Raw genomic sequence first — 72,089 nt, 5'->3', positions numbered from 1 at the left:
GCCTATGGTAGACCTGTCTCTCTAAGTCACACCCATAACACCTCCCCTCATACACAAACTAGGTCCTCAAGTTTGGGACAATACCATAGGCTCCCTTGTGGTTCAAGTGCCATGGGATTGACACTCAACTAAGAAGGGGGTAATGTTAATCATAGTGCAAAGAAAGTAAAAAGAAAATTAAAAAGACACTGGGAAAAGAAAAGAAAGGTAGCCAACTAAAGAAATAGGAGGGAAAAGGGCAAAAAGTGCAAAGAATACCTTAAAAGTTCAGTGCAAGTGCAAAAGAGGAAATACACATTTCAAATATAAAAGTGCGCTCTAAATATTTATAAAAGAGTGTTAGGCTCCCTCCTGTGCAATTTGTAAATGTAGATGGGCATGGATGAAGGCACAATGGAAATAGAAAGGGAATAGGAAAAGAGGACCTAGGCTAAAATGGGCGGTCATGTAAAAAAGGAGATGGGTGCTCAAAGGGGATTAGGGTTTTGTATAAAAGGAAAAAAGTGAATGAAGAAGCTCATTCTTGTGTGTGGCCAAAACTAGCTCTCTTCTTCTTCTTCTTCTTCTTCTTCTTCTTCTTCTTCTTCTTCTTCTTCTTCTTCTTCTTGCTTTCTTGAGCTTGTGCTTGAGAGAGGGAGTGTGAGGGAGTAAGTGTGTGAGGGTGAAGGACTATGGAGGAGAAGCTCTCCGTCTTCTCCTATCTTCTTCTTCATCTCATCTCTTCTCTTGTCTCACTTGTGGCAATGGAGCACAGAGGTTGGAGCTTGAGGATCGAGCTTGCACCTTGAATCGTGGAGCTATCGGAGTGCTCGTGGGATGAGGCAACTTGATCGAGTATGGAGGTAAGCTCACTACACTCACAAGTATGAGAGCATGTATGGTCGTGTGAAGGGTAGTCATTGCAGTTGGCTTGAAATGCTTGAAACAATAAGCGGTCCATGGGTCTTGGCGATCGAGTAAGAAGCTCCCACATAGTCGAAAAGCACAAAGGAACTTACTACTATGAAGCCTAAATCTAGGAGACTGCAATATTGTTGTCTATTCCTAGAATCCTTTAACCATGTCCTATATCGTTTCATTATACTGTGGGAGTAAAAAAGTCCCCCCATGTGGCAAAGTTTCCCAAAGCAATACAAATGATGGACCTCTTTGACAGGGAGCTTGCACAAACTTATATTCTTCCAAACCCATACCACATGCTGAGCACTCCAAGTCCAAAATATATTGATAGGAGGCAAATTGTGTGACATCAAGCATGGGAAACAAGACCTAGAAATTAGGCAAGGATATGTCTGGTATACAAGCCAAAAATCCAAGTGAATCTTAACTTTGTGGAGCATTAGCTTCTTGCACTCCTTCACTTCCACCTACAAGAAAGAAGTATTAATGGTAGATTAGCGTTTTGTAAGACGTGGAAATTGAAAAAAAACTAAAGCAATTATGGTTTTAAACAAATGAAGTTTTGCAAGATAGTAGAGAGCTTATCTATGGCTGACTAACATGTATCTCAAAGTCATCATCGCCAATCTCTTGCACCATTACATTAACGATATCCCTACAATTACTATTAACGATATTTATGTGGCTACGAACGTTCACTTTGGGGCCATGTAAAAAGCCATCGTCATCATTGACCACTCTTGATTGTAGCCATCGTCACTTTTTTTGCCTTCTATGTCTTTTTTTTCAACATTAGGGAAGTTTTGAGTCTTGAAAATGTATTTTATGATGTAGAGAGTGTGTTTTTTAGAAAAATATTTTCTATAAAGATGCAAATATTTGTAATCACAAAATGTTACTTAAATATCTGCATTTTATCCCATATATTGTAATTATGGTAGCCTTTATATGAATGCCATAGGGTCTCATCTACTTTACATTAATGACATGATCATTATTGCATTATAATCATATTGAATCTAAATTCAAATCACAAAAAAGTTGGGTGCTTCAAACTTCTAAAAGGTGGATTAGGAGTGGAAGTAAGAGGGGAAGCAAGAGCTATGGAGGTTCAAGCAAGAGAGAGCAAGATGATATACGACAACTCCAACAATCACAATATGTGATATTGCCTTTCCTTATTTTATTGTCACGTAAAGAATAAAGAAGAAAGTGAGAGTGATGGACAATTGCCACCTACCACATACAGGTGCGCAGGCAATAAATACAAATAAATGCAGGTAGCTAGACACAACTAGCCTTTAATCCCCACAACCTCCCACTTAAATGCAAATGTGTTTGAGTGTGAAAAAAATGAGAAAAAAGTAAAATTACAATGTGTACATATAAGTACAATAGGATGAAAAATAGACATCATCTCATCCTACATCCATCATATTCCCAAGGCATAGCATTCCACTAGGAGACTTTTAGTGAGCAGATATGTAGGATTCTTGGCAGTCAAGATCTTGACAAGCTCTATCTGCTTGTCCTCAACCACCTCTCCGATGAAGTGATAATGAACCTTGATGTGCTGGGTCTATGCATGAAAGACCATATTACATTTCAATTGAATGGCACCATAAGATTAAGTTTTTCTTTCCTTCACATCTCTAGACATGCTTCATGGACTCTAAAAAAGTGTCGAGTTTTGTTCTTTTTACGATTTTTTCATACTCATATTCTAGCTAAATATGAATATGATAAATAGATTTTTTTTACCATCAATGGAAAGATTATTGGATAATTGATCAATAGCTAAGGATGTGATTTGAATATCGGTATAAGAAAACTATGTGAATTTGGAAAAGAATAAGAATGAGGAAGAAACTAGCAAGGAGGAGGAGAAAGGATGAAGAAACTAGCAAGGAGGATGAGAAAGAAAGAAGAAAATGAGGATGGAGGGAGACAAGCAAAAGTTCAAAAAATTCAAATCAAGTATGTATTGTCACTTTTATGATAGAAGATCCGATCATTATTGGGCCAATCATTATCATCTTCAGGGAGACCCAAATTTCTAGATTTGATATAAGCCACAAGAATGTTATGATAATGATATTTTATAATTTTAGATATACTTGTCAAAAAATAACTTTTTAAAAATCACAAAATGATTTTTTACCCTCAAATATTTTCTCTCTCTAGGATATCTTACTTGGCTTTTTCAAGACCTCAAAACTTCCCTAATGCAAGTTGACTGCATCCTCAATAAAAACAGCCCATGCAATGCGCTACTTGGCCATCCACAGTCTTTTCCTTTCTCTTTCCAAAGTCCATAGTAATATCTCTTGAAAATGCTATATTGAGCTTCCTATTAATGACATTTTCCTCCTACTACACATGGTTGTACAATGTCCACCTCACTTCAAGTCATCTCGAATCAAGTGAGCCTTCACCAAACCTTTGCCTATAAACTTCTTTGAAGACACTAGTTAGGTCTTGGGACACATCATGATCAGAAGATGGCATGGGTTCAAGTGTTTTAAACTTATAAAGACTTTTTCCTATTGTTATTATACCCTATCACTCACTGCAATTTTGTGTTAGTCATGCTATCATTGTACTTTTTTAGACTATCAATCCATGGATTACTTGTTTTTGGCAACATATTTATAATCTATGTACAATCTTTCAAAATTAATGGTATGATTGTTTATCAATGCAATGTGGCAAAGTATTGTTCTCAGCCCGTGTGGTTAGCTACCACCCAAAGTTTTTTTTAAAAACCTACAAGCATCACTATTATTAGCTTTGCACATTTTATGCAATAGTCACTATGAGCGTTGCTATTTTAATATAATTATCTCTATTTACATTGTTATTAGCATTGCTATACAACGACTTAAATTGTGGTGCTAATAGAAATGGCTCTATGGTGATGCTAATAATAACGTTTTTTGCAACGACGAAGGAAATTTATCAGTAGACTAAAAACCTCGGTGTAAGTTGTACATGACATAGTGAAATAAACTTTACAATATAAAGAATAGCCTATAGATTTGTAAAGTTGTTACATATGAAATAGTAAATCATCTTTAGGTTTCCCATAAGTCAAAACATGTCGTGTTGATATCTCTAGTACTACATGTTAAAGGTATTATTATCACATGTAAATCCTAAGTGAGATGGCACATGTTACTTTGAGATCAATACACTATATATGAACTTTGGTGATATAAATCACCACATGTCATTTTCTAATCTTGCAAGAAATAATTCTTTAGATTTTTCATACTCCAAATATCTAATATTAAATGATACATGTGGAGGTCTTCATTATCATATGTGAAGGGTATTATTGTCGAAAACACATGTAGTTGGGCATGTACTATTCTCAAGTAATAACACATAAAAATCCCATAAATCAAACATGTAGTGTCGATATCTCTAGTACTACATGTTAAAGGTATTATTGTCACATGGAAATCCTAAGTGTTAATAAAAAATACCCAATCCCTAGGATTGATGAGTTACTTGACCGACTTCAAGAAGCAAAAATCTTTTCAAGGATTAACTTGAGATCTAGATACTATCAAGTTAGAATAAATGAATAATATATTTCCAAAATTACTTTTAATACAAGGTATCACCACTATGAACTGGCACATGTTACTTTGAGATCAATGTGCTATATATGAACTTTGGTGATACAAATCACCACATGTCATTTTCTAATCTTGCAAGAAACAATAATTATTCTCTAGATTTTCTATACTCCAAATATATGATACTAAATTATACATGTGGAGGTCATCATTATCATATGTGAAATGCATTATTGTCAAAAACATATATAGTTGGACACATATTATTCTGAAGTAATAACACATAAAAACATTGAGAGGGTGCAAATTGTCATGTTTTCACTGGGACAAACAAGTGAACTAGATGTAAAATACGAACATGTTTTTGTAGGCACATTTATTTGTGCATTTCCTAGCATGTCTATTGTCACAAACAAACTCAAACTTTGTACACCTCTTTAAGCATGCTGGCAAAATGAAGAAAGTAAGAGTAATAAAACAAGCAAATAACTTGACACACACACACACACACACACACACACACACACACACACACACACACACACACACACACACACACACACACACACACACACACACACACACACACACACACACACACACACACACACACACACACACACACACACACACACACACACACACACACACACACACACACACACACACACACACACACACACACACACACACACACACACACACACACACACACACACACACACACACACACACACACACACACACACACACACACACACACACACACACACACACACACACACACACACACACACACACACACACACACACACACACACACACACACACACACACACACACACACACACAAACAAAAGGTGCAAGAGCTTGTGTAGTACCTAAGCAAAACCTCTTCTTAATCAACACAGTATGGTTGCACAGTATGACTGCTTTTATTTGTTTTCATAGTTTATGTTTTTGGAAAAGTTGCACATGTAGGTCGCAAGTATTGGTGTGCTTGTAGACATTGCTATTCAACAGACATGCCTATAGCACATACATAGAAAAACACATGTGTGGAAACATAGTGGTAAATACTTGTGTTTTGCAACTATAAATACATGTGTAGAAATTTATTGCTTTGGAATATGCTTGTTTGTGGCAATTGCTTTTGTGTTCGTTAGCATGTTTGTATGAATTCATAAGTAGGAAAAGAGAAAGAAATCATGTGTTTATTGTTATATGAATCCACAAGCATGAAAAGAGAAAGAAATAGTATGTACATTACTACACAATGATTTGAAAAGATTTCGGTTGTGCATAGTCATAATTCATGTCGCTATGTAGCACACAAAAATACATAGTGATGCAATTGTATTCGTCTGATCTAGTGTGGTGAGGTTTTCCAAGACACATACATATAAGCATGGGCTTTCTTTTTGGATTTTGAGAGACTAAGAGAACACTTGTTTCTTCATCACTACAACATGCTGGAATGATAAATGCAATCAATAGATGGATTTGATAGATGTGGTCGATAGACACACTTTTAGATGTATGTTTAAGAACATTTTAATAAGTATGTTTATAGTTGTCGTTAATTTTCAAGTTGGCATTTTCCAAACATGAATTAATCCTTCTAAAGACTCCTCTTTCATTATCCCACTCATAAACAAATAAATTCGCAAGAAAACAGTCTAATTATTTGGTGCAATTGTGTAGAGTAGGTAGTAAGACTTACATGAATACTTACACCTTTTTAATGCCTTTAGAAAGTTTCTCTTTGAGTAAAGCATACAAAAGGCATCCTTTTTGATACCTCTCTTTCATTAATCTATTAGTACAAATGCACATTAAACCCACAAATAGATTGATCCATAAACTTGCAAATACACAATCCATTTAATATACTCATATATAGTGTGTGCATGTATTCACAAAATAAGTTGATATAAAGGAGAAAATATATATAAGAGTAATGAAAATGTAGAACAATTACAATAATATGATGATTTAGGATTCAATCTCATCAATAAGATCAACCTTGTCAAACTATCTACTTCAATGTCCATACAACTATCTAAACCTATTGATAGATTGATCCCTCTCTAGTATTGCCACTATGCTCATCATGATAATCAATAATGGCCATACAACCATCCTCAAGTGGGATGACACTATAATTATCTATGTCTCCTCCACCATGATTACCCTCTACCTCTCTTATACCACGTCCATCACCATGATCATTGTCTATATGTTTCATGGCTTAAATGTTTCATATACCCCTCTAATGTGAAGAGATAGGGATCATATTTCACCATCTAGTATTCTTTATCATTGGTTGAAAGACAGCATATTCATACATAAACACAAACATGTTAATTATAGTACTGTGAGGTGAACAAAAGCAAGAATGGTATTTATGTATATAGATATTAGACATATATATTGAAAATATATACATACTCACATTGTTGTGATAGCACCAATGTCCCATTTTCCCATTCCATAATGTTTTAGAATCAATGGCTATAGAGCTATTTGCATTGTGTTTGACTGTTATATTAGGGCTTGTTTCCATCACATTCTTAAACTGTTAGAAAAGATGGATCTAGATCTAGATCTAGAACATGGTTGGTATATAGAAAAAGTAGTACATAAAACATGGAAATGTCTAACAATGAATCCCTTTAGATCAACTTAATTAACTCTACAACATTGAAGAGTTGAGGTATAAAGAATCTTAAAGACATCACTTCATTACATTAAATACTCCTCTCTCATATTTTGCTTATGGTACAGTACATGTACATTTAGCATCAATATACTAATATCCCCCTATGGTGAAAACTTTCCCTATTGACAAACTTCACCTAAGGATGTAGGTTTCACTTTTTCAATATCTCGCCTTGATGCTAACTAGATCTATGGCTCTTAGTTAAGTCAAAAGGATGCAGGATCACCCTCCCCTTTAATGCATGCAAGGCTTTTAGCTCGAGCAATGTCACTAAGATGTAGGCAAATACAATTTAGAAAATATGTTTGGGGCCTTTTTATTCTTTAGATTTTGGTACATAATTGTATCTTTTACAAAGTTAGCCTTCTGGCTTCAACATTCCTACATCTTAACTCCCATTTGTTCCAACAAGCTTGGTCTTCATGCAAAAAATTTTCATAGATTTTGAAAGTAGCCTTTGTTTGTCCTTTGGTATAGAATGTAGTTTATCTTGAGCTCAATGATGACTTGTGTGACTTTGCCTTGATTTTTCCTTCTTGCTCATACAATGGTGCTTCAACTATGCTTAGCTAACTTTCTGGTACATTCCTTATGTAGCCATGATTTGCTCATAGCCTTTGTTTTCTTTATCGACATTATTTAGAAGTATGGCTTTGCTTCTTCTTCTTCTTCAACATATTTTCTAGTGGAGGCAAGTTGGACATTAAGACTTTTGAACCTATTGATTAATGAAGTTATAGAATAAAAATTATTTAGGTCCAATTTAAAGAAGTCCGTTAGAATACTGATTTTTGTGACCCAAAGATTTTGTGTATCTCTCAAGCGTCCTTTGGACTTTTTATGTTGTTTATGATGAAGTACATCATCTAATAAAACCCATGCAATGATTCCAATGGCTTGTGATTTTTCCTTTTTCATTGTGCATCATTTGGTGCCTCTTCCTCCTCAAAGAGTTCCCAAATATCCTTACACATGAGACTTATATATTCTCCATCTTATAGTGTAGCCCATTTCCCAATCTAACAAATGTCCTATGCATTCAAAAGTAGACTAGCATTCCCCTAGAAAGAGAATGCATGTGAGGTTTTACTTTATAGGTACAAGAATGCATGACAAGTTGCAACTTCAACTCCTACATGAGTTTTCCATTTACTACGATCTTTGAGCATCCCTTGCCCCCATCAAGCTATATACATTAAATGCACATTCCATAGTCCATTGCAAGCTACCAATCCCTCCATACCAACTATGTTACCAATCACACCCACCACATTGCCAACACCATCATTGTTAACCATTACTCCCTTCCACTATCCCTAATTGACCATCCATAGCATTGCATGTCTAGGTGTAGGTAAAGCATGCTATCTTCATAATGTTAATCAAAAAAGGCAACATCCAAAAATGGCAAGGAAGAATCAAGTTAAGGGAAGTGTATTGTGTTGAGAATCAATGGTAATGCATTAGAAATAATCATTGGTGCATTATTCCTTAATCATGGATGTACACAATTTGAATTCACAATGTATTCTAGATTGTTTGTCATGGTTCCATTATTATTTGTAGCAATATTTGAGAGCTGATCTCACTTCCCATGCAATTTGTAAGATCTCTCAAAATTAGACAAGATGACTTGCAAGTAGAAAAGGATATGTACATTAAACTTTGATTTACTCTAAATAGGATAGGTCAATCAATTCAAGGTGTATGCATAAAGCAAAGGAGGCTAGGTAAGAGGCCAAAAAGAAGGGTAGGGTGCTCAACCCAACCCCATGTACAAAAATCAAAAAGTGAATGGATAAGTTCATTCTAGTGCGTGCAAATTTGAGAGAGTCTTATCTCTTTCTTCTTACTTCGTTTGTGTGTGTGTGTGTGTGTGGGAGAGATTGAGGGACAGAGTAAGTGATTGGCTAGAGAAGATTTTATCATCTTCTATCTTCTTCTTCTAATTCTTCTTCTTTTCTTTTATCATGGAGCTCTTATGGATTGGTTTGGAGAAATGGAAAGAGAGCATGCTTGAGGAACTACATTCAAATCGTGGAGCCATCCATGCATCTTTGAGCCTTGACTACATCTAGAAGGTGAGTCACTAAGTTCACTACAACTCATTATCATTCGATCTTTCAAGCTTTCAAGATTGAGAGACAAAAGAGTAGATCAATGAGGAAGAGCATGTAATGGTTAGGTAAGAGAGCTCTTGCTTCCTCCTCTTGCTTCTCCTCTGCATCCTATTAAAATATAATATTCCCCATCTCCAAAAGAAAAGCTATATTGCAACAACAAAAGCATGGAAAGAAAAAACCATTTAACACAAGAAAAAGCAATAGCTTTCTCTTTTCTTTTCCTCCTTGCATCTCAAATAAGCAAAAAAAACAAAACTTCTTCAATTTCTCTACATGCCATGAAGGACCCTATGCCAGGGGTGTAACCTTGTGCTTGTTATGACACTTATTGTGTGATAGAGTCTTGCATGATGGAGTCCTATGGATATCATATTGAGTTATATAGAGGCTTCAAATTTTGATTTTTTTTGGTATGTTCAATATTTTTTGAACTTTTGTCTGGTTTTGTTTGTTCTTCCTAATGTATGCCTATCCTTATCCAATAAACACCAAGGAAAAATCAAAATATCAATCAAATTAATAATCCAATGAAATCAATTTCATCTTGATTGACCCTTCCTAAAGAAGTTGTGCAATGCTTCAAAGTGCCTTAGTCACATCAACATGTCTCCTATTCCATTGCACGACAAGAGTGTACATACCTCTATGGTTGATTCTACCTTGGTCCTAGCACAACAAAACCAAAATTGTTGGGCCTTTTGCTCTCCAACAATAGGACATTTGTGAAGCTCTTACTAATTCAAGAGTCTCAACCCTAACAGCTACACTCTCTCACCTACCAACAACACTCTTACTCCATCCACTCTACCACTCATCAATCCACAAGGAGGATAAATGATGGATTAGATGTGCAAGGTGTAGAGAGCTTACCCACTTACATACCAAATTGTAGTCTTTGTTGTTTGATGGCTTGCAAGTAGATCCATGATTCAAGTGTAATGCCTATCGATTCACTACTCCATAGCTCCAACTTGATCCATGTTGCTCAAAGAAATTACAAATGAAGAAAATAAGAAGAGAATAGTACACGTGATAGAGGAGAGCTTATCAAATGGTCTCACTTACCTCCCTCCCTCTCTCTCTCTCTCTCACTTTGTCAAGGTGCTTCAATGGATAATGTATAGGAAAGAAGAACTCTCAAGATGGCACACACAACAATGACATCTCTATTCAATTTTTAACTTTTTATACATGGATCCAAGTTTTAGGGTTCCCCCCAAAAGTTGGGCACCCTACCCCTTTCATGGGCTCTTGACTGGTGGTCCTTGTAGTGCATACATTTATTTGGAGACTTAATTTTAGACTCTACTCTAGACTACGCTTACTATCATTTTCATAGGAGTGAGCCAAGCTCTCAATTTTACAATAACTTAATACAATAATTTTGAAAAATAATTACAAGTATTGCTAGCTAAAGAAGATCCTATGCTTGTATTTACAAACTTAATCATTCAAATTCTTGTGCTTCCATTACTCATTGCAAGTATTGCTAGCTAATGAAGATCCTATGCTTGTATCTACAAACTTAATCATTCAAATTCTCGTGCTTCCATTATTCATTAGCTTGGATTCAAAATGAGGTAATAATAAGAGTTTTTTACAACAGAAGGAGGGATTCTTATATGCTTTTTCAATTTCTACAATATGAAAGTCGTTGAGGAGATAGTTTAGGTTATGAGTATGATTAGCTTGCTCATAACATTGATAACTTGTGATGGGAAGACTTTGTAATATTTTATCAATGTAACATTCAAATTTAGAAACATAATCATGATCCACAAGTCCAAAGACTTTTAGGAATTCTTTGAAGCCAATCAATAAGGATTGTTTTATCTCTACGTGATTATGTGCATTAGACAAAAATTCTAAATTAATAGAACCACATGATTAAAGTCTAGTAGGTAGAAAGATTTGGAGTAACTATGATGCTTACATGAATCAATAATAGTGGTGAAAGTGTCTCGAGGTGTGTGACTTATGTAAAAGGAGAAAATTTCAACCAAGTATTACACTTGAAAGTACATGTGCTAGAAATGGCTACCCAATAAGATAAAAGAACTCTTTGAAACATTTCCTTATTTGCAAGATTTCATCCATTTGGCCATTGTAGAATGTTAGGTAGATGACCATAAAAGAAGTCTTTTCTTTAAGGAGCTTCAAGCATCCCTGTTGTTGTAAAACTAGGACCTACATGCATCACTTGAATAGCAATCATCCAGATGAACTTTTTTCCTTTTGTGACTTTGAGAGGTGATTCTATTAGAAGCTTGTGCAAAAAATGTAAAAGATCTACTATGAAAGTTTTTCAGCTTATATTGTCCTTGGGGATGTCTAGTACCCCTAGAGGTAGCTTTGGAACTTTGAGCCAATGGAATTTATTTCCACCTTACTACAATTTGATCATATTGAAACATCTTTCAATCAGTTTAGCACCATCACCCTTCTTACTTCCAAGCAAGTTGGAGCCATTCCTTGAATCCATCAAATTCTTTGCTACCATGAGTACCATTTCTCAATAGTATGCAAACACTAAACATTCTTTGATGGATTCATGTTCCTCTTTTGCCGCTTGCTTGAAGAAAAGTAGCATTGAACCACCTTTAAAAAAGTAGTCAACATTATTTGTATTGTAGCCAAACACATGATCAAACCAAAGCATGATGTTGTTTTTGCATTCTGAGCAGTTGACCAAGAATCTCATACTTGCATTTGATAAAGGAAAAAGGAGTTTGAACACTCATATAGGAAATTGGCATCACGTTTTCCTTTTTTGGGTTTTGTGGATTAAACAGCAACATAGACTCCATACAAGGATGGACATCTATTGACGTCGAATATGACCATACTCACAATGGTCCATTAAGGATTATAGTTTTGGATGTTGAAGTTCCATCCAAGGCTAATGAAGCAAACTCCTTTTCAATAGTTGTGACATTATTTTCCTCAAGGAATAAAAGGCACAATTCTAAGGGAATATGCACAACAAGTATAAAAAGGGTAAAAAACAAGGTTGGTGGCTACAAGCCCAAAGGTATATTTCTAGGAGATGTGGAGGGATGAAGGCATCCAGATCGGACCCCTGATCCTTTTTTAAAAACCACTTTGGGGTTTTCCAAGTGTGGTATTTAGAGTTTTTGTATTTTTCTTTGAAAAATCCAAAGGGACTAAGGCTTTACACTCAGTGTTATCTAGTAAAATAGGAGTGTCAACTTCCAAGGCATTTTTTTACCTTTGATTCTCCTCCTAGAATAGTATGCTGATATGTTGAACTAAATTTTTGTTGATTGATTTGGATGATTCCATCAAATTGACGAGGTTTACTTCATCTTCTTTCACTAAGTTGTCCATGTTCTCCATAAGATTTTTGTGTTTGGCAATGACCCATGTTGGATTGGAGAGAGTAATAGGATATATTCTTAACTAGCATGATGAGCCAAGTTGTAAGAGTAGCAAGTTCTTAAATGAATATGCAAATTATTAGAAAGAACTAACTAATTTGACATATGTTGTAGGTGTCAATTATAGCATATAATTGCTATCCTAGTAACTTATATGAAGTGAGTCTACCTTATTCAAGTCCATGAAGCTACTCAAGAGAGTTGTCACCATAGGAATGTGAAGAGCAATAGCACTACAAAAGTATGAAATTGCTTCAATGAGTCATAGCCACAATATTGTGCTTTAAATAAGCATAAGGCTATAAAGAATAGGATGGGAAAGAAGAATTGAAAAGTAAGTGAAAAGGGTGTGAAAGCTATGGGAAAGAAAAGTAATTGATGGTTGAAAATACCACCACGTACTTTGAGAACTATAAACATATTAGACATTGATTTAAACAAGTAAGAATGCTAGGGTTATGGTTTGGGTAGAAACATGGGAGATAATAGGGTATTCTCCCACTCTCCCCAAGGGAGTAACTTACAACCTACTCCATATATCAATATGATACATCTAGACCAATTTGTAATGGAGGCATAAGTTTACTTTGGAAATTCAAAGGTTAAGGTTGAATGTGACAACTATATGCTATTTAAAAGATCCAAAGAATTATTACAAATGTAAAATTTAAATTAGCAAAAAAGTGACTAAGCAGTTTAGCTAAAGATGTTAATCATAAAGTGTTGAAGCTTCCATATTTTTAAAAATTTATTTTTTAAAGAAAATAAAGTACTACTAATGTATGAAGTGTAGTACATTAAGAGCTAGCTCAAATACAAATACTTTGACTAGAACAAGCTACAAAAAGGGACTTAAAGAAATACTACAAAATTGTATTTTACATTAGCCTTATGCACAAAAGTAGCTAAATATATTAGCTAAGGAAATTAACCATACATTCTTGAACCAGCGTATTTTAAAATAGCATTTTAAGGAAAATTTTAACTGTCACTATAGCAATAAACTAAAGGAATTAAGTATGAACCCAACTAAGAAATTAATTGCCAATGAAAGGGAGCAAATAGTCTTTTAAAAAATCTCTTAAAGTATTTAAAAATGGAATGTATCTTTGTAGATACATAATTGCCAAAAATATGAACTAAAGAGAATTAGATGCATCTTCACTATATAAGCAACTTATTATAAACATTGAAGTAGCTTAATTAACATAAAGATGTTTAATAGTATTTGAGCAAAAATAATTACTTTACAAATCTTATAATCCATCCACAATTGAGACAAAATTGCATTTAAAAAAAATAAGTAACTAGATTATGGGCTAGCTATTTCACAATAGTAGTTGGAAACTACTACATAAATTTATTTACTTAAAAAGCTGTAGTAAGTAAGGCTACATTATAATAGGCTTCTTTGAGATAATCAACCATTAAAACCCTTGAAAGAGTAGCATTGGGTCCATAAGGTACATAAAGATTGAAGAAATCCTATAGAAAAGGAAAATGTGTGTAAATTAAACGAACCTAGGAATTATTCTAAACAACCTATATTTATTATAAGACTAAAGCATTTCTAATTCATATGGGATTGGGAAAGTGGGAAATATGGCATGGGTAAGTGATCCATATGCATATTTATCCCATCACACTCCCAAGCACTTGATTATGTTAAGAGTAGGGGAGGAGAAATAGAACAAGGGTAACATTAAAAAATAATAATTGGATGCAAGTGCCTTTAGGGTGTAAACAAAACGATTCATAACATCTTGAATCAATCACTATATGGGTGGGACAACTTGATCTACAACGGTAAGGAGAACTATACTCTTTCCAAACACATTGATTACAAACCATTTCTAAACAATATTTTAAATAACATGGAGCTAAAATTAAACCAAAATGGTCAACTAGACAAGGTTACAAATCATAAAAACATAAGGCTTAACTCAATTAAATAGGTACTATTCATAAGAGAGAACTAAGATACCAAAGCTTAGACAATCAAATTGAAAGGGTTAGAGAAAAATAATCCAAAAGATCTTCACCAACATTCAAATGTTAGATGATTGACCATTCTAAATATAAAACAAATGAGCAAGATTTCAAGATGTGGGAGTCAAGATCATAAAATGGATTTGGCACAATATATGCTATGAGCCACTTTCTCCATCATATCCCTTCATACATGCCCTAAATATAGAATAGAATGCTCATATAATTTCTTACCATTAGAGAGAAGAAACAATGATTGGGAAAACGGTCATTGCAGATAGTTGTATAGCAAGCATAAGGACCTTCAATCAAGCCTAGCATGCTTAAGAGGTCACACATGGGGCAACAAGAGATCTGGCAAAAGAATGAATATTCAAGGATACTGCTGACAAGCCGTTAAAAACATTGGGGCATCATGGTAAGGTCTTCAGGAGTAGGTACAAAAGGGAAAATGGAGGGTAGGTGTGGCTAGTATGTTAGGGCTATTAATAGCCTACTAGCATTAATCATGTGGGAAGGAAGGGAAAAGCTTGACAATAAGGGGAGGGGAAAAAACTACAAAGTGAGACTAAAAAGGGGGAGTTAGCTCACTAGGAATAGGTCTAGAGTTCGTTTTACACCAATTGGTGAGTGGAGCTACCCCATAATGGTATCTACAACAAGTCTAATAACTAGGGCACTCATATTGTGTGTCACAAATGAAATGCCAAATCCAATAGAATCTATGATCTACCCTATGGGTTGACAAGATTGCAAAGAACCCAAACAAGGTAAGGTATTGAGGTTAGTAATAGATGAAAAAGTAGTTTTAAAAACCATTTCACATAATATTACCAAGGTAAATAGAAACATTCTTCTAGTAAATGAATCCCTTGAGTATCTTTGAACGGAAGGTTATTAAGATTAAATTAGCAAAATAGAACAAGTTATTGGAGAGGTTCAACTTGCAAACAAGGAGTCAAACCAAGGTTGAAAGTAATATAACAAAAATGTTATGGTATAGTCAGGGAATCATAGCTATAGTATGAAAGGTTAGCCACATAAATGTATTGGTTAATTTAAAAAATAAGTAAGCTAGTTTTAAAAAGTTTGAATGGGAAAACAAAAACTAGATTGACATATGCAACTTAATGAATGAGTATGAAGCTCCATATGCAACTCTTGCATGATTATGTTTAGACATGTGACATGTTTTAAAGTGAACTACGTTTCTAAATAATTTTTAGCATTATTTAAATACATGAAGAATCTTGAAAGGAGAATATGTAATCTTATATAGCTTGAGTCCATGATCGTGATTTTGAACATTCACATTTTTTTGGTATGTTAAATGAGGTTTTTTCTCTTCAAAAAATAATACTTTTTACATCTTTTTGGGTATCCATATAGGTTGTTGTACCTTGTAACTTTATTCTCCTTATTTGTCTTGATTTTATCATTTTTGGGAAAATTTTCATTGTCGAAATAATCATCGAATTCATGGTTGCATTTTTCTTATGGATGTTGGCCTGCTCAAAATTCCTAGCCTTGTTTATGCTATCAACCCCATTGCTTCTATGTTAACCTCATAGTTATCCTCAATGGTTGGAATGTTTCTATTTCTTTCTTCATTTTCTTGATGGTACTTCTTCAGTGTTGTTGGATTCTTTTCTCGATGTTGTTTATCTGTCCTACATACTCTCCTTGCTGTTTTTCTTACATCTTATGTTGTAGATGAAGTACTTGCTTTTGTGTCTCTGCATTAGCACTTCTAGATTGGCTTGTGGGTTTTGGTTGCGAATGGTGTTGAATAATATGGAAGTACTTTGGCTAGTGGCAGGAGTTGCAATGGTTGAGGCTGTAAGCTTAGCGCTAGTAGAAGTTTGGTTTCTTCTTGGTTTGCTTGTGTCTACAGTTTTGTGAGAAAATTTGTTGTTGTTATTATTATTATTTTAAATATTTGATAAAGAGTTGTGTTTGAGAACTTGCCTCTTACGTAGATTGTATTAGTGAAGGATTAGAGTTGGAACAGTTTTTTTGGGTGTAGACCTCTCTGTTGAGTAGGTATGTGACCTTCTCAATCGTTATCGTAGGATTATCAAGACCATGATTGTAGTGGGTTTTTTTCATGTAATCTTCTAGTGTGTCCTTGCCTTCATTTTTTGTGACTTCTACCAATTGGTTAAACAAGATGTCAAATCCGTAGTGTAGCAGCTCAATTGGATATGTTCCAATACTGTTTGTTCTTGTGTCTAAAAGCGCTTGGGCCATGCTTGTTCGTAGTGGATTGTCAATCAAGTCTTCATACTCAAGTTTGAGTTTATCAAGTATGTCTTTGAGGAATCCTACATATTAAGTGCGTATGAGTTAGCATTGTTGTTTCAAGTAAAAACAAAGGTTGCAAACTTCGTAGGAGGTTGTGTACTAGTTGCGAGCTTGTCATCTGATGCAAGTCACCATTTGTTGTTGAGAATTTGAGTGGATGTGGTCATTAGTTTCTAGAGGTCGTTGTACATTGCTTAGCCGTTCACATATGTTGAAGGCTCTTGCCTAACGACATTTGCCATTCTCATTTGGTTTGTCGTTATGTACCTGTGATTTTGTGTATTTACAAGATGGTTCTTGATATGGCACTATGTGTTCCTATGGTTTTGAATGTATAGTTGGAACATCTACATGTATAGGTCAATGTGGTTAGGTGTAGTAATATATTTGTATTTTTATACATACTAGGTATCTTATGGATTGTACATACCTCATTCGAAGTCACGCCCTGATGGGTGTTATGTATCTGTAAAGGTGAATATGAGGAAAGCACATTAGTATGTTGATAACTCTATTAGTAGGAGAAGAAAATTGGGATGACACATTAGTTTTTTAACAAATAATGTTTGAAAGAAGGTTTAGAGGATTGATTTATTACTTGCTACAAGAAGCGTATAAGATTATTGATGTGACGGAATGTGTTGTGTTTACTATTCGTTTGTTTTTTGTTGAGCTATGTTGTTTCTTTAATTGAGTCATGGTATTAAGAAAGGTGTCAAAGTGAAGGCAGATGGATCTAGTAGGCCAACAATACTCAAAGTTTTTCTTTTGGTTACATGGGAGGGCATAACATTGACTAGTCCAGGTGCATACATGCTTCTAATGTGTAGAAGTGCTTTTTGGTTGACTATAGCTCCTTGCGATTTGTGACTAGTGATCGCATATGCGAGTGTTAAAGAGAACGTGGATTCATGGTACCACTTGCTATTTAGTACCTTGAATAGGTGCTTGTTGTGCCGCAAGGTGAGTTGTTGGTTCAATGTCTGGATTGTGACTTGGATTCCTGATATTATTTTATCATTTGATGTGTTGATACGGTTGATCTTACACATCGCACTGTTTGCTACACCTATGGTGAGGTCAATTAATGTTCTCAATTATTGTAGTCGCACCAACTGCTATCTCGTCTATCTCATGGAAGTTCTTGTCTTGTAGCCAAGTCTTAAATGTTGGCTCATCATTTGCATTCGTATGAACTTTGACAGTGTGGATTTGTTCGATTGTGTAGTATTTGTGTAGCATTTGCTTGTTGTAGTTACGAACATATTCCTTATGTGTGCATATGATTGTTGTTTTTTTAACGATGAAATCTAGGACGTCCTTTTCATCGATCATGCACTAATGTAAGCATTTATGTATATCTTGCTTTGTTGGACAACAATGCCTGATCACTTGTAGAAACTATAGAAATGGCAAGTTGTGTGTGTGTGAAATTGATGTTTGGAGAGTCTTTTACTTTCCATGTGCTCAGTATAATGAGGAGGTGATGAGACATTGTTTGCAGAACTCGGTTTGATGGTTTTATAGATAGGTGGTAAGTGTGCAAGATCACCAAATAGTATGATGAGCTTCTTACTGAATGGACTAAGAAGCGAGCCTTGGCAGATGCTCACTATCTATTGCACTATTTTATTGAACGTTGTCCTTATTAACATGGGCATCTCATCGATGATGATTGCATCAGATTCTCTTATTGCAATGTAGCATTTGTCAGTCTCTTGCAACTATACTAGATATTGATGTACATGTACTCGTATCTTGAATTGGTAGTGGAGCATGGTGGGGATAGGCTGCACAGTCTAATTGCAATGCTCTTGTGCTTGTTGTTAGTAGTATACTCTTATTTCTAGCAACAAGATTGTAACTATAGTGACACATCAATTGTTAGTAGTATACTCTTATTTCTAGCATCAATTGTTAGACAGCTTGTTGTTTAGTTGTTAGAGTATTATCCAGAATTATTCAAAACTCTTTCATGAGTTGTCAACAGCTTGTTTTTTAGTTGTTAGAGTATTGTTTGGAATTATTTGAAACTATTTTGTGAGTTGTAACATCTTTATCCTTATTGGTGCAATGCTACTCTCACAGTCAGAAGCTGTTGGAGGTACTATGAATGTCGTTGGGTTTTCTTTTATGAAAGGAATCTTTAAAATGATCATGTTCATCAGTTGGTGGGTTTTGTCCAAGAGGCGAGCAAGTTTCTTTGCATGTAGTCTGTGAACATTTTGAGGCCTTTTTCATTGGCCAATGAGACCACAAAGTTGGCACTCTATGTACTATGAATATGCCGAGTTCTCAGCACTTATTAGTTTGGTCTCTAACCTGAAGGTTGTTCATTGTGGTAATGTGTTAAATAAGCAACCTTCAATTTGGTGGCTTGGGTGAAAATCAATTAATCATACCAATCTCGTATGCTACTCCATGGTATTTCCATAAGCCTCATGGAGGGTGGATTTGAGATCAAATGCACTTGTGGTTTTGGTGATACTGTAGTTTTTATGGTATTGATAGAATGTTACATGCTCTAAGCTCCATGGCCGGCACAATAAAGGTCTAGAGGGTGCATGATGATATTCCATGTCTTTGTGAGCTTTTGCTGTCGTATTTGTGCATGAGAGTTGTCAACGTACTCATTTGGCTCACTTCGTGTGAATATCAAGATCTGCATGCAATTTAACACCCCTTCGATGGATGGGTGACATTGGCTTGCACAATTTTGCGATGAAAATTACTTTCTGCTTGTTTGAGTTGAAGTCTTGCAGTCCCAGTCTCTGGGAATCTTCTTTCTGGATGTTTAACTTTCCAATCGGCTCTGACTTCATTGTTGGAGGATGCCATTGGTGGAGCAGACCCTGAAGCTCGAAGACAAAGTATGTCCCTTGAAGAAGCAGGCTGCCATTGACCTCATGTGAAAGGTATGGATCACAGTTTGAGTCTCTGCAACAGTCAGAGCTTGTTGGGGGTTGCTCAAGGGATCAAGAACATGTATTAGAGCCTATGTATGATGTCATTCATGCTCAGCATGAGCAGCAAAATATAGACGTGGAGCTAGAATTTTTGCGCCTGTTTTTTATGGGAAGGATTGGACAACTTAAGTCATCCAATGGTGCACTCTATTGCTCATGAAGGAGGAGCAATGCTATGTAAAGCTTAGAGAAGCTTGTTTGAGCATGGTAAAGTGGATGCTAATCTTCATAATCAGCATGTCTGAGGTAAAAATATATTCAGAAAAATCACATATTTGGGTCTGATTGCTACCTACACCCTGTTGGTCTAACCCAAGGCATAGGAAGGGTGGATGGTGCTCTACTGCTTGATGAATCGCTTGTCAAGGGGTATGCAAGAACCCATGGTATTGATGCTTTGTCTTGAGCTCATTTTTGAGCTACATGGTTATGTACAAATCTGAAAATAGGGAAAGACATGTTGCTAAACTTTTAGGGAAACATACTCTTGAAGTTTGGAAGCTATCTAACATGTACAATGAACTCTTTTGAAGCATAGGCATACTTGGCAAGGTACATGTATTATCTCTCATGCTTTTGAGCTTGGGTTTGGAGTGCCAAATGCTCAGATTTTGAAGGGAATAACAGGTTGAAATCTGTCCAGAAGTTTCCAACACTACAACAGGGCACTAGTTTGTCCATAAATGCCTTTGGAATGATGCATAAGATCATCAAGAATGCTTGGTAAATGTCTATGCAACACCCATGTACACCTAGACATGACCAAAAGGGATTAAAACTTCAGTTATGGAATGCATTTACAGATCTGAAAATTACAGGCTGAAATTTAAAATTGAATGTATAACAGTTATCACTTCAAGGTTAAAGCGTTTTGACATTCACTTGTACTCGTAAGGCTTGAGTCATGCCATTGGAGCTATAGGTGTGTTGTGGGATACTATGAGCATTAAATGCCCAAAGTTTGGGTTGATGTACTACTGGCTATAGCAAGGTATTGACTATTTTTATTAGTTGGAAGGATATTTAGCTTCCATACATGATGTGCATGCATTGCAGTGTGCCCAGTTGGACATGTATGTATACCTGCATGTGATAACAACTATCTGAGATGCCTTGGGGTTGTTTGAGGCACATACACTCTATTGTTTGGATGGAAGAGAAGCTGCTCGTCATTTGATGCTTATAGACTGGTTGCCTGTACATGAACAGTCTACTTGATCATATACTGGTTATGCAGTGAATGCAGTCTATATATGTAGGCTGCGATACCTAGGTGATTGCCAAGTGTCAGAAGGTGTATATATCATTGTTTTTCAGGCTGAAATACTGACTATCTGAGCACATAGAGTGCTGAAAATTGTCATAAATAGCTACAAGCTAAAACTGAATTGTCAGGAAGATTTTTTGGCTTGCAAGTAGTCAGCCAAAACATATGACATGGCAAATGCTGACACGACAGCAAATATTACCTAGATTGTGGGGGAGAAATTGGACAGCCATAATTATGCCATACGGAAGCTCCACATGGAGAACTTCTTAATCGGGAAAGGATATTGGGAGTTGGTGACTAGAGTAGAAGTTGAACATGAGCTCCCAGAGAGACCTATAGCTGATCAAGGACGACTACATTGACCTTGGACAGAAAGAGCTCATAGGGTATTGCATTGGATGTCTTTATGTATATCAGATGCCATGGTAATGCAGATAATGAACTGTAGCTCTCCTAAGGATGCATGGGACATTTTGATCAAGTACTATGGCACCACTACAAGTGCTAGAAAGATCCAATTAAAGCAAAAATTTAACAATATGGAGAGAAAGAGCAGATCTATACAGGATTATGTCACGGAGATCAAGATTATTGCAGATCAGCTGGCATTTGTTGGATCATAGGTTGAAGATGAAGACATGGTTGCTGTGACTTTGAATGGCTTGGGGCCTGAGTATAAGTATTTTGATACTTTTGTGTCTGTGCGGGCTGAAATGCCTGATTTCAATGAACTGGTTGCATTGCTTATCCATGAGGAGGTTAAACTTGGCTTGGCTACAAGGTCAAGTAGCTCCAAAAGCAAGGATGCAGTCTTTTATTCCAATCAACACGCTTGTGGCAGCTGTGGCAGAGGCTATGGTTTTGGCAAAGGAGCCTAGCAAAATGCATCCTATGGCAATAATAACTAGCAGGTATCGAATGTAAGAGGTGGTGGAAACTTTAGAGGCTGGGGGAGATCTACCCCTAGAGATAGAGGCTCTTGACAGCAACAACGTCTATCTGACAATCCGAATAAGGATAAGGATTGTCATTATTGCGGGAAGTATGGTCATATTGCCGAGGAGTGTTGGAAGAAGCATGGCAAACAGTATGGACATTTTGCTACATCCAATCAAGCAGATGATGCTTCAAGAGATAGATTATTTACCATGCAGTATGTGAAAGACAGGGCTGTTGAAAAATCCACTGGTGATGCAGTATGGTACATTGATTCAGGGGCATCGAACCACATGACCCCTCATGGTGATTGGTTTACTGACATGGTAGCTGAAAGACATGGCTATGTATGCACAGGTGATGACACACAGCATAGCATTGAGCATAAAGGCAAAGTGCCTCTTGTGGTTCATGATGGCAGAAAGAAAAATTTGCATGATGTTCTGCATGTCCCATCGATAACAAAGAACTTATTGTCTGTTGGTCAGATGACATAGTAGAACTTGCAGGTTAGGTTCAATAAGCATGGTTGCTTTATTGAAGAGTTTGGAAATGGGTGCAAGTTGATTGCTCATGGTCACAAGAATGGCAGAATGTTTACTCTTGATGCCACTTTGCTAGAGCTGAATTCAGTTATGTTTGCCCATGGTTTTGGCACTATCAGAGATTTTGAAATTTGGCATAAGAGAGTGGGACATGTGAATTCGCAGAGGCTGCAAATTATGCAAAAAAAACAGCTTGCTACAGGTTTACCCAAGTTCCAATACACAAACATTGGTCATGTATGCTTGCCAGTTTGGTAAGCAATCGAGGTTGCCATTTGTTAGGCATATAAGACAGAGTACACGTTCGTTGTAGTTAGTGCACTTTGATGTTTGGGGGCCAGTCCATAATGCATCTATGGGAGGCTCAAAGTACTATGTGACATTTATTGATGATTACAGTCGCTATGCTTGGGTGTATATTCTACAAACAAAGGATGAGGTGTTTGCTATTTTTTAGCAATTTAAAAAGCAGGTTGAAAATGAATTTGATTGCTATATCTCTTGCTTGAGATCAGACATCAGTGGGGAGTATGTGTCAAATGAGTTTGACAATTTTCTGGCTGAAAATTGCATACGTAGGTAGCTTACCTGTAGCTATACTCCACATTAGAATGGAGTGGCTGAGCATAAAAATAGGGTATTGATGGAAGCTGCTTGTGCCATAGTGAACGAGAAGAAGATGTCACTCTATTGTTGGGCAGAGGCTGTTATGACAGCCATGTATACCTTGAATTGGACTCCCATTGCAAGTATTCATGAGATGACACTGTTTGAGAAGCTATATGGCTATAAGCCGGATGTAAGTCACATGAAAGTCTTTGGTTGTCTTTCTTATGTGCACATCCCAGATGAGAAAAGGAAGAAGTTGAATCCAAAAGTGCATAAGTGTGTTTTCATTGGATATTCGTAGGAGAAGAAGGCATACAAATGCTATGATCCCTCTACCAGGGAGACTTTGGTGAGCAGGGATGTCATCTTTGATGAGATGGCCTCTTGCTATGTATCACCGGTTGTAGTGCCATCGGATACGCCTTCTACTCATGTATCTACAATTGATTTGCAGCAGAGTACTGCTATGACAGGTCCTAGTGGTCAGACGGTATCTCCATGGACAGGGAGATTGCGGAGCTCTGGCTCACTGTCCAATTGACACCACTATGTCAGTGAGAGGGAGATATAATGTAGTGGACAACAAAGGAAAAGGAAAAGTCATTGATGATATATCTAGTGTGACGACTTCAAGCTATGACTGAACTGACAATCTAGACAGTGACCTTGGTATTCCTACTGTGTATATGCCTGTTACTAGGCAGAACAGGTATATTCGGCCTCATGAGAGAGGGGAATCGAGCAGTGCACCACAGCCTAGACGCTCGCAAAGGGTCAGATATCCTGTTGACAGGTTGATGTACAATGGCTACTCTGCAAAGCACTATGCTTACATGACTAAAGTGATGGAGATCAAAGAACCAGGTATATATGTTGAAGCAGTAAAAGATGAGAATTGGTGTGCAACTATGGATGAAGAAATGAATGCCTTGGTGGAACCCCAAGAGGAACACCAAGGAAATAGGGTTTCTACTGCAAGAAAATCTATCTTGTCATCATCAACAAGCTTTTTATTTAGGTTTTATATGATCACAATGAAGAAAAGAACACCAGGCACAACAAATCTTCATGCAGCATCATGTAGATCTCCCACGGATTTGATAGAATCAACCATAATCTTCAACATCTTCATAGAATCCATCAATATAACAAAGAACACAAAGGAATACACCATCTTTGAATGGAAATAAATCACATAGTATTCATATTCAATGTCTTCATAGTTCTCTCTCTCAATCTTTCACATACAGTTACACTGTTTTGATAGAATTGACTATCTCTGACTCTCTCTCTCTCTCTCTCTCCATCAATAGTACATCATATCCTCACTACAATAATCAATAATCACACATAATACTCCTCTCTTGGTCATGAATACACCTTCCAAAAGGTATGTGTGGTATGAAGGGGCACCAGAGACTTCATAGTGTCCTGTGAGATCTGTCTTCTGTCACTGTCTTCTGTAACCTTCTGTGAATCTTCAGCAGTTACTTCTTTACTTCAATTAGCTTAGATAGAGCTTCCATTCATCCTTTCCTAAGACAAAAACACTTCCCAAAATATCCATACATCCATCATAACACTCAACAGAAACAACAGAACAGAACCATAGAGCATATGCAGTCGATGCAAAGGAGAAGGCCACACTACAAAAGACTGTCCAAGCCCAGCCCCAATGAAAAACAGTGCTACTGATAATCCATCCAAGGCCCAAGAGCCTACCTCCAATTTAGTGGAATTGGAAGTTGCTGCCATCACGTGTGCAAAGAAGAAGGAACCACCTATCCAGAAAGAAAATAATCCTCCTGCCAGAACAGTGAAGTTCAATCTTCCAACAGAAGAACAAAATAGAACAGAGCCTGACAATGCTGTACAGAGCACTATAGTGCCACAGAGAGTCACAGAGACAGTTCCAGAGACAGGACCAGAACTCCAGGAGATAGAAGAGAAGGAAGTGCCACAAGTGGTAGAAGAAGCCCCCATGATGCCCCTATTGGAAGAAAAAAGAAAAATGAAAATGGGTGTCGCTCCATTCCCTAACCAGTTAGAGAAGCCAGTGGATCCTATTAAGGAATACGATCTGGTCAGAGATCTAGATACCTTTAAACCAAACCTCACATTTCGACAATTGTTGATGTTGTCTCCCAGTTACCGAAAAAGGTTCAAAAGTATACTGACAAGAAGACGTGTCTTAAGGATTGCTCCCTCAACAGCAACAAAGTCCAACAAAGCTCCAGAGCCTGTGAAAGAAGTGGATGTGGCTAACATCTTCCTAGATCCTGGTACCCCAGGGACTGGCGTGTGGATAGAAGGCTGTTTTATTGCAAATGCACTAATTGATGGTGACTCATCAGTGAACATTATGGCGGATGTGACAATGAAGGATCTAGGCCTACAAGGTATCCAACCAACTCAATGGCTCATCAGACTGGTAGATCAGAGCAGAATCAAGCCTTTGGGCATTCTCCCATATGTGAAGACTACAGTGGCTGGAAAAGATTATTGGCTACCCTATCTGGTGGTGAAGCCAAACTCTTCTGGTACATTCTACCCCATGTTACTGGGCAGATCATGGCTTTTTGAAGCCAGAGCAAGAATGGATTGGTTCAAAGGAGCCTTGACCTTGGGTAGAAGGGGCACCAGAGACTTCATATTGTCTTGTGAGATCTGTCTTCTGTAACCTTCTGTGAATCTTCAGCAGTTACTTCTTCACTTCAATTAGCTTAGATAGAGCTTCCATTCATCCTTTCCTAAGAAAAAAACACTTCCCAAAATATCTACAGATCCATCATAACACTCAACAGAAACAACAGAACAGAACCACAGAGCAACAGAAGTACAGAACAACAGAGCTACAGAAACTTACAGAACTTCACAGAAGATCAACAGAACCCATAAAAATCATAAAAACCAAAACAAAACCAATTCAATATTTCATAAACCTCTTCACACAACTTCAATCATCTCTCAAAACATTCATTCAACCATCTCTACTACCAAAACAGAAACAAAACAGAAGAAAACAGAAGAAAATCAGACCTTACAGAACCAAACATCCTCATCAAAAACCATCAAAAACCCTTCAAGCTTATCCAAACCTTTCCAAACACTTCAAAATATCTTCAAATTCAAACAATCAGTCATAAAAAACAACCATTTATCATCAAAAACAACAAAAAATCAGTCCAAAAACCAACATATTTCACACTCAACATATCCCCACACTTAAATAAGGAAGCGTCCTCGCGACCTCAGGAAAAAATGAATAAAAGCTCTAATCTCTTTGCTAAAAAATCTTCAATCAGCACAATGTACCAGCTACGATCATGACCCCAACATCAGCTTCATAAAACCTATATAATATGTTTCAGCTTCCAAATCTTCAACTGCAACTTCATCTAGCTAATAAGCAACATCATCAATCTTCACAGCTCCATCTTCATCAGCTCCAAACAATCGAGTGACGCGAGCTTTCATCCTAACCGGATGGGGAAGTGAGTATGGGTTGCCCTCTGTAACTATCAAATGAGTGTGAGACAGAGGATGGAGCGAGTGACCAGTCTTTTCCCTTCAAATCAAATGAGAGGTGAGATGTGCAAATGGAGTGTTGCACGCACGGGATGGGCCTCTCAATGCACAAAGCACGATCTATTCCTGTGCACTGCACCATAAGGCTCCCTGGCCTTCCTTCTCGCACAGTATGCCGGCACTGGGCAGGATGCACAATTGCACCATCAGATGCGCACAAGGCATACAACCTCTGCACAAGTGACCGTGAGAATTACATCAATGGGTGTGAGGCACGGGCTGCCCTCCTGTATCTATCAACAGAGCGTGAGATAGAGGGGGGTCAAAGTGTGACTACTGTGTCCTCAAAAAAAAAAATCATCGAGAGGTGAGATTGAGGGACGTTACGACCCTTGGCACAAGGTATGTTCTCTTTTCCCTATGCACCCACAGGGTGGGTCTCTACTGTCATCACAGGATACGTCACCCTGTTCTGTACACTACACTGTAAGGCTCCATGGCCTTCCTTCTTGCCTGCACCTATGCTAGTCGGGTTGGACGCACTAATGCACCATCAACTGTGCACCCTAGCGTACTCCTCTGCACCATCCCCCTTGTCAATTCCTAAACCGGGTGTGAGATATGGATTTCAATCATTATTCATCGAGTGATGTCCATAATGGGGCGAGTGACTATTCTCTCATCCCATCTGAGAGCTGTAAGCTGAGTGACTATCCTTCGTCAGCGACACCGACCCGACAAGATTCATCCATTAGCTACCTCCCTGGGTCCTGTTACATGGTCCTTGCCATGCTGGACGCGTCTATTGTAGAGCGAGCTCTGGTACCTCCTGCCGCCGCCTAAGACACAGCACGCGACATCGACAATCGATTTCAACTATCTGCCACACGGGCCAAGTTTTCCTAATCATATCTCTTGATTGCATGTGTATGTTAAGGTGTTAAGTGTAGGACGTCAGCGTCCGAATCGTAGGTTGTCGTGATGCATTTCCCTTGCCGTTAATGTTTTAAGTGTGGGGACGCGTCTTTGCACGTCTATGTGGCATACCACCCTGCATATGCCTCACTTTGATCATGCATGTACGCCATGACTTTCTTTTACCCTCCTGGGGTCCCTTCCCAACCCACCCGTCCACTGTTACCCCTCCCTTGGGGCTGTCCAATTTTCCTTTTTACCCACCCCTGTTCCGATGCACGGTTTTTGGGTTATTAATTTTTCAAGGATTTTGCGTACATTAGATGGTTTTCCATGTGAAGGCGCTTTTCTTGCTTCGAAACCGTGCTCTACGTGGTAGCCCTGACATTTTTTGTTTTTACTCCGTGTCATTCCGATGCACGGTTTGTCCAATATTAATTTTTGCGGTTTTTCAGGACCTTTTCGTGCGTCTTTTTGACATTTTTCCATGTGAACCTGCCTTGTTTGCATCGGAATTCTCGTTTGAATTGACAGCCGTGTCCATCGCGCCTTTCCCTCCATTTTTTCTTTTTTCTCCCCCTATTCCGACTTCAGGATTTTTAATTATTAATTTTTAAAAGTGTTTTCAAGTGTATTTTTGGTATTTTTTTGTATGTGAATGCCTCCTAACCCTATCGGAACTGCGTTTTAACATGACAGCCCTATGCAACCCCTTTCCCCGCACATTTGTCATTTTTGCTGCCCTTTGTTTTGGTGAACCGATCTTTTGTTATTAATTTTCGACCGTATTTGCATGTGTCCTTTTTTACGTTTTTCCCATGTGAACGTGTCTTATTTCAGTCGGAACGGTGTTTTGACGTGATAGGGTTGTCGGGCGCGTTCTTCTGCTTATTTTTACTTCTTCCCACACTTTATTCGAATGCACGGATTTCTCGAAATTAATCCCCGTATGTGTTTTCGGGGCCGTTTTTCATGTTTTTTTTTACATGTGCACGCCCTTTATTCCCCCCATAACCCTCGTTGACCTTTTTCTCTATCTTCCCCCTTCTGTCTTGTCCATTTTTCATTTTTACACCATTTCGTTTCGACGATCGGATTGTGAGCTATTAATTTTTCTTTATTTTGACGTGTCTCGCGCAACTCATCTCGCGCGTGAATGCATGCATTTTTGGTTTTACGCATCTTGCCATGCCCGATCGTGTAAGCGCACCCCGTGCCGACATCCCGATGCCGTTCCAATCCCACCACTGCAAGTTTTTTTACCCCGTCCCGCGCACGCGCGCGGGACGGGGGCACGCCTTTCTTTTACCCCTTTATTAATTTCTTAATTAATTAATTAATTAATTAATTAATTAAAAAAATCTATCCCCCCTCCCGCGTCGTTACACAACCTCCCCTTCCCAACCAACTCCTCCCTCTCTATCTCTATCTCTCTTCTTTTTTTTCTTCTTTCTCTCTCCCCGACACCTTCCATCCCCTCCTCCCTCCACCCTCCTCCTCTGTCCTTCTCCTCCTCCCTCAACCCCCACCATACCCTCCTTCTTTGTCCTTCTCCCCCTCCCTTCTTCCTCCCTCTGACCTTCTCTCGTCTCCATCCCCTCTTCCCTTCACCCTCCTCCCCTGCTTCTCCTCCTTCACGCCCCCTCCTCCTCCTGCTTCCTCCCCATCCTCCCCGCCCCCAAGCACCTTCCTCCGCCTGCCCTGGTCCCGAATCGCTGCCCGCACCCAGGCGCCTTCCTCCGCCCTCCTGCCCCGAGCGTCGCCCCGCCCGCCTGCCCCGAATCGCCACCTGCGCCGCAGTCGCCTCCGCCGTGAGCCACCGGTTCAAGCCGTCGCTGCCCTCGCTTCCACTCCCTCCCGCCTCCTCCTTCTCTTCCTCCCCTTCCTCCTTCTCCATCTTTGGATATCAACAGACCCTGCAAAGATCGAGAAGATCGCAGCTCTGACAGCACCCACCAACCTCAAACAGTTGAGGGGATTTCTAGGCCATGTGGGTTACTACAGAAGGTTCATAGCCCATTTTGCAACAAAGGCAACCCCCTTGCATAAGCTTCTAAGGAAAGATGTAGAGTTTATTTGGACGGAAGAATGTGACAAAGCCTTCAACACTCTAAAGCAATGTCTGATTGAGGCACCCATCCTGCAACCTCCTGATTGGATGAAGGAGTTTCATGTACACACTGATCCTCGAAGTTGGAGCAGCCTATCTATTATGCAAGCCGAAAAGTCACTGATAGAGAGCGGAACTATACAGTGACCAAGCTGGAGTGCTTGGCAATGGTGTTTGCCCTAGAGAAGTTTCGCCACTACCTACTGTTTACCCACTTTAAATTTTATGTGGATCATGAGGCCCTGTCCTTCTTGATGAACAAAGCAGACGTGAAAGGACGAATGATGAGATGGCTCCTTCTATTCTAGGAGTTCGACTTTGAGGTAATTACCAAACCTGGTCGTTCCTATGTTCTGGCTGATCATCTGTCGCGTATCCCGCAAACTGCAGATGAGGAGCAGGATGATCCAGACCTCCCTGATGCTTCCCTATTCCTGGTAGAAACTGTAACCCCCTGGTATGCAGACATTGCCAATCTGCTGGCAACCCAACAGTACCCTCCTGGCATTTCTAGTCGGGAAAGGAAGAAGCTTATGTTAGAATCAGCCCCCTACACCCTGTTAGGCGGTGCACTCTACAAGAAAGGCAAAGATGAAGTGCTCAGAAGATGTGTTGCAGGAGATGAGATTGGGATTGTTTTGAAGGCTTGCCATGACGAGCCATGTGGAGGCCACTTTGCAGGAGAAGCTATAGCCAGGAAGGCTCTACTAGCAGGTTACTGGTGGCCGACCATTCATAAGGATGCCCATGACTACTGTAAGCGATGTGATGCCTGTCAAAGGATGGGGAAACCCACCAAGACCAGCGCTATGCCACTACAACCTCTCCTTCCTTTGAAGCCGTTCGAGAAGTGAGGCATCGACTTCGTCGGCCCAATCGATCCTCCCAACAGAAGAAAACAGAACAGATACATCCTAGTATGTACGGATTATGTCACAAACTGGTGTGAAGCTAAAGCCCTAAAGTGAGACGATGGTAATAACAGCGTAGCCCTGTTCATGTACGAGAATATCATCACCCGTTTTGGCAGTCCCCTAGAGCTGGTAAGTGACAGAGGCACTCATTTCATTAATAAAGTCATGGAAGAGTTGACAGAGCTATATAAGATCCGCCATCACAAGTCTACTCCTTACTACCCCAGAGCCAACGGCCAAGTCGAAGTCACCAATCACATCCTCTGCTCGATCCTGATAAGGACGATTGCCGCACATCGTCGCGATTGGGATGATCGACTTACAGAGGCCCTTTGGGCGTACAGAACCTCCCATAAAGCAGCAATAGGACAGACACCCTTCCAGCTGGTGTATGGTACAGAAGCTGTTTTCCCTGTTGAAATGGAATTGCCCTCTTTGTGAGTGGCTATCAAAGAGCGTTTGGGGGACGATGATTCACTGCAACGTCGTCTCCTGCACTTGGAATGTTTGGACGAAACTCGCATAATGGTTCTACAGTGCATGGAAGCCACGCAAGCTCGACGTAAGGCCTACCATGACAGCTTCATCAAGCACAAGGAGTTCAAAGAAGGTGATTTGGTCCTAGCCTATGATTCACGATTTGGCAAGTTTCCTGGCAAGCTTCAACAACGGTGGATGGGCCCATATAAGGTACTTGCTGTCAACCCTAATGGCTCTGTCCAAGTGCAGACATTGATGGCTCTGATGATCCCTTCCTGATTAATGGCTATCGCCTGAAGAAGGACTTCCCTCCTTGGGGATCTTGACAATCACAGTCACCTGATCCTTTCCCCCATTGGCGTGGCACTGTAACTCTTATGATGCTACTTCTGAAAGCCGTTCTTCAGCCACTCCTGATGAGATGGACGCAACCCTCTGTCCCTTCAGCCCCACCTCCTGCCCCTGATCTCTTATCCTCTATTTTCCACCAGCGGCAGTGGCGAGGATGGTTCTGACAAATGGTATTTCTACCATTCCCTTGCTTAATTTGAAAAAGAAAAAAAATATACATATCGGTCATGGGAGAAAATGACTTCGTTCCCTGTCATGCCGACCTATTCTTCGAGAAAAGGTGAAGACACCCTCGGGAATAGGAGAGAAAAAAAAACAAGAAAAATAAAAAAAACTGTTATGGGAGAAAAGGAAGAAATTCCTTGTCATAGCAGGCCTCGTTCCAAGAAAAGGTGGTCAACACCCTTGGGCAGGAAGCTGGCTGTGGAAAAGGTGGCAACACCCAACAGTCCAGAAAGTGGATTCATCAGTTGACATCCCCAGGATCCAGTTCCGAAGTTGCCTCCCTTGGTACGCTGTGTCATATGCCTTTCTGGAGAGCGTTTGACAGTCCTCTAGTAACAAATGCCATGTTCCTATCTAACACAACGTTCGATCTGATGGCTACCTCCCTGGGTACGCCTCTTCAACACAACTGACGACGCAATCTTCATCGACAAACAATCGAGTGACGCGAGCTTTCATCCTAACTGGATGGGAAAGTGAGTATGGGTTGCCCTCTGTAACTATCAAATGAGTGTGAGACAGAGGGTGGAGCGAGAAGCACGATCTATTCTTGTGCACTGCACCATAAGGCTCCCTGGCCTTCCTTCTCGCACCGTATGCCGGCACTGGGCGGGATGCACAATTGCACCATCAGATGCGCACAAGGCATACAACCTCTGCACAAGTGACCATGAGGATTACATCAATGGGTGTGAGGCACGGGCTGCCCTCCTGTATCTATCAATAGAGCGTGAGACAGAGGGGGGTCAGAGCGTGACTATTGTGTCCTCAAAAAAAAAATCATCGAGAGGTGAGATTGAGGGACGTTACGACCCTTGGTACAAGGTATGTTCTCTTTTCCCTATGCACCCACGGGGTGGGTCTCTACTGTCATCACAGGACACGTCACCCTGTTCTGTACACTACACTGTAAGGCTCCTTGGCCTTCCTTCTTGCCTGCACCTATGCCAGTCGGGTTGGACGCACTAATGCACCATCAGCTGTGTACCCTAGCGTACTCCTCTGCAACATCCCCCTTGTCAATTCCTAAACCGGGTATGAGATATGGGTTTCAATCATTATTCATCGAGTGATGTCCGTAATGGGGCGAGTGACTGCTCTCTCATCCCATATGAGTGCTGTAAGCTGAGTGACTATCCTTCGTCAGCGACACCGACCCGACGAGATTCATCCATTAGCTACCTCCCTGGGTCCTGTTATATGGTCCCTGCCATGCTGGACGCGTCTATTGCAGAGCAAGCTCTGGTACCTCCTGTTGCCGCCTGAGACATAGTGCGCGACATCGACAATTGATTTCAACTATCTACCACACGGGCCAAGTTTTTCTAACCCTATCTCCTGATTGCACGTGTATGTTAAGGTGTTAAGTGTGGGGACGTCAGCATCCAGTCAGTTATCAAATTGTAGGTTGTCGTGATGCATTTCCCTTGCTGTTAATGTTTTAAGTGTGGAGACGCGTCCTTGCACGTCTATGTGGCATATCGCCCTTCATATGCCTCACTTTGATCATGCATGTACGCCATGACTTTCTTTTACCCTCCTGGGGTCCCTTCCCCACCCACCCGTCCACTGTCACCCCTCCCTTGGGGCTGTCCAATTTTCCTTTTTACCCACCCCTATTCCGATGCACTGTTTTTGAGTTATTAATTTTTCAAGGATTTTGCGTACATTAGATGGTTTTCCATGTGAAGGCGCTTTTCTTGCTTCGGAACCATGCTCTACGTGGTAGCCCTGACAACCACTTTCCCCTTGACATTTTTTGTTTTGCCTCCATGTCATTCCGATGCACGGTTTGTCCAATATTAATTTTTGCGGTTTTTCAGGATCTTTTCGTGCGTCTTTTTGACATTTTTCCATGTGAACCTGCCTTGTTTGCATCGAAATTCTCGTTTGACTTGACACCCATGTCCACCGCCCCTTTCCCTCCATTTTTCATTTTTTCTTCTCCCTATTCCGACTTTCAAATTTTTAATTATTAATTTTTAAAAGTGTTTTCGAGTGTCTTTTTGGTGTTTTTTTTGCATGTGAACGCCTCCTAACCCTATCGAAACTGTGTTTTAACGTGACAGCCATGTGCAACCCCTTCCCCGCACATTTGTCGTTTTTGCTGCCCTCTGTTTTGGTGAACCGATCTTCTGTTATTAATGTTCGACCGTATTTGCGTGTGTCCTTTTTTACATTTTTCCCATGTGAACGTGTCTTATCTCAGTCGGAACGGTGTTTTGACGTGATAGGTTGTCGGGCGCGTTTTTCTACACATTTTTCCTTCTTCCCGCACTTTATTCGAATGCACAGATTTCTCGAAATTAATCCTCGTATGTGTTTTCGAGGCCGTTTTTTGTGTTTTTTTTGCATGTGCACGCCCTTTGTTCCCCTCGGAACCCCCGTTGACCTTTTGCCCTATCTTCCCCCTGCCGTCTTATCCATTTTTCGTTTTTACACCATTTCGTTTCGACGATCGGATTGTGAGCTATTAATTTTTCTTTATTTTGACATGTCTCGTGCAACTCGTCTCGCGCGTGAACGCACGCATTTTCGGTTTTACGCGTCTTGCCATGCCTGATCGCGTAAGCGCACCCCGTGCCGACATCCCGGTGCGCCGTTCCGATCCCGCCACTGTAAATTTTTTTACCCCGCCCCTCGCACGCGCGCGGGACAGGGGCACGCCTTTCTTTTACCCCTTTCTTAATTTCTTAATTAATTAATTAATTTATTTATTAAAAAATCTACCCCCCCTCCCGCGTCTGTTACACAACCCTCCCCTTCCCAACCAACTCCTCCCTCTCTATCTCTCTCTCTCTTCTTCTTTTTCTTCTTTCTCTCTCCCTGACACCTTCCATCCCCTCCTCCCTCCACCCTCCTCGTCTGTCCTTCTCCCCATCCCTTCTTCCTTCCTCTAACCTTCTCCCGCCTCCATCCCCTCTTCCCTTCACCCTCTTCAATGTCTTCATAGTTCTCTCTCTCAATCTTTCACATACAGTTACACTGTTTTGATAGAATTGACTATCTCTGACTCTCTCTCTCTCTCTCTCTCTCTCTCTCTCTCTCTCTCTCCATCAATAGTAATCATATCCTCACTACAATAATCAATAATCACACATAATACTCCTCTCTTGGTTGTGAATACACTTTCCAAAAGGTATGTGTGGTATGAAGGGGCACCTGAGACTTCATAGTGTCCTGTGAGATCTGTCTTCTGTCACTGTCTTCTGTAACCTTCTATGAATCTTCAGAAGTTACTTCTTCACTTCAATTAGCTTAGATAGAGCTTCCATTCATCCTTTCCTAAGACAAAAACACTTCCCAAAATATCCACACATCCATCATAACACTCAAAAGAAACAACAGAACAGAACCACAGAGCAACAGAAGTACAGAACAACAGAGCTATAGAAACTTACAGAACTTCACAGAAGATCAACAGAACCCATAAAAATCATAAAAACCAAAACAAAACCAATTCAATCTTTCATAAACCTCTTCACACAACTTCAATCATCTCTCAAAACATTCATTCAACCATCTCTACTACCAAAACAGAAACAAAACAAAAGAAAACAGAAGAAAATCAGACCTTACAGAACCAAACATCCTCATCAAAAACCCTTCAAGCTTATCCAAACACTTCAAAATATCTTCAAATTCAAACAATCAGTCATAAAAAACAACCATTTATCATCAAAAACAACAAAAAATCAGCCCAAAAACCAACATATTTCACACTCAACACTTGGCTGAAAATAAAACATGGGATATTGTGCCACTGCCTGAATGGAAAAAGACCATTGACTGAAAATGGGTCTACAAAATCAAATGCAAGACGGATGGCAGTGTGGAAAGGTACAAAGGCAGGCTAGTCGCTAAGGGGCATGCCCAACAGTATGGACTTGATTATGAGGAAACATTCAGCCATGTTGCCAAGATGGAAACCATACGCACTATGATTGCTTTGACTGCTGCTAGAGGGTGGAAATTGCAATAAATGGACGTGAAGAATGCATTCCTCAATGGTGACTTGGTAGAGGATGTTTATATGGATCAGCCAGAAGGATATGTACACTCTAATTTTCAACACTATGTATGCAAGCTGAAAAAAGCATTGTATGGGCTGAAGCAGGCTCCGAGAGCCTGGCATGCAAGATCAGTAACTACTTGCAAAGCTTGGGATTTGCTGTGGTAGAGCTAATCACAACTTATTTACAAAAAAGACTGACGTGGCTTGGTAGTGCTGGTCATATATGTTGATGATTTGATAATCATTGGTGATGATGACTTAGGCATACGACATGTAATGAAGATGCTGAAAATTGAATTTGACATGAAAGACTTAGGTGATTTGAAGTATTTCTTGGGTATTGAGGTGGTTACAGTTGAAAATGGTTTATGGTCGATGCAGAAGCACTATGCCATGGAAATGCTGAAGAATTATGGCATGGCTGAATGCAAACCACTGGATACACCTCTTGATCAGAATGTAAAGCTAGACATGAGCACTAGGGCTGAAGTTGAGGATGTAACTATGTACATGAAGATGGTTGGGCAGTCTGATTTACTTGACCATCACTAGGCCTGATTTGAGCTATGTTGTAGGGCTCATAAGCCAGTTTATGCAGAAGCCCTGAAGCCGCACTTAGATACAATTAGACACATTATGAGATATGTTAAGTCCACTGTAGATTATGGGTTGTTCTATGTGAGAGATAAGCCCTTGAAACTAGTTGGATACATGGATGCACAGTGGGCAGGATGCTCATATGACCGTAGATCTATGAGTGGCTATGCTTTCAGGTTTGGAAGCGAAATGATCAACTGGAGCAGCAAGAAGCAGCCTACGATTTCTTTATCGAGTACTAAGGCAAAGTACAGGGGTGTTGCATTGGCAGCATGTGAGATTGCATGGCTGCTCAAGCTTATGACATTTTTGGACATACAGGTAGATGCTCCAGTGACTCTGCTATGTGACAATCTTAGTAGTGTACTCTTGGCCATGAATCCAGTATATCATGCCAGGACAAAACACATTGAGGTACACTACCACTTCATCAAAGAGATGGTTATTGCAGGAAGAGTTGATCTCATGCATGTGAAGACTGATGAACACGTTGCAGATATCTTTACCAAGTCTTTGGGTAAAGATAAGTTCAGTGTTTTTAGGCTGCTACTTGGTCTATAGATGCTGTCTTGAGCTTGAGGGGAAGTGTTAGACTTCAAGCTCATCTTTCTATCTTTGGTATGATTATACCCAACACTTGAGTTGTCCAGCTGTACTACATGATGTGGACATTAAATAAGTCGGTGCTTAGGACTTGGTTATTTGGTGTGAATGGTCCTTGTGACCTTAGGTTGTAAACAGTCATTTGAGTTATGGGAAAAATACATAATGGAATATACATGAGAGAGAAGATGGCTTCTCACTTTGTGTTAGCTCCAACCTCTCTCTCTGACTTTTAGCATACTTGAGCATGTAGAAAGAGATGGAAAAATTTATTACTTGTTGAATTTTCATGTGAGTTCCCTAGAGGAGCAGTAGCATTGGGTGATATGGCACAACATTTCAATGCTCATCTCCATGATGGTAGTAGATGTATCATTGAGTTTCAAGGGGTCTATTGTTGGTTCCGGATCATTATGTGATGCATATGGAAATCCATACTTGCATTTACCATGGCCGTTACTTTTGCTTATGTAGTAGGCATGACGACACCTATGAATTTGCTTTGCCATGACAAGGGCTCTTGGTTTTATTGTTGAACTGCACCAATCATCGTTGGATGGAATGCGCATGCATATCTCATTTGTCATATTTGCTAGGTCTATCTAATGTAACCATAGGATGACATGTGCATGTGAGAATCCCCTATGTTGGATCTCATACCTAATGACATGGTGTTGGATGCACCCAATGCAAGAAGCTCTACCTAGGATGTATTGGTAGAAAAAAAGGCGAAACCTAGTGTGGAAGAGGATGACGCACTTGTCAGGGTAGTATTTCCATGAGAATTCAGGATTGAACTCCTTTGCAATTCATTCCAACTTGTTGATCTTGGCCCATTAGTGACCTCGTCTAAAGTGAATGCAAGGAAGAAATAAGGCATGCCCCATGGGTTGACCATTGTGATAAGGTCCTTCAAGTTGCACTAATGCCAAGATGGAGATTTTGGTATTGAAGCAAAAATATTGTAGTGGAGAATTTTCCTAATAACCTCCTCATTGGAACTGTGCTTGTTTATGCACCTATATTTGTCAATGTCCCCTTGTAGGCAAGTTGTGCTTATGATTTTTGCAATCAAGGCAGCCTATTTTAGCTTGTATAGAATCAAGATGTAAGGCTACGCCATGGCCAAGTGGAAATAGAAATGAAAACACTACATTTTCTATGGTGATATCTAGGCAGGCGAGCTTCTTGTAGGCAATCCATCTATCCTAAACATTGTTGTTCTTTCTACGAGACAATTATTATTCCATCACTACAACATACAGGCCTCATACCGACGTTCAAAGCGACGAAAATGTTCATTAAAAAATTTGCCCTCGTCATCGCAAAAAAGTCGGTATTAGCAATGCGTGCAGTAAATTTACAACTCTAATAGCAACAATTACATGGAAAATAAAACTTTTGTGGCAAGGCAGCAAGCTACCCTGCCACAAATAGCATTATGTGCTTTATTTGGGCCATATAAAAGAGTTACAGTAAAGTGTGCAATGCTCATCAAAATGAAGGAAAAGTGTACTTCAATCCATAATACTGATACATAAAATAAATACAAGATCAGATAATGAAAGTGACGGTATAATCATGGCAAGATAGAAAATATGATAATAATATAGTGCATAAAAGATGCCTACATAAATCACATGACCAAAAAAGAAGAGGATGTGTGCTCCACGGATCCAAGGGTGAGCTATAGATCCTCGCCATCTGAAAGCTTGTCCCGCCACAAAGAAGCATCGAACGGACTCTGTAAAAAAAGAAACAACTACACATCAATCCACCATACAATAATGCATTTTAATTAAAATTAGTAACTACGGACAAGAAAGATTAGTGACTTACTGGGCCGCTATCTCCATACAATCGGTTGATCAATGCAGTGAGACCATATCTCTAGGCCGATGGGATCGCGGTTTGTAATGGAGTGGTGCAAAGACAATAGCAATTGCCAATGGAACCTTAGAATGTTGATCTATTCTCAACAATCCTCTAGTCACTTAGAATCATGGATCGTTTTTGTAGCCATCTACTAGAATTGACTTGGCTACATCTGATATTGCGGATGTGTTTGCCTTCAACATGCTACATAATCCACTAATCCAAAAGTACATGGCTATAGCAGAACATTCATATCTAAGGAGAAGGCTTTGCACCCTCAGCCAGGCAATCAATCCATCAAAAGGATTCTAGAGCTCCATCGTGAAAGCTCTCCATTCAACCCAATGCTCCAAGCTAAACATGAGAATGAAAGATGTTACAGTTTGCTTGACAATATAGTCGAGCCAAGCAAACGACAAGCATTCCAAAGAGCCAATCAACACGAGTTAGCTACTATGCACTACAAGGACATAGGAGAATAGCGACGGCCACTTCCAACGCAAATTAGCGGCATCGCTATTAGTGTCGCAAATAGCGATGGTACTCAGACGAAAAAAAGCGGGCTGAAACTCGAGCGTTACATTTTGCGCAAAAGAGTGAAAGAGAGAGCAAATTGCATCGTCCATTTGAGAGGAAGAGGGGGAGAAAGAGAGAAAGAGAGAGAAGGGGAGCTTCTCACCGTTGCTACCGCCATTTGCGAAGAAGAGGAGGAAGTGCACGAAAGGCGAAGAGGAGCCGCCAAGTCCATCCTCGGGCCTTTGCGGTGAGTGCATTACTCCCTCTTGGTTTATTTTTGTTTTTTCTCATTTTCTTTTACTTGTTTTTGTTAAAAATGATGTGTACTGAGAGAGAAAGAGAGGAAATGAGAGAGGGAGAGGAAGAGAGAAAAAGAAAGAAGGAACAAGAGAGAGAGGGAATAAATATGAAACAGAATAAACACTACAAGGATATGAGGCTATAGCGACGGGCGTTAGCGGCGACAAATAGCGGCGTCGCTATTTGCGTTGCTATTAGTGTCACAAATGCGATGCTAATAGCGACGCAAATAGCGACGGTACCTAGAGCAAAAAAACATGGGCCAAAACCCGAGTGCGTCATTTTTTGCACATTCACGAAAGAGAGAGCGAGAGGGAGAGAGACCATCTTGCTGAGAGGGAGAGACAGAGAGAAAGAAGGCTTCTCACCGCCACCGCCGCCACCACCTCTGTTCACGAAGAAGAGGAGGAGGTGTATGGAGGGCGAAGAGGAGCCGCCGTCGCGAAGAGGAGCCTCCAAACCCTTCTTCGAGTCTTTAGGATGAGTGCATTGTCCATTCTTGCTTTGCTTTTGTGTTTTCTCTCTCTCTTTTACTTGTTTTTTGTATAATTCGTGTATATTGAGAGAGGGAGAGAAAATGAGAGAGAAAGAGAGGGAGAGGGAGAGGGAGGGAGAGGAAATGGGAGAGGGAGGGGGAGAGGGAGAGGGAGAGGGAGAGGGAGAGGGAGAGGGGGAGGGGGAGAGAAAAAAAATGAGAGAGGGAGTGGGAGTTTTCTCTCTCTCTTTTACTTGTTTTTGTTATGATCCGTGTGTATTGAGAGAGGGAGAGGAAATGAGAGAGAAAGAGAGGGAGAGGGAGAGGGAGAGGGAGACGGAGGGAGAGGAAATGAGAGAGGGAGAGGGAGGGAGAGAGAGAGAGAAAGAGAGGGAGAGGGAGAGGGGGAGGAAATGGAAAAGGAAGAGGGAGGGAGAGGGAGAGGGAGGGAGAGAGAAAGAGAGGGGGAGGGAGAGGGAGGGAGAGGAAATGAGAGAGGGAGAGGGAGAGGGAGAGGGACATTAAACATAATAGGGAAATGAGAGAGGGAGGGAGAGGGAAACATTGAAAGAGAGAAAGAGAGGGAGAGGGTGAGGGAGGGAGAAGAAATGAGAGAGGGAAAGGAAAGAGAAAAAAATGAGAGAATGAGAGGAGAGAGAAAAAGAGAGAAAAGATGCTAAACATAATAGGGAAAGAGAGAAAGAGAGGGTGAGGGTGAGGGAGGGAGAGGAAATGAGAGAGGGAGAGGAAGAGAGAAAAGGAAATGAGAGAGGGAGAGGAGAGAGAAAAAGAAATGAGAGAGGGAGAGGAGAGAGGAGAGAGGAGAGAGAAAAATCATTAAACCTAATAGGGAAAGAGAGAAAGAGAGGGTGAGGGTGAGGGAGCGAGGTGAGGGTAAGGGAGGGAGAGAAAGAGAGAAAAGGAAATGAGAGAGGGAGAGGAGAGAGAAAAAATGAGAGAGGGAGAGGAGAGAGAAAAAGAGAGAAAAATCATTCAAACCTAATAGGGAAAGAGAGAAAGAGAGGGTGAGGGTGAGGGAGGGAGAGGAAATGAGAGAGGGAGAGAAAGAGAAAAAATGAAATAAGATCTTATAATAAGCTCATCCTAGGCTCATAGGGGTTAGGCCGATCCTCAACAAACCTAAGGGATATATGGCTAGAGAACCCTAGCACACTTGCATCTCCTAGCATAATGTTCTTCCTACAAAGAGACCTCTCATACATGGGGCTTGTCCTAGCCTCCACCACGCAAGTATACAACGAAGGCAATCAGCCTATCAGTTAGAAAAACATTCATTTTTCATAATGTAAATCCAAAAATAACTTTGGATATTCCATAAAAATCAATCTCTTCTTAAAAAGACAAACACAAAAAACTAAAACAACATCATTCATATGCTTCGCAAAAACTAAAACAGCATCACCACAAGATCTCTTCGGCAACTGATCTTCAACTATCAATTTTAATTAAAAAATATAATATAAAATCACTTACAAGGAAGGATACTCTTTTATCATTAACCCTCTTTCATCCTTAGAATAGTCTTAGGAACAAATTTCTACTCTAAAAAGCATATATTTGAGCATAATAACTATTTTAAGGTTTATTCCATGAGTAATAGTAGTATATATGCAACCATCAAGCTAGAGATCATGCTTTGGTATATGTGGAGATCCCAATCTCATGCCCTCATAGAGATTGTAGTGTGCAATAGTGTGGAGAGAAGGTGGGTGAGCTGTAAATCGTAAATGAGAATTCTATTGATGATGGAGAGAAGATGAGGTGAATCGCCAATTCTATTCTTAGTGAGTGCAACCTACCCATGGTATGGGATCCATGACCGATTGAAATCAGTAAGACTTTGAAATCCTACCTCGAGTATTATAACTATTATTTTATGGTGGATTTTCTTGCCATAATTCAATGTCAATTTGTGCTTGTGTTCTCCACGGTGTATTGACTATGGGTGTCAAATGCTCTAGTCTCTTTCTCCTCTCTCTTCTCTCAACCCTTCTCTCTCCCTCAATCTTCCCTCTTTCTCTCTTCCTATACTCTCCCTAAATCCTTCTCTCTCCCCCTATCTCTTTTCTTTCTCCATCTCTCTTTCTATTTCTATCTCTCTCACTTCTCTCCTCTTCTTCTCTAACTTTACTCTCTCTCTAACTCTCGTCTCTCTCTTCATCTCTATATAAGTAGTTGTGGTCGTGGTCGTGGTCATGGTCGTAGTCGTAGTTATAGTTGTGGTTGTGGTCGTAGTCGTAGTCGTAGTCGTAGTCGTGGTCGTGGTCGTGGTCGTGGTCGTCGTAATCGTAGTAGTGGTCGTGGTCGTGGTTGTGGTCATGGTCGTGGTCGTAGTCGTGGTCATTGTAGTCGTGGTCATGGTCGTGGTCGTGGTCGTGGTCATGGTCGTGGTCGTGGTAGTCCTAGTCATGGTTGTGGTTGTGGTCGTGGTCGTGGTCGTAGTCGTAGTCGTAGTCGTGGTCGTGGTCGTGGTCGTGGTCTTCATCGTAGTCGTAGCCGTGATCGTTAAAGAAAATGAGAGAGGGGCTTGAGCTAGTCATCCACTCTTATGGCTTCATCGAAAACCCTAACTAAGATGTCTCTTTATAGGCTGGAGTTGCTTGCTGGAAGAGAAAAAAGAAGAAGGAACGAGAGAGAGGAGAGGAAATACATATAGCATAATAAAGAAAGAGAAAAAGAGAGAGAGATGGAAGGAGAGGAGAACCATTTAAGAAAGAAAAAAAGAATGATAACAAAAACAAATTGTTTATCTTAATGTAGACAAAATGGAAAATGATGAAGGTCTTGTTGTTCAAGATCGTGAGGCGGCGTATCTTAATCAGTGTGTCCCATGTCCTTGCTCTCAATGCAAGCTGGCAATTAGACGAACACGTCGATTGTCTATAGAACACGTACGACGCTTCAGTGAGTTTCAATCTGAGATCATTGATTAAACGATTGTGGATTTTTAGTAAACAGTAAGAAAAGTTAATACCAATTATGCATTGTACTCGCAAGTTAATTGAATACCATATACAAGAAGATTGTGTGTGACTAGCAAATTTTCTATCCAGGGAGGTGACGTCTCCTCCCAAGGAGGAGTGCACCCTTTGCGGCCAATTAGAAGATTTCGTGGGCATGCGATGGATGGAGTGCATGAGCCAATCCGCTACTTGCAAGGCACTACCCAATCTATACCGTCAATGCAAGAGGAGACAGGCAGCCTTCCAGACCTACCTACAATCTTGGAGCCTGAGATGGAGGCAATGATCGATGCATTGATTCCCATGGATGTCGATACTTCTGATCCGCTTAGAGAGGAAGCATCCATACCATTATATGATGGGTGCCGAGTATCTTGCCTGAAGACATTGCTTACACTCCTAAGTGTGTAAGCAAAATACGAGTGGAGTGATGCGAGTGTGACCGAGTTGTTCAGGTACCTTGTACGTACGCTTTGTTGATTTCTTTTCGGCACTATTATTAAAAACATTTGTGCTTTTTCAAGGTGTTTTATGATTTTTTTAGGTTATTAAAATATCATATATTACCACCTACAAATACCATTCCTAAGTCTCGTGATGATGCATGACATGTTTTACGAAAGCTTGGCGTGGACTACAACAGCATCCATGCATGTATCAACGATTGCATACTGTTTCGAGGAGAATATGAGACTATGGAGACATGTCCAAAGTGTGTTGCTCACAAGTATCGATAGGACTTGCAAGGGCAAACCATCCCTCAAAAAGTTCTCAAACATTTTCGGCTTATCCCCCGCATAAACCACATGTTTCGTACGTTTGGCATGGCGAGCTTGACAATGTGGCATGCGCAGAATAGGTCCACAGATGGAGTTTAACGAATATCAGCGGATTCACGCGCATAGAGCCACATTGACTCTACCTTCCCAGGCTTTGTCCAAGAGCCAAGGAATCTTCGGCTCGGTCTTGCAATGGATGGCGTGAACCCATTTGGTCTGCGCTCAACTTCTTACATTGTGTGGCATATAGTCCTTGTCAACTGCAATATCCCTCCATGGCTTTCTACGAAGAAAGGACATCTCATCCTTAGCTTACTCGTCCCCGGTCGCTACAAAGTCAAAAATATGGACGTGTATCTTCATCCATTAGTCGATGAGCTTAAGATTTTGTTGGAGGAGGGGCTCACTGTGCAAGATATGGGCAAGTGCGATGATGGACGGTCTGCCAATATTCGAGCCATTTTCATGTGGATGATGTATGACTTTCTGGGATTCGGAGAGTGCTCAAGTAAATAGACTTCCGTTCTCGTTGGTAATATCTATATTTTATCTCGTTCAAGTTTGTATTCACTGGATAGAGGTGTTGGAACAGGTTTGGTTACCTCAGGTTATCATGCATGTCCATTGTGCGGGCCACAGTTAGACTCCCGAAGGTCACGAACCATGAAGAAGATGGTATATCAAGGACACACCACTTTCTTGCCAGAGGGTCATGAACTCAGGGAAGGTTTTCTTGGACGACCTCCAACACGTATGAATGCCACAAGCTGGTACGAGCTAAAAATGGTCCATACGGAGTCACATCCAAACAGAATGCGGCGGTTTTCAGTTTTCTACGAGTTGCCATATTGGACCCACTTACAGGTCAACCACTTGTTGGATCCCATTAATATTTTCAAGAATGTGGGCAGCTTGCTATGGGACCATATCACAGGAAAGAGAGACACTACAAGGGCACAAATGGATTTGAAGGAGGTAGGCAAGATGGAGGCGCTTTGGCCGCAGTCGAGTGCTGATGGTCGTGTGCAACTACCTCGCGCTCCTTGGGTTTTGTCCACTAAAGAAGAGCGCATTGTGAAGCAAGTAGTTAAGTCTATCCGCACTCCGACGGGTATGATGTGTTCTCTCAGGTCTACATTTTCTAAAGATGACCAATTATCATGGCTAAAATCCCATAATGCTTTCTCATTTGTGGCAGTTTGTACTACCGATCGCGATCGCAGGATTCTTACTCTAGAAATACGCAGGGCCATTTACAAGTTGTCGACTTTGAGTTGTCGACTTTGGTGAAATGGATCTCACAGAAGGAGATTAAGGTGTCCTCTATTGAATCCGTGAGGCGGGGAGCAGTGGAGACGGTCTGTCTCTTTGAGAAATACCTGCCTACCAACATGCTCACGATACAAATCCAACTTCTTGTGCATCTTTAGATGAAGTGGAGATTGTTGGACCTGTCCATACGCAATGGATGTTCTTCTTGGAGTGCTTCATGAAAACCCTGAAAGGCTTTGTGCGACAATGAGCTTGGCCAGAAGGTAGCATGGCTGAAGGTTGGTTGGTGTCTGAGATGCTAGTGCATATTTCAGAATGGCTACCAATGGTGGATCTAGACAACAAAATGCTATGGTCACTGAAGGACGATGATAGACTGATCAAAGATGTGGTGGTTGGAAATGGGGTAGAAAAAAGAATGGATGCTGCAATGGAGGAGAAGGTGAATCGCTTTTGTATGTTGCATCATGCCTCTATGGAGACGTGGCTCGCCAAGTACTAGATCTCTAGGTAAGATCGAGAGGAAGCGCAATCTGAATTTCGACATAGTACGTGCCATCAACCGATTTGATATCCCGAGGGCATAGAGGAGATACCGTGGTTCATGTCAACGCGATGGTTGCATGGAGCTTTGACCGCAGCGTCTCGCGAAGGGACGGAGGTCTCAATGGAGGAGTGGAAATTCTCGAGGGAATGCAGTCCAAAGGTGATGACGTGTTGAGGATTTGTTGTATATATATTTTATATACGACAACTAATTTCAGTGTTTCAATGTACAGTACAAAATATATAGTGCAGCGTGGTCTCGTAGATGACATTTTCGCATGGAGCATATTGACAAAATGCGCTTCACAATGGACTGTGGTATCATGGCAAGGTTCAAGTAGGGGAGTCGATGATGAGCAACAGATTCAAACACGGTTATAGATGAGATGGAGTATTTTGGAAACTTGCAAAGTATTGTTACGGTGGATTATCGTAGCTTCTCCATGATACTATTTGATGTGCAGTGGTTCAAAGTGGTACTTGAAGGAGCTGGAGCAACAGTTCGACGAGGCCCATCTAGATTTCTCGAAATAGATTCCGAAAAAAATGGACGGATTTGCGCGACACCTTTGTGTTGCCGGTCCATTGTGAACATGTGCATGAACTCATTTGTTTGTTAATTGTATTACGGCATGGTACATGTCACAATAGTTTAATCTCTCTTGTACGTGTTTGTGAACAAGTAATCTTCTATCCAAACCCCCGACAACCTCGATGGTGGTATGTTATACCTTCAGCTCCCTGAAGTGCGAGAGTATATTATCAAAGCGATGTTCTGAGCATAAATGAGGACAATATGCAAATAGAGGGGTCAATATTGCAAGGGGTGGAGGCCATCGAAAGCTTGGAGCATATAGAGGAGCCAGCATTGGCTAACAATGATGGAAATACAGGAGTCCAAGAATTCTTTGAGAGCGAGGTGGACTCATCCTTTTGTGGTGACATGTCTATCGACCTTCCAGTGTATGCGGAGTTGTGTCAGAAGATTGACATGGGACCATAGGGTACTTCATACTTGGAGCATCCACTTACTCAATTCATTGACTAATCGCTTATAAGGGTACATAAGATATGCATTTTAAGTGAGATCATTTTTTTAGGATTTATATTATCATGCTTTGTATGATTTAAATTGATTATGCTAACATCATTTTTTGTCTGTGCAGGTGACATTTTCAGGATGAGTCGAGGGATGAGCGATGAGGAGTTGTAGGATATCTTCATGCGCATGTCTCCAGATCAGATGGCGAGATTCAGAGATATATCAGACTAGGAGTTGTCTCGGACATTGTCAGGCCGCTCTACTAGATCTACTTCGGGCATGATCAGATGCTTCAGCTTTGAGCAGACGAGGTTGATGCTTCAGACTTGGGCCAGAGAGAGGGAGTGCTTCAAGGTTAGGGGGATACTATAGAGATACGAAGGCAATGAGCCCGTGGTCGGTACAGGATACAGGTGTGACTTCTCGCTCTCGTGGCGGTTCCAAGGAGTGTGGCTCAGGTGGATGCTGTGGAGGCACGTACACGATATCTCTGTCTCGTCGTTCTGCTGGAGTTGCATCACCTCCAAGATTTGTTACACCTGTGGGGACGTCTACTCCAGTTACTCCGACTTTTTCTCAGCCGTCTGCAGGTGGCACCCCTATGGGTGCTACTCCGATAGATACTACCCCGGTCGGTACACTGGATGTACAGGGGTCTCCTGGATATGCCCAGGAGCGTGGACGTAGGTGGGAGAGGATCCATCTTAGGTATAACCCAGGGGGATATGCCTATCTTGTCAATGATAGGTCAGGAGCCATCATCATGAATGATGATGGGAGGAGGGTGATGGCTCGCATAAGAGAGTTGTGCCAACAAGTTTTTCGGTACAACATCTTAGATCATTGGAAAAACATACCAGAGGGGAGCAAGGACTACATAGTAGCATCCTTGCATGAGGAGTTTTTGGTTTCAGCCACAGCAGATAGATTTTCTACGGGCTGGATGATGGACTGCATGCGTGCATATATGTCACATAGACAATCGGACGCATGCAAGGCACTCAAGAGTGGGGCTGCAAAGCCCAAGTGGCTAGAAGCAGACGACTGGTGCCGACTGAGGGAGGAGGCTACAGATTCTCCAGGACGTTGGAGTCAGCAATGCGAGGCGGTGAGGGCATGACTAGAGACCGGAGTAGTCCATTATCTTGGGAGTGGCGGCCATAGGACATATCTGGAGGACTTTGTAAGTTTTTCTTTTGTTTTGCTTCATTATTTTTTTGCAATATCCTTTGTACTAACAATCATATTTCTAACAGTTAGTATTTTGTTTTCTTTACAGCACTCCATTACAAATCGCGATCCGGTCGGCCTTGAGACTCGATATGCAAAGAGGTACGGTCTCACTACATTGATCGACCGCTTGTATAGACGCGGCGGCCCTGTAAGTCACTCATCTTTCTTATCCGTAGTTACCATGTTTAATTAGAATGCATTATTGTATGGTGGACTGATGTGTTGTTTCTTTTTTTACAGAGTCCGTTCGCTTCAACACGAATGAATGCCCAAAGCTGGTACAAGCTAAAAATAATCCACACGGAGTCACATCCAAATGGAATGCGATGGTTCTCAGTTTTCTACGAGTTGCCACATTGGACCCACTCATAGATCAACCACTTGTTGGATTCCATGCATATTTTCAAAAATGTGAGCAGCTTACTATGGGACCACATCACAAGAAAGAGAGACACTGCAGGGGCACGAATGGATTTGAAGGAGGTAGGCAAGATGGAGGAGCTTTGGCCATAGTTGAGTGCTGATGGTCGCTTACAGCTACCTCACGCTCCTTGGGTTTTGTCCATTAAAGAAGAGCGCCTTGTGAAGCAAATTATCAAGTCTATCCTCACTCCGACAGGTATAATGCGTTCTCTCAGGTCCGCATTTTCTAAAAACGACCAATTATCAGAGCTAAAATCCCATGATTGGCATAAGATATGTCAAGTTTGTACTACGAATGGATTGTAAGTGGCATACTTATATTGCTATTTAGAGTGTAGTCATTGTTCGTAATGCTTCTTCATTTGTGGCAATTTGTACTACCAATCGCGATCGCATGATTCCTTACTCAAGAAATACGTGGGGCGATTTATAAGTTGTCAAATTTAGTGCAATGGATCTCACAAAAGGAGATCAAGACATCCTTTATTGAATTTGCAAGGCGGAGAGCAGTAGAGATGATTTGTCCCTTTGAGAAATATCTGCCCACCAGCATGCTCATGATACAAACCCGCCTTCTAGTGCATCTTGTAGATGAAGTGGAGATTGTTGGACCTTTCCATACGCGATGGATGTTCTTCTTGGAGCGCTTCATGAAAACCTTGAAAGGCTTTGTGCGACAAAGAGCTCGACCAAAAGGTAGCATGGCTGAAGGTTGGTTGGTGTCTGAGACGTTAGTGCATATTTCACAGTGGCTACCAGCGGTTGATTCAAACAACAGTATGCTATGGCCACTAAAGGATGATGATAGACTGACTGAATATGTGGTGGTTGGAAATGGGATGGAAAAGAGAATGGATACTACAATGGAGGAGAAAGTGAATCGCTTTTGTATGTTGTACCATGCCTCCATGGAGACGTGGCTCGCTAGGTATGAGCAAGTCAGGAAAGGTCGGGAAGAAGCACAATGTGAATTTCGACGTAGTACGCATCATCAACCGATTCGATATCTTGAGGACATGGAGGAGATGCCGCGACTTATGTCAATGCGATGATTGCATGGAGATTTGACTGCAGCATCTCGCGAAGGAACAGAAGTCTCAATTGAGGAGTGGGAATTCTCGAGGGGATGTAGTCCAAAGGTGACGACGTGTTTAGGGTTTGTCGTATCTAGATTTTATATGTGACAACTAATTGATTGTTTCAATGTATAGTACAAAATATAAAGTGCGGCATGGTCGCGCGGACGGCATTTCTGCGTGGAGCGTATTGACAAAATGTGCTCCACAATAGATTGTGGTATCATAGCAAAGTTCAAGCAACGGATCCAAACACCGTTATAGATGAGATGGAGTATTTTGGAAACTTGCAAAGTATTATCACGGTGGATTACCGTAGCTTCTCCATGATCCTATTCGATGTGCAGTGTTTCAAAGTGGTACTTGAAGGAGCTGGGGCAACAGTTTGACGAGATCCATATGGATTTCTTGAAATAGATTCCGAAAAAAGATGGACAAATTTGTGCAACACGTTTGTATTTTTGACCCATTGTGAATAGGTGCATAAACTCCTTTTTTTTAATTTTATTACGACATCATACATGTCACAAAGTTAAATCTCTCTTGTACGTGATTTTGAATATGTAATTTTCTATCCAAACCCCCGACAACCTCCATGGTGGTATTCTACCTTCAGCTCCTCGAAGTGCGAGAGTATATGATCAAAGCAATGTTCCCAGCGTAGAGGAGGACAATATGCAAATAGAGGGGTCGATATTGCAAGGGGTGGAGGCCGTCAAAAGCTTGGAGCATGTAGAGGAGCCAGAATCGGGTAACAATGATGGAAATACAAGAGTCCAAGAACTCTTTGAGAACGAGGTCAACTTCTTTATCGACCTTCCATTGTATGCAAAGTTGTGTTAGAAGATTGACATGGGACGATAGGGTACTTCATACTTGGAGCATCCACCTACTCAATTTGTTGACGAATCGCTTATAAGGGTACATAAGATTTGTGTTTTAAGTAATATCATTTTTAAAAGATTTATATTACGGTGCTTTGCTTGATCTATATCGATTATGCTAACATCAATTTTTGTCTGTGTAGGTGACCTTTGTGGATATTTGGATCCGCATGATGAGTCGAGAGATGAGCGACAAGGAGCTACATGAGATCTTCACACGTATGTCTCCAGATCAGATGGCTTGATTCAGAGATATAGCAGACTAAGAACTGTCTCAGACACCATCAGGCCGTACTATTAGATCTACTTTGGTGTGCTGAAGGGTGATGGCTCGTATGAGAGAGTTATGTCAATAAGATTTTTGGCACAATGTCTTAGATCATTGGAAGAATATATCAGAGGGGAGCAAGGACTACATAGTAGCATCCTTGCATGAGGAGTTTCTGGTACCCGCCACAACAGATAGTTTTCCACATGCTGGATGATGGAGCGCATGTGTGCGTGCATATCACACAGACAATCGGATGCACACAAGGCATTTAAGAGTGGTGTCTCAAAGCTCGAGTGGCTAGACTTAGATGACTGGTGCTGACTCAAGGAGGATTCTACAAATTCTCCAGGATGTTGAAGATAGCAGCGTGAGGCGGTGAGGGCACGACTAGAGGCAGGAGTGGTCCATCATCTTGGGAGTGGCAGCCACACGACTTATCTAGAGGACTTTGTAAGTTTTTCTTTTGTTTTTCTTGCTTATTTTTTTGCAATATTTTGAGACCAAGATGGATGCATCAATGATGCTCAATAGTTGAAGCTGTAATGGCTTTGCATTGAGAATTCGTTTTGTGTAGTCGGGTGACAATGAGACCACATATTTGTTTCTATCTTTGTTTGCAAGACGTGGTTGACATTTCGTTATCATCATGTTGACTTTGTGTTGATGGCATGTGAGGATGAGAATAGTGCTTGACAAAGTCATTGTTACTTATATTTCTTCTATAGATGGTTCGTTCTTTTGCAATATGATAGCATGATGTTGCATATTGTGACCATAGCATAGGATGTGCACATTGTTAGTCTTCCAATGATGCTTTCACATTCTATTGCCCAAGATGATTTGAATTTGTCTATGTCGTACCAAGTTGCAGCAAATGGTTTTAATGATGCTTTTCTACAAGGCATAGTTTTCCTTTTTCTAGAAGTTTTGAAGGATGCCCTATGAATTTATTTCTACATAGCATCCATTGATGCTAATGATAATAAAACATTTTTATAATTCAACTACACTAGACTTTTTCATGAAATCAACATCCTATACTTTGTAAATACATATTTTCAAAAAAAGTAAAAAGCTAATTTATCTCTTTTACGTGCATGAATGATGGTTTTCAATGGTTTTACTTAATAGTAAATCTAGTAAATAAATCAAATCAATAAACAATAACAATACTTCAAAAAATAAATGAAATAAAAAAATGATATTCAGCATGCAGAAGGGTTGGCATAGGCTTCTTTGTATTTAAATATTTATGGGGGAATGTGCCATTCCCACATCCATTCAAAATATTTGGAAGATCATTATGCTTTCATTTTTCCTATACATTCAATAGATATTTTTTTTCCCCTTTCGTTTCACTACTAATTAACTATTGACTAGTACAAATACTACTAATACTATCTAATTAACTACTAGTAATATTACTAATAAGTTTAATTAACATAAGTCTAACTATTAATGCTGCAATTATTAATTAACTATTAACTACTACAAATACTACTAATAGTACACAAGTCTAACAAATTAACTACTACTAATACTACATAAGTCTAACTAATTTAGTGCTCTCTCTCTCTCTCTCTCTCTCTCTCTCTCTCTCTCTCTCTCTCTCTCTCTCTCTCTCTCTCTCTCTCTCGACTTTCCATACTAAACTTTTTATTTTCTTTGTGTCTAGTAGACCATGAGCCCCTCGCTAGCTCCCAAGCTCTCCACTAGCTTTGCCTTGCTATGCCGCCTCAACTCATCTTTTACAAGCCCTACACTATAACTCAGCTTGCCCAAGTCATTAGATCATTGCTCTGCTTTTACTTGTCCAAGTCTTCAATTCATCCAACTCTGCTTGGTGTTGGTGCTAAACCTAGTGAAGCAAATGGACAAGATGTGAATCAAGCTAGCTTTTTCATAACTTCATCCACTTACGGATATTAGAAGAAGCACAACAAATAGTCTAGGGCATGTACAACCTCTTCAAAGTCTTGTGTATTTTAGTTACTCTTGCATTCGTTTCTTCAATTACTTGTGGCCTTAGGTCAAATCTTTTTTATTAGTTTGTGTGGGGCCTAGGTGAATTCAATTTCACAATGCTTTTCAAAAATGTGATAGTCAAAGGGGTTGAGTTGTTAAGTATGGTGACAACAAAGTTCCTTATGTAGTGGATTCTTGTTTCTACTTTCAATCTAAATTGACCCCCTGAAAGTAAGGTATTGTGCCTTTTGGCTGAAATAACTAGGCATTCTTCAAATGACAATTTGGTGACTAGAGCTAGTTGATGTGATGGCATCATGGAAACAATTCAAGATCATGCTAGTGGGCCTATCACGACATGTGCTTCTAAGCTTGAACAAGTTATGATGGTCCTAGGGATGTGAGGTATTCCAATTGCATGTGTACCACTCCACAAGGGGAGAATGGGATCTTGTGGCAATGAGATGTAATTTATAGTAACCCTTCAAGTGTTCCCACTGCTAACTTCTTGATAGCTTGAATTCAAGAGTAGATGGCCTTTTCAAGAACAAAGTATCTAGTCCCCAACACAATGCTCTTATGGTGCTAGTCTAATGAGATTTCTTATTGCAAGACCTTTCAAATGGTGTGGGGTCAAGATTCCTAGGAAATGTAGGGCAAGGTGCAACAATGCTCCACGTATTCCTCAAAAAATATCTTGAGTGATTGCCAACCAAGCCATCATGGCATTTATCTCGGCTTAATCGAGGCTGCTACTCTAGGTTTTAGCTGGATTGCTCGTGTGAATTGATACGGCATGCTACTTGTGCATCGGATCTTAGAGACTTGTCATTCACAAGTGGATGTCCTTGGTGGTATTCTCCTTATCTGTCTTATGGTAATGGTTGTGTTGCTCAATGCCGAATGTTGGTTGCTTGACAACATTCCAGTCATAACATCCCATGGTTGCATCATAACATAACAAGATTCACTTGATATGCACATATTCTTGTCAATTTCAGTTGCAAGCCGGCACTCTCAACTACTTCAACACTTTTTATGTTGATGATGTGACTCGAGTGAGCCTTGCTTGAAGGCCCTCAAATATCACAAGAATGTCCACTTGTTGCCAAGTCACCAATGGTCCCAAGAGTTGTACTACTTAGGAGGGTGTATCATGTACAAGTAAGTACGTTTAGTCCTTCAACATGAGTGGTTCCTAGTCTCTTCTAAGGTGGAGGTAGTGGAGTGGAGCTCCTCTAGCTATTATCTTGCTATTATCAAGTTCACCTAGCTCTACATCTTAAGATGCAAGGATGAGATAACCAACCCTTCCTCTTGAAAAGTTTAAGTAATACAAATTAAGGTCACCTATGGAATAGTGTTGGATTCTCAAGCCAATTTTGTGCAAGTCTTAAGTGATACTATCTAATGCCTCCCCCCAAAATTTTAGAATTTTCCTAATGATCTTTCATTACCTTGCTCTCCATCTTTGTGTTATAATAGCCTTTAGACATCTATATTTCATTAAGAGGCAAAGAATTACAAGTCTTACCCTTGTGACCTCTATGCTCCAACTATTCCCATTGAAAGCATTCGTTGTCTATCTTCATTCAAATGGATTAGGATAACAATCTCTTGAGCTTGTGTATAGCTGTAACCATTTCATCTCTTAATCATCCTCACCTCTTCTTGTGGTCCTAACTCCCTAGAGTTTTTCTCACATTCTCAGTATCTTCTCTTTGGGACTATTGGCTTCAATCATACCAGTTTTACCAACTCCTCACTCCCTTTAGTTCTTCTCACATTGCAACAATCCTCCAAGTATTCCTCAAGAAATATCTTGAGTAATTTCCAATCAAGCCATCATGGCATCTATATTGGGCAAATCAAGTCTGCTACTCTAGGTTTTAGCTAGATTGCTCATGTGAAGTGATACGACATGCCACTTGTGCATCGGATCTTAGAGAGTTGTCATTCACAAGTGGATGTCCTCGATAGTATTCTCCTTCTCTCTTATGGTGATGGTTATGTTTCTCAATGCCTAATGTTGGTGGCTTGACAACATCCCATGGTTGCATCATGGATGGCATAAAGGCTTAGTAGCAATTCAAAGGCTCAGATGCCTCAAGCCTCACATGGACCAACATGCCATGATGATTGGATGAAAAGCATAATGCCTAGAGGTCAACCGGATGCTTAAAAGGCATAAGGCTTCAACACCATGCTAATTTCGATGCTTTACAAGCATAAAACTACAATAACCATGGCAATTGAGCAAATTAATCATGGCATGCTAATCATTAAGGCAATTAGACTTAAGGATCAAACATTAATCATTGTCTTTGATGTCTCAATGTCTCTAAATTGTTTTGATACTCAAGACAAATCCATTTGTAAGCATTTTTGAGACGAAGGTAGTCAAACTAAAGGATCAAGCATTAATCATTGTCTATCAAGTCTGCAATCGAGTCCATAGCGTGTTATTTTATGAGAAGGAGAAGATCGATGAGGCAATCTGATTCCTATTAATAACCTTAGTGATCTCACTGGTATCACTAATCCCATGTTGTTGCTCTTTGTGGGACCAATGGTTCTTGGATTTGGCCGAGGAGTTGCAAAAAATCTTGATCTCATTGTCAGTTTGGCTTTGGCCAGGGAGGTGCCAATTCTCAAGACAAATCCATTTGTATGCATTGTTCTCCTCATTCAAAACACATAAGGCCTACCAAACGGCCATGGAGTTCATACATACAATCATAGAAATTTGTGTTTGTACATGTAATCATAGAAATTTGATACAGTTAAAAGTTCACGTAGCCATTTCACATGATACATGATAAGAGAGAGAGAGAGAGAGAGAGAGAGAGAGAGAGAGAGAGAGAGAGGACTTGACTAGAAAGGATATGTCGATTTACTCGTAGATCTTCGGTGCAATCGTCGTTTGCGTCGCCCTGTCTGTCTATGGGGTCCTCTCCTCCAATAGCTTCGCTCTCTACAGCCTTTATTTTAATCTAGCATCGGCTTTATCATTAAAGCTTTTCATTAATTTTGGAGGTGGGCCTCAATCTCACAGATAATTTTTATGACGAATTTTTTAAAAGCAAGAACTCAGGTCGTAGACGAGTGTATTTTCACAGCTATACGTGAAACTTTTTATTACGGGGAGTGCCTTTTATTTCTCCAAAAAAACTTTGTTTCGTAACAAAAACACAAAAAATACTTTCGTATGCGAACTCAAAAAAGGATTTAAAAAGTGAAAAAATATACAAGAAGTGCGAGGCGAAACATGAAAAAAGATTTACGTGAAAAAGATTTTGTAACAAGAAGTGTGACGCGAAACACGAAAAAATATTTTGTAACACGAACATGACGTGAAACACGAAAAAAGATTTAAACCCAAAAAACAAATGCGAAAAAAATTTAAATACGAAAAACGCAGATGCAAAAAACGAACACGAAAAAGGATTTAAACGCAAACCCAAAAAACGAATGTTAAAAATTTTAAACTTGAAAAACACATTAAATAGGAAACGCAAAAAAAAACATGAAAAAAGATTTAAATGCGAAAAACACATTAAAGGCGAATGTGAAAAAATATTTAAACGAGAAAAATGATGATTTCGTAAAAAACGACGATTTTGTAATGCAAAATGATGATTCGTAATGCAAATTTCAAAACACAAGATTTTGAAACATCATATTTTTGCGAGGTTTAAAAACTTCATATTTTTTAATTTCTTCTGATTTTTTCAATTAAAAAGAAAAAAGATAGTTTTAAATTATCATATAGCTACATATTTAAAAGAGTGTAAATAGTCTGAAAAGGCTTAGGAAGAATAAAAATTTTGAAACCTTAAGTGGAAGTAAGAATTCCAACATGCTAATCAAGTAGGCAGCAATGTACATAGTAAGTACAATATGAGACTATTGTAAACAACCTCTTAGAACCTTCATCTTTGGGACAATGATGGGTGATGGACACTTGTGTGTGTGTGTGTGTGTGTGATAATCATGCAATATCAAATTATTAATAATTGTAAGGATAACATATATATATTATATTATTAATATTAAATATATTAATAATTAATGTTATTATAATCATGATGTTAATTTATACATTTGTAAGAAAGAGGAGGGGGCACATGAGAGAGAGAGAAATAAGAGGAACAAGGACTCAAGAGAGAGGAAAAGGTTGTCATTAAAAGTGGGAGAGAGAGTGTATATAACTATCACTAGCATTCCACTTGCGCTTCGCTGTGCCTCGAAGCGGTAAGCGTTGCTACACGGCAACTTCGCTCAATAATCCATTTCTCATCTTTCTCTCTCCTCTTTTCTAATTTTTTTCTTTACCCTCTCTCTCTCTTTCTCTTCCCCCCCAATTCCCTATGTCTAATTTTCTCACACTCTCTCTTTCTCTACCTTCAATTTTAGTTTATTTTTTCTCCTCTCTTGATCTCTCTCTCTCTCTCTCTCCCTTTTTTCTCTCCTAGCTTTTCGTCTTCTTCTCTCTCTCTCTCTCTCTCTCTCTCTCTCTTTGCGGAGGCGAATCTTGCATCTGGCAACCATGGCTCAGCAGGGAGAGCATAAGAAGAAAGACGTCCACTCTCCATGGCTCGCTTACACCTCGATGTTGGCCCTGCTCTTCTCCCGTCCACCCTTCGTGATTCTGTTGTAAGCTCTCTCTCCCTCTCTCTCTCGTGTCCCTTGCTTATTGCCGCAAAGATGAGAACTAGGAAACATGACTACGATTGGAGATACCAATGTGCGCCTTTCTCAGAGTGGACAATCTGTCACACGCAGCAAAGCCAACTCGACAACCATAGGTCCACCTCCCTCTACTGGCATGTTGGAGCAGCCATGTGTTGGAGAAATCTCACACAATGGGATATGGAATTTTTTGGCAACACTTCAAGCATCAATCAATGCATAGAATCAAGAAATCACACGCTTGGCTCTTGAGTGTCAAGCGTTGGAAAGCAAGAATACACAGTTGGAATAGATTGTGGAGGAACATGCCAAGAGAAACACAAACCTGGAAACAAGTATGGCAACACACACATGCATGGAAACACCAAAAACATGGGCCGGAGTAGTAGCACATACTCCCCCAAATGGAGACATGCATGTACTTCATGCAAAGGGTGGTGATGCAGTGGTAGATGATGTGGATGCACGTGAACGTAAAGAAAGAGAAAAGCAGGCCCAAAACCTAGTTATTTGGGGATTGCCCAAAATAGATGATGAGACCGCATTGTCTCTTACTACGGAAGTCACGGAGTTTTTTGGTAAGCATTTTGCCATGGCAAATGTACCTATCTTTGGTGCTCGACGTATGGGCAAGAAGAAAGACGATGGGAAGGCAAGAGCCATTGTATGCACTATATTGGATGTACATAAGAGAACTATACTTTTAGACAGTAGTCGAGTATACCTCAAGGGAACATATTTTTATGTAAATGAGGATCGCACCCCCATGCAACAGGAGGAACGTCGAAAGCAATACAATAAGCGAAAGAAATTTAGTGATAACACTTCAATGGATGCATAGGGATGCGCAACCCAAGGGAGCTGCGCGCTTGTGAAGGTGTTGTTTTGGAATTGTAGAGGGTTTCCATGGTATAAAGGTGAAAGCATTAATGTTATGGTTCGTGATGCTAACATTGTGTTCCTTGCTGAGATATGGGAGCGGGAGACATGTAGAATTCGAAACATCCCACGGTACATAATTCATAGTGCATATCAACCACATGTAGGAAAAAGAGGGCAAGGAGGAGTTGCATGCATATACAAATGTCATTTGGAAGGAATGATTGATGTATGTAAAGTAGACCAACATAAGTGGTACATATGGATTATGCTCAAGCACACTACACTGATGTACATTGCAGGATGTTACATTCCACATAAGGAGTCCCCCTTCTATGTAAGACATGAAGTGGATTCGCAAGAAACTTTTGAAGATTTGAGTATGGATGTATGCATATATATGCAACAAGGACATGTGATGGTCTTAGGTGACTTAAATGCGCATATTGGACGTATGCAATTTCAACCCATAGCGCGTGATGAGCTAAACAAGGAAGAGGTTGTGGATGTAGATGCACGTTGGTGTAGATAGTCTGAGGATACTGACATTAATGCTCATGGGCATACTTTGATAGATATGATTAATGGTTTGCACATGCCGATATTGAATGGTATGAATTGTTTCCCCGATACTGAAGGATACATGTGCTACTCAACTAGTGGAGGTTCTAGTGTGGTAGACTATGCAATGGTACACATGAATGATTTATGCATGATCAGATAGTTTTGGTTAGGTGAAAAACATCCAAAATCGGATCATTTAGCTTTGGTCTTGACACTTGATATTTGCCACCATGTAGGACATGCAGGGGACACAGTAGGTATTGGTGCATTCTGTATTGATATAGACAAGAAACAAGCATATCCTGGTCACCTGGATAGTCTTATGAGCAATCTTACGAGGAGCACATGGGCTGATCTGAGAGATACAATGTTAAATATAGCTATAGAGGTTTTTGGGAAACCAAACAGCAGTCACAAAAATGTCAAAGGATTGCCATGCAAGGAATAGTTTGATTATGAATGTAAGGCTGCACGTAGAAAGTTGAAAATCATCCCTAAGGGACAAGAACGAAGTGAGACAGAAAAATGATATAATGCTCTCACACGTAAAAAGCGATGATGATATATAGTGGCCAAAGAAAGTGAAGATGCTAAGGAGTTTGAGAAATGTCCAAGGCAAGCATGGAGAAAATTGCAAACCAAACAGTTAAATGGTATGGGGGAATTTACAGATGATGACATGCTATCGTATGTTACAGAACTTTACATGCATAAGGGGGTACAACCTATCAAATATGATGTACATACACAGCCATTTAGTGCTCTATTCACTTTAGAAACATTGGAGGTAGACCTCAACAAGATGGCTAATGGAAAAGCATGTGATACTTTGCAGTTGAAAGCAAAGATGTTGAAATGGACAATAAAGGAGAAGAGATTATTTATGTTGCATGTGATACATCATGCTTTTGCATATGGTTTTCCCCAAGAATGGCATGAGAATTGGATACAACCATTGTATAAGGGAGGAGATTACAATTTACTCACAAACTACCGCACGATTATGGTCAGTTCAGCCATAGCAAAGCTATTCAGCACTATCTTGGAAATGTAATTGAGTAAATGGGCAGAAAGTAATAACAAACGAGCTTATAGACAAGAAGGTTTTCGCCCTGGTCATAACACCATAGACCATTTGGCTACTTTGCGTGTGCTTATGGATGAGAGTCAACTTGAGGGAGCAACCTTGTATTGCTGTTTTGTGGATTTTAAGCCAAATGATCTATGCATGGGAATTTATAGGATATATCAACGAGTGGTGTGCCACCTCAAAGGTCGCAACGGGTTGTCACAAGTATTTGAGAGTAATATGGGAGTCAAACAAGGTTGACCGCTCTCCCCTACATTATTTAGTTTATGCATTGATAAGCTAGAAGAAATACTTCTCACGACTATGAATGAAGAGGAAGCCAAAAGCCCGCATATTGGTATGTTTATCATCTTGCTCCTGCTTTATGCAGATGATGTGGTCTTTTTTACATATACTGGGGAACGTATACAAGAGTTCATGAGGATTCTTGAACAATTTTGTCAAGATAGTGGTTTGATGGTGAATGTATAAAAAACAAAGCTAATGGCTATGCGAACTAAGCAATCAAAGACCCCACCAAAAGTACACTATGCGGGACAGTCTATAGAGGTAGTATCTACTTTCAAATACTTGGGGATTGAGGTACCTGCAGATCACCACAGATGGCATACATGTGTGAAGCGTCGATTAGCAATAGGGAAAAGCAAGTATTATCACTTTGAATGCTGAAAAATACACTATATGATTTTTTATGCATATGTTCTATAGACGGTATTATATGGAGTGGAAGTGTGGGGGGGAGTGTTAAGACTGAGTTGACATCACACCTTAGAGTTATGTATTAGGAGTTTAGAAGTCAAGTTAAGCCTTAGGGTAAGTCAGATATGAAGGGGTGTAAGTTTTTGGAATGAATAGTCATAAGTAAGGGATGTGAGGAGTTATCAATCCCCGAATGTAACTGTTCAAGTCTGACCGCATATGCGGGTGTAGATCATGTCTGCGCGTCTGTCTGTAAGCAGAAACTGAAGATATGAAGAACAGTTCAGAGTCAGATATTGTTTCCCTGTCTTGAAGTGGTAAACTGTTTTCAGTATTCATGTTATTTATTGCTGAAATGAAGTCAGATGGTTCTGTAAAGGTGTACTGTAACGATGGAATGTGCGTATGAAAGTTATATGAAGTCAGTGCAGTCAGAAAGTAAGTCAGTTGGATTCAGAAATGTCAGGTAGAGTAGTTTTTCAGGGAGTAAATCGCAGGCAGTAAATTAGCCTGTAACACTTGGCGATCCTGCGAATTGTTCAGACGGCACAGGTCTTATGCATGCGAATGGCAGAATTGTCTAATTCTCACTTTCAGAATGGAAGAGGTCCTACTGTGTTGGTTGGAGGATTTTAAACATTGGACAACAGAAGCAGAGGAGCAAGAAGCCTTCGCGCAATCTCTTTGCAGGGAATTTTACAATTGGACTACACCAGAAGAGGAATTTGAGGTGTATGGCCAAAATTTCCTGACTGATTATTTTCTTGACTTACTTGTGGACGTGGTCAGATTAGTCAGGGATAGGGTTTGGAAATTTCAGTTGAGCAAGGTTTGCCCAATAGCCAGAAGTCGGACAACTGCAGAGATCAGGAGGATATGGGTTAATCATGAGAAATGGCAGTTCCACCATGCATATGGCTTTAATTCCATATCATCCAGATACAGACGGGGGAGAACTTCTAACTTGTGTTTGACTTGTCATCATTGTCACTGCTGCATTACAGGAGAACAGCACTAAGACAGGCTAATGACAGAGAAATCCCTGTTTTATGTCAGCAGAGAAGTATAGAGGGGAAGGCTTTGGCAAGTATTATACAAGATTACAGGCAAGGCTAGAGCAAGAGGAAAAGCAGAAACTAGAACAGAAAGAAAAGGGACATTACAGGTCCAGCAGTGGAAGTCAGGTAGACAGTTTGGATCTGGGCTATCTGAGTGATCAGGAGATACAAACTGAAGAAGTTGGTCCAAGCCAGAGTATCCCTGATGTTGCACCTATTTCATTTACACCACTTACACCAGATGAAGAACAGAGAAACAGGAACAGGTTTCTAGGAAGTTTGGCATGGTCCCAACTTCAAAAACAGTCTAAAAGGAGTTTGAAATTCCAACCATTACCTAAATTGTCAGGGAGGAAGAAGACTGCACCAAAAGTACCACCAGTCATAATGGCACAACCCCCTAACCCAGCAGACCTGAGAGTCAGATTTGCTCACTTCAAGGGTCACTCAAAAAAAGAGGATCCTGATGCCATGTAGCACAGTTCAGCACTAAATGGGAGGCAAGTGGCTTAGCAGGAGTGTATGGGGATGATGTGAAAAAGCAGCAATTTGCTGCCACATTGGAGGGAAAAGCCATGAATTGGTTTACTCAGTATGGGGCAGCTCATTTTCCTGACACAGTGGCATTACAGACAGCATTCCTGTCTAGATTCAGAAAATGGAAGACACCAACTGATATTTTGAAACAGCTTAAAACAATGAAACAGAAGCGACTTCTTGTTGAAGATTATGCACAACAGTTTCTAGATCTGAATGGGAGATTAGCACCTGCAGAAAGACCTACCAATGAGATGTTGGGGGAATATTTCTGCAATGGACTCAGGGGAACTTTAAGGACAGCAGTAGCAAGTACTGAAATACCTGGAGGTGTTGGAGGCTTTAATGAACTAGTGGCAGCTGCAAGGAGAGCAGAGAAGAGACTAGGTTCTACCAGATCCAGGAAGAAAAAACATGATACTGACTCAGACTCAGAGGAGGATTCAGATTCAGGTACAGATACAGATTTTGACACAGATTCAGAGTCAGAAGCATATGATTCAGATTCAGAGGATACTGATTCAGAAGAAGATAGAAGAAAAACTAAAACAAAGAAGAAGAAAAGGAAACACAAACTGAAAAGCAGGAGTAAGGACTCTAGAGACAGGAAAGAACACAGAAAATCCAAAAGGAAGGTTCAAGACCTGACTAAACAGATTTCTGCCACTCTTAAAAGTATGGGGATCTCCACTTCAGCAAAGAAGGAAAAGCCTTACTGTAATACTTGCCAGAAACATGGTCATAATGATGCTAACTGTTGGTACAACCCTAATAACAGGGCAAATCCCAACCAGCAAACACAGAGAGCCAATGCACCTGCTGCTAATGCAATACAACCTGACAGGAGCAGAGCAGGGGATGGCCAACAAAATAGATTTGGAGGAAGAAATAATTGGGTACCACCCAATCAACAAGGACCTGCTGATCCTTGTACTTACTGTGCAGAGGTGGGTCATAGACAGGGTCCAAACTGTCCTTTATGGTGTAAACACAGAGAGGAAAGAGGCATACCCATTGTCAGATACAACAATCAAAGGCCACCAGTGCAACAACAACAAAATAGACCTCCACAGGCAAATGTAGTAATTGTAGAACAGGCTAAAGAGATTCATGGAGTTGTGAGCCATAATGTTCATTATGAGGATCTGGATGCTATGCATGTACAATGTGACTGTTCTAACTGTTTACAGGAACAGGTGACTACTGACAAAGTTGCTCCTGTTTTGGTGATTACAAGATCAGGTGCACAATATGTTGCTGACCCAGTTATTTCCCATAAGGAGATGAAGAATCCTAAGTTTTGGGATACACAGAGACAGGTCAGATTGGGTTGTGTGAAAGAAATTCAGAAAAGTCAGAATACAGATAAGATGGGGACACAGATGCATCAAACATTACCTGTTGTACTACCCAGTATAGAAGAGGAGATCCATCAGCAAGAATTGAAGGAAGCTGATATGACAGAAGAAGTGCTAAAGGCAACCACTGTCACAATGGATCAAATTCTCAGTCTGGTACCTGAGTTTAAAAGACAGGTATTGAGAACCTTTTACTGTGAAGAAGTTCAGCAAGTTGAACCTGAAGCTTGTCAGATTGAACCTGAAGATGTGGATTACAAAGTTCCCAAGATTACTGTGACTTTTCAGCAACAGGATATACAGGGAGCACTTCTGGATGGAGGATCAGGGGTAAATATTTTACCTGAATTCCTGTATACTAAGCTGAAATTGCCGGATCTTGAGGAAGCTCCATTTCAGTTAAAAATGGCTGATCAGAGAAGAATCCAACCTATGGGAATTCTCAGGAATCAACAGATTACAGTTGCAGGGCTCACTTTTTCAGTGAATTTTGTAGTCCTGAAAATGGATGAGGGAGACAGTCCATATCCTATTTTGTTGGGAAGACCATGGTTAAAACAGGCCAAGGTTAGACAGGATTGGGGGGCAGCTCAAATAACACTCAGAAGAGGAAAGAAGAAAGTACACCTGAGTATGGTTCCTACTGCAACTCTACCCAGAGAGGCTAGAGCACTGTATGCACAGGGACTGAATATGTTAGAAGAAGTAGATGATGATGAGGAAGATGCTTTTCTTAAAGCCAATGAGTCAGTGATTCCTGTCTTTGATATTGATGTGGTTAAAATTGTGCAGCAGTTTAAGGAGAATAAACTTTCTGGTAATCTATTACAACAGGAGGAAGCATTACAGGATGTACCAGAAGGAGAGGATGTAAACAAAATTCTGACTGAACAGGAGGAGAAAATGCACATTCAGCAAATAATCCAAGCTGAAAAAGCCTTTGAAGAACAGATGGCCAGAACAGCTAGGGTGCAAGAGGATGATCTTCAGGATCTGAATTTAGGGACTGAACAGAATCCCAAAATGGTAAAAGTCAGTATTCATGTGACAGGACAGTTTAAGTCAGATTTGGAGGAGCTGTTACAGGAATTTAAGGACATATTTGCATGGAGTTATACTGACATGAAGGGAGTGGATCCACAATTCTGTATGCACAGGATTGATCTCAAAAAGGATGCAGTACCTGTCATTTCCCAAAGATACAGGATGAATCCTAATTATGCTAGAGCTGTTAAGGAGGAGTTAGATAAACTACTTAAGGTTGGTTTCATCTATCCTGTAGAGAAGGTGACTTGGCTATCACCTATTGTGGTGGTTCCAAAGAAGAATGGGAAATTAAGAATATGTGTAGATTACAGAAAGTTAAATGCAGCCACTATCACTGATCCTTTTCCCCTACCTTTTCAAGACACATTGCTGGATGCAGTTGCAGGTCATCAAATGTACAGCTTCCTTGATGGGTTCAGTGGTTATAATCAGATTCTGATGGCAGAGGAGGACAGAGATAAAACTGCCTTTATTACAGAATGGGGAGTATATGCAAGCACTGTCATGGTGTTTGGATTAAAGAATGCTCCACCTACTTTTCAAAAGTGGGTCCAGGAAGTCTTTGCTCCATATCTTACCACATTTATGAGAGTATTCTTGGATGATTTCAGTGTGTTTGGGAAGACAGATGATCATTTAACTCAGTTGAAACTCTGTTTTGAAAGATGCAGAATGGCTAGGTTAAGTCTGAATCCAGCCAAGTGTGCATTTGCAGTAAGAAGAGGGATTTTACTAGGCCATATTATTTCAGAAGATGGAATGCAGGTGGATCCAAGAAAAGTTCAAGCCATTCAGAACCTCATTTGCATGGAACGACATTGAGGAGCTGCAAAAAGCTTTTATTCGTAGACATTTGGGCATCAAAAGCACCACACCATATGTACTTATGCTTTTGGAAACTAGTCGTTAGTCAATTGATGTACATGCTATGATTCGAGTACTGAGATATGCCACTCAAGCACGTTAAATGGATGATAGTAGGCTCCCCAAACAGGCACGAGATGCTAGCATACACCTAAAAATATATGGAAAAGCAAAGTGCTTTCAATAGGATAAGTGTTGGATATGAAAAAATGGTTTAAAGTGTGGGGAGTGAATATATATCTAGATATGGCATCTGAAGATATATGCATGGACACATTTTAATTAGAGCTCTTACAAGTGTATCAAGCAAAACATCAAAGCAAGGGAGCAAATGATAAACTTGGTTATTACAATATGCATATCTATCCTTCATGTTGGGAATCCTACATGCAAGCAAAGGCACACATGTAGCCATACATAGCTAGTCCGCTCTCAATGGTATTTAGATGGAGTATTGCACGACTTCAAACTCGATCACACACTTTATTAATCGAGACAGGTGCATTGAGTGGACAGGCAAGAGAGACAAGGTAATGCAAGCTGTGTAGACTATAGAGTGTAGAATCAAAGGAGCACATGATTATGACATGCCCAACATGTGCACACATATGAGCTGACTTTGATATCCCTTTACAAGGGCCACTTCACCAGTTTTTGACCACTACTTCTATATCGAAGTTAGGGGCTCTCATCACCCGCATGTTACACTTTTAAGAGAACCACACAGCATAGATCGTTTTTTCACCATAGCTACCCTTTCCTACCATGGGGGAGGAGAATCATTGTATACCTGGAAAGGTCCCATGGGTCATAATTTGACCTTCCGTGGATGATAATAAACTATTCTACTCTACTCTCTCTCCCCCCCCCCCCTTTCCTCTCTTTTCCTTCTCTCTTTCTCTCCTCTTTTTTTCTTTTTTTTTCTTGTTATCTCTCTCTCTCTCTTTATTTTCTTTTTAAAAATTTTCCTTTTTTCTCTCTCTCTTTTAAATTTTAAATTTTCTCTCTATTATTCTCTCTTTGTTTATATTCTCTCTTCTTCTTCTCCTCTCTCTCTCTCTCTCTCTCTCTCTCTCTCTCTCTCTCTCTCTCTCTCCCCTTCTTCTTCCTCTTCTTCTTCTTCTTCTTCTTCTTCTTTTTCCCCCCTCAGTCTCTCTTAAGGTATGTAAATTTTTCATATATATAATTCTCTCTTTATATTCACATTCCCTCTCTTCTTCTTCTTCTTCTCTCTCTCTCTCTCTCTCTCCCCTTTTATTCTCTCTTCCTCTCTCCTCTCTCTCTCTACCCCCTTTTCTTCTCCTCCTATTTCTCCTAATTTTCCTTTTTTTCTTCTTTCCCTCCCTCTTTTAAATTTTATCTTTCCTCTCTCTATAATTCTCTCTCTCTCTCTCTTCCCCCCTCTCTCCTTCTCTCTCCCTTCCCCCTCTCTCAAAAAATATTTAAAATTAAAAAAGACTTTTTTCTTTCTTATTTTTCCCCATTTCTCTTCCTCTTTCCCTCTTTCTTCTTCTTCTTCTTCTCTCTCTCCCCTGCTTTTATTCTCTCTCTCCCCTCTCTCCTCCTCTTTTTTGTGATTCCGGCGCTGAATGATTACTTCTACTTTGAAGGGGCCGTTGGAATGAAACCCTAAACCCTAAACCTCATCCACGACTTGAGTGATGCGGTAGGGTCCATAAGAGCGATGGTTGAGCTTGAGGCTCATATTCTTGGGAAGGGACATATTTGGAGCTGTTGACTAGGGCCATGTTTCCTTTGGTGAAGATAATTGCTTTGCGTTTCTTGTTGGCCTATTCGGTCATGGTGATTTTGCTCTTTTCCAAACTATGCTTAGTTGCTGCATTTCTTTCTCCCAATTTCTTCAAGAAGTCTTCTGTATCTTGTTCTTGAGCTTTGGGAGCTCTTGAGGCTAAGGCTAAGGATGTGATGACTTCTTTCCCTGCGGCTAACTCAATGGGTGTGTAACCTGTTGCTGAGTGAATTGAGCTGTTATAGTGGAACTTGAGTATATCAAGATACAAAGCCCAATCTTTTTGGTCCACCTTGACATAGCTCCTGAGATAGTCTTAAATGCCTTTGTTCACTCTTTCAGTTTGCCCATATGTCTCGGGCTGAAAGGATGATGAGAATCTCAACTATGTTTCCAGAGTCTTGAAGAGTTCCTTCCACATGTCATTCATGAATCGACCATCTCTATCTAATACAATGGCTAAGGGTAGTCCATGTAATTTGAAGACATGTATGAAGAAAATGCGTGCTATCTCCTTGGCATTCAATGGTGGTTTGGTAGGTATAAAGTGGACTTGTTTGAAAAAATAGTCCACCACTACAAAGATGATGGTATAAACATGGAATTTTGGGAGTTTCACAATAAAATCCATGCTAATGACATCACATGGTTGGCTAGGTACTGGCATTGGTTAAAGTAAACATGTTGGCTTGGAGCGTGGTACTTTCACAGGTTGGCAAGTAGGACAAGTCTCGACATAGTCTATGACTTTTTTCTTCATGTTTGGCTAAAAAAATTGTTTTTAGACGGTCTAAAGTGTCTTGCTTTGTCCCTTATGTTCCCCTAACTTCTTATCATACACTTCATGTAGTGTGACTTTCTTAAACTCCACATTGTTGGGAATGTACAATCTCTTATCTATAAACAAAATTCCTTCCTCCAGGGTATACATGCCATGAGGCGTCCTTTCAGCTCTCAGTTCTTCTATGATCTTGTGTATTTCTTGGTCATATTCTAAAGCCTCTTTCACTTACTCCAAGAAGTTGCTATTGACCACATCATTGCCTTCAAATTGGCCTTGTGACTTAGGGCATTTGTTATTTTATTTGTCGAGCTTGGCTTCTGTTTTGACATTAGGGGAGTTTTGAGATCTCGGAAATGCCTTTTAGGAGATAGAGAGAGAGAGAGCTCTAGATCAATAGAAGCAGAGCCTCTGTAACAGAAGTACTTTAAAAAAAAATACAAAATAAATAAATAAATAAAATTTTACAATTTTGTATTATCAATATCTATTTTTAGCCTCTTATATTTGTGATTATGACATTCTTTGCATTATTGATATACAATCATGGTCACTTTTATTTAATGATATGTTTGGATTAATGATAATGATATGCTTAATTTGAATTCAAATTAGTAAAGAGCTTGGTACTTAGTTTTTTTTCTCCTTTCTTTTATCACTCGTTTTTTTCTCCTTTGTGGTAGCTTAGTTTTTTTTTCGCTCTCTCTTTGTCTGCCATGGATACAAAAATTCGACCTTTAACAAGGCGTCCAAGCTCCCAAATCACATCCGTATCAGTGTTTAACTCATTCCAAAAAGATATAAGATGGATTCCTACAGTCATTAGCAAAGGCAATTGGATTACCATGCAATAGGTAAAATGTGGGAAAAGGCGAATATATGAGAGTTCCTTCATCTATGCTTGGAAGAGTAGAATTTGAGATTTCAAGCTTGGAGTAAATAAGAATAGCATAAAAGAGGTATTGGTGCAACATGTGTTTATGTATAGAAAGCTATATTTGGAACTTGAAACTTCAAATCTTTTAATGCATACACCAAATTGTAAGGATTTGATTCTTTAAGTCTTTTTTTTCTTGAACTTGATTTAAGGTTTTTCATTATAACATTTGTTCATTTGTCTTGTAGATGTCTATTCCTCTAATCTTGAGGAATGGCAACCGGTCGAGTCTATTGTTGATGTTATTGATGTGATGCATGGCTCGATTGAAGAAGATATGTACAAATGTGGAAAGAAGACAGCTTGCAGAGAATGGAATATTCTTCTATGATCATTCCTATATTGTCCCTATGCAGCGTAGCCAACAGGGATCAATATCTCTTCTTTCTTTGTCCGATTTTTCAAGCTTTGAGTGGCCTTTGCCAAGCCCAGCTATTAGTGAGGGCTATAGATGTAAAATATTTTCTGAGATACAGAAGGGATTAAAACCTAATATCTTAAGTAGGCTAAGCAAAGTTACTTTATTCATGCCTATTAATATATTTGTTGACTTCTTTTCTAATGCTGAGATAAGTAGATCAAAGGTCATGCTTTCAGTGAAGAGACTAACATATGATCATGTTATATAGTTTGTTGATGAGGGATGGGATACTAGGATAGAAGGAAAAATTATATGTAAGATAGATCAAGACTCTATAGCTTGTAAATATATGATTACTACTAAAAAATTTCATCCTTAGCTTTTATTATAGTAGATGGTCTTATGTTGGTGGTAGTCTAGTTACTTTAGATCAAAATCTTGATAATTTTAGCAAAGATTCTATAATGGATCTTGATGTTTGGTATAATGAGGACATTATTGTAACCCTAAAGGTTAGATCATCATGTACACTACATCAAGTGAGGATGGATTTACAGAATGAAGATATTGAACTATCATACTCATTTATGTTTCAACTTAATAACAAATGAGTAAATTTTTATATCATATTATATTCACTTAGGTATATATTTGATTTCACTTTCTAATTAATAAACATTTGTAATATGTTTTTTTAAATAGATATCAACGAGGAGAGAGAAGAATATATAATGCACGGATATTGAAGAAAAGATCTCTTTATTATCAATATAAAAAACATATACAAATTTTGTGACTCAACCATATCTATGACTTATATACGTAAGGACTTACAAGTAAGGAGGCAAAGTTACTTTTTTTTTTGAGAACTTTTCTTAGGAGAAGGGGCATCCTTTTTAGGAGTTCTTTTGTCTTTCTTTGATGCTTTGGTTGCCTTGGGTATTGAAGGCATAACTTCACCTGATGTAGTTACATACACCTTCTCCCCTTCAATATCTAAGCTCCTACTATTGTCCATTCTTGTCAGTTGCATACAATTGATCATTATGTACTTCATGACCTTTGTTTTTATATACCGAATATACTCACTTGTATAGCAATTCCTTGTAAACTATCATACATTTGCAAGAAAAGATTTTTAGTTTATTGTTATTTTTTACAATGGACTATATTATTATCATCAATAGATTATTTTGTAATAAACCTCTATCTTAAAGTTTAGTATATTTCACATTACCTTTATAAGTTTATTATATAAATAAACTTAACTAATCTTCTGACATTTACAATTACTCTCCAACCACAAGAGAAACTATTATATCATCCTCGCGAGGACACTATAATCAAGAATATAAAGTAAAACGATGAAACTTGTTTATGGTAGTTTATAGAATACATTTTCTTATCATATTTCAACCATATTAATCAAGATTTTACAATAACTTGTCTATATTGCATTATTGTAAGTAAATCAAAGGGTATGGAATGTTTTTTCTTTAGCACCTTAATCAATATTTTTACAACTTTGTACAAAAAATGTACTAAAATTTAAAGTAATTAAAAAAAAATCAACATATTTAGAGTACTTGAAAAAAAAGAACAAAATATCAAGATATTAGATTATATAACTTACAACTTGGTATTTTCATGGCTTTTTTTAAAAGAATTGATGAGAAAATATTATCTCTACACAGTCTATTCTAATTAAGCTCCAATGAGAACTGAAAACAATCATATTTTAATAATCTAGCAAAACAAGATATCATAAAGTCTAACAAAATATCAAATTACTTACTTTTTATTGTATGAAATTGAAAGAACCTCCAAAGATTCAAAGTCAATTGGATTGAACCAATGATCAAATGCACTTGCATCAAGCTCACTCCTCATATAGTATGAGAGAGATGGATTAAGAACTTCAATTTTTTGTTGTATATCAAAGGAAAGCTCATGCATTACACACCTAGCAAAGGAATTGAGATAGTAAGCATCAACATGAAAGTCTATTGCTGAAAAAATATAGTGAGAAAAAATAAATTTTGATATACTATACCTCATCTTAGCAAGAAGAATAGAGTCATTTACTTTTTTCATTTTATTCTTGAGAATTTGAACACAGCCCAGAGTCAAAATATACTATATTAGATCTTTTGTTAATATCACTAGGTAAAGAGCAATAGACATTGAAGCCCTTAGGGTTAGCCCTTTCAAGAAGGGTAGATAGCTCTTCTTCAAAAGATGGGAGTTGATGTGCTTCTTTTTTTTCTTTCTTCTTTATTTTCCTTTATTTATCTACCTACTCTTTTGTGGTCATTTCCTATTTCTTATGTAGCTTTTTGTTCTTTTCATTGGGTGACATCTTCAACCTTAGGACCTGGATCACCTTTATTTTTTCTATATGGAGGCATATTTAAAATATTGAAAGCCTTTACATCAGAAAGGGAAGGACATTTGAAAACAAGTATCTCAACCTCCTGAGAATTATCATGTCTTTATCCATAAGTATAAGCCTATGTGCATGAGTAGCACACATATAAAAATCTTGGAAAAACTCAGTAAAAAAAAACTTCTGCAACCTCCTGAATACAATTGAGAGCTGCCCTAGTCCATCTAAAACTATCAAGACTATGATTGTCACAAATTTCTCTGACAAGCCTTTGAAAAAACAGTTTTAGAATTGCATTATCTAGAGCCATCATTGCACTTCCAATTTCCTTTGGCATCTAACATATTGTGAAAACCTTTTC

Source organism: Lygodium microphyllum, chromosome 19 (genome assembly GCF_053477565.2).
Source record: "Lygodium microphyllum isolate KBCC chromosome 19, Lygodium_microphyllum_v1.1.10, whole genome shotgun sequence".
Taxonomy (NCBI): Eukaryota; Viridiplantae; Streptophyta; class Polypodiopsida; order Schizaeales; family Lygodiaceae; genus Lygodium; species Lygodium microphyllum.
The sequence above is the reverse complement of the archived record's forward strand: the minus strand, read 5'-3'. Positions refer to the sequence as shown.